Source organism: Eptatretus burgeri, chromosome 2, assembly GCF_056783735.1.
Source record: "Eptatretus burgeri isolate ZD-2024b chromosome 2, Ebu_testis_v1, whole genome shotgun sequence".
NCBI classification, from domain to species: Eukaryota; Metazoa; Chordata; class Myxini; order Myxiniformes; family Myxinidae; genus Eptatretus; species Eptatretus burgeri.
The window spans coordinates 48882538-48954626 of NC_140962.1; the positions used below are offsets into that span (position 1 = coordinate 48882538).

At 45.8% G+C, this 72089-nt stretch overlaps 1 protein-coding gene across 1 annotated transcript; it reads right to left on the reverse strand.

Annotated features, from left to right (window-relative positions):
• Window positions 1–31295: 31295 nt before the first annotated feature.
• Window positions 31296–32182, reverse strand: SMIM15 (small integral membrane protein 15). The gene has a single exon (XM_085869253.1). It carries the CDS (start codon window positions 32170–32172, stop codon window positions 31939–31941), a length of 234 nt encoding a protein of 77 aa, XP_085725379.1. The 5' UTR covers window positions 32173–32182; the 3' UTR covers window positions 31296–31938.
• Between the last annotated feature and the right edge of the window lie 39907 nt (window positions 32183–72089).

Below are 72089 nucleotides of genomic sequence, written 5' to 3' on the forward strand. Positions count from 1 at the left end.
GACACTTTGTTATGAAACACCATTTTCACCAAAATTATGAAAACTAGAGCGGCAAACATTCAAATCATTGCCTCGTGAGAATGGTTGCCTGGGTCACTCTGCCCCTCTGGGAGGGCATTTAAGTTCTGGGCACACAGGGCCTATGCTCTTACATGACAAAGGACACTCTGTGGCCAAAACCGTTGGACTTTGAGCTTTTGTCTTTTTTGACAAAACCCTGAGTTCGTTGTGCTGTTATCTTTTCCACTGATTCTCATAATGTTGGTGATTATGTGGATTCTCTGGAATATAACCTGTCCTTTGATGATTTCAAAAAACATTTGTCTTGCTATTCCGGTCGTCTTGCACTGTATCACTGCAATGGTGTAACAACATCCCCTGGAAGTCTGAAAAGCTGGTTATGTTAATTATTCTACACTCGAACAAAGGTCTGCATCCAGCACTTGTATTTTTGATTTTGACATTGGTGTATGTACTTCTATGATGAAACGTGTTTACTTTAACACTGACATTTAATCCCACATCCTTGTCGGGAGGGTGGGGGAGAAACTTTCAACCCAAGTAATTTCACAAGCCAGCTGGCCAGGCCTGACATTTGACTAGAGCTGACTTTGGAAGGAATTTGGAATTTGTTTATGGTGGTGGTGATAACTCATCTACTCTTCATGAGAGACACTGTGGGTTTTATAATATCCCCCAGATAAGGCCAGCAGATGAGAACGCAGCCAACATTCTTCCGAGGGAAGACGTACACTGTGAAGCAACACATTGTCTGTGAAGCACCAATCTGACAGTTTAAAGTCGGGTCCAGAATCAAACCCAGATAAGACAACGAAAAGGGAACTGCGCTACCTCTGCACCATCCTGTTAGACTCCCATTAAACTTGTGTAATATTGAAATAGTTTTTCACAGCAATGTGAAAATTAAAATCTTCTCATTCTGTTCTTATTCTGGATGCTTAAGCACCTGTGTGCTAAGGTGCCTTCCTGAATTTATTGGATTCACCAATCCACTATTCTTGTACCTCTCCACTTATTCTTAGCTGGCAGGATGACCTAGAGTTATCCATACTCGCCTCCAAGCTGTCAAGTCTGGGGTCGAATCTCGACCCAGCAATAAACTGTCATTCCAGTGTTTCACAGGCATGATGTAATTAATTAATGTGTGTGCCGTTCTATTGATGGATGTCAAACGGGAATCCGATCTGCTGGCATTAGTTCAGGTCAGGTATGGGAGCATGCACCGGAGCAGCGCATCACTGCGTCCACTTTCTGCCAGTACTCCAGGAGCCTCCGTTTGGCCATCCCTCAGGCAAATGCCTAGTCCATCAAAATCTCCTTGAGATGCTGCTGCAACTACGAGGCACATGGTCGGCTCATTGGCCTCCTCCACTCATGAGGCTCACTCGCTGAAAGAATCTGGTGAGCAGGATGAGCATCAGGAAAACGAGCCACATGTCCATTTAGCCACAGCTGACGCTCACTGACGCTGCAGGTAACAAATTTTATTTGAGTCTCTCTCAGCAACCGCTCATTGGACACAAAGTCCGACCAGCAATAGCCAAGGATTCTCCGAAGAGACCTGGTACCAAAGGAATTAAGTCGCCATCTCAGATCCTTGGTCAGAGTCCAAGTCTCACATCCATAGGACAAGAATGGAAGCACCAAGGACCTGAAGACTTTGACTTTCGTCATCCTGCATAGGTAACGATAACGCCACACCCCATGATAAAGTGAATCCATGACTTCCTAGGCCCGACCCATACGTCTGTTGAGCTCTGGCTCACAGCCAGCAAGGACATGAATATCACTGCCAAGGAAAGTGAATCTCTCTGTGACCTCAACATCCTCACACAAATGGGTACAGACAAGATAACAGCATCCAAGATGTTAGTGAAAGCCGAGATCTTAGTTTTGACCCAGGAAACCCGTAATCCCAGCGGCTCCGACTCCTCATTCAGCACCTCGAGGGCCCCAAAAGGATATCTAGAGTCTCCACAAAGATGACTGCATCATCTGCAAAATCAAGGTCAGAGATCTTAACATTCCCAAACGATGCACCGCAGCTTGATCTCTCTGACATCCTCCACAGAATCCAGTCCATACAAGTGCTGAAAAGTGTGAGGCCCAGTACACACCCCTGATGAACTGCAGTAACAACTGGAAATAAGTTAGAGATGGAATCACCACATCTCACAGCACTTTCAGTACCAGAGTATAGTTCAGACATCAGATTTATCAGTTTTGGTGGCACCCCACAAAGACAAAATATCCTCCAGAGGGCATCCCGATTCACTGAATCGAATGCTTTGCAGAGATCAACATAGTTTCGGCAGGGGCTGCTTGCAGCCTATCATCTGCATTCGGTATGGCCTTAGTTGGTGGACATTAAAGATCCCATGGTGTCCTTCGCAGAATCGACAAACTATCGGTGTCACCCTGGAAAAATTCTAAACTCCTGCTCTAACCTACAGGGGGAACTGCATCATTGACACAGCAAATTATGGAAACGGCCGTCATCTGCTGCATATTAAAAGAGAGAGGGTATGAGGGGGACCACACATTCTTCATATAGTGTTCTTCCCATGTCCCCCAAACCCAATTCTTTCCATTTTCAAACTCACTCCGCTGTTGGTTAAGATGATATGGACATGTTCTTGACATGTTCGTGTGTCTTAAACAAGAGTGGCTGAGTGAGTTTGTGTGAGGTCTTAAATAACAACATGCACATCAAAACGTATCGAACACCAATTTCCAATTTAGAACTGCCACTTCAGTGGGTCTCGGTATAGTTTGCGTGGTGACACGTGGTTGTACAACATGAATCAAACTTGAATGATTTGCAGAGAACTTCCCCAATTTTAGTGTCCTGAAGACCAGAAATAAACAGTGTGCCACATTAAGGCTTCAACAGTGTAGATCAGGAATAAACGGGCATCCATATTTGATGTACATAATTGAACGTGACATCATAATAATAATGGAACAGGACTCCAATGCTTGCTGGTCACTTAAACTATTGTGCTGGTTTTATGTTTAATGTACCCATTAAAGTTCAAAGGCTCAGAAAATGAAGAGACGACACTCATATTATATTGTTGTGGTTACCAAATTCGCAAACCACCATTCAGGTCCCTTAGGTGAGATATCTCGGTAAGTATATGTGTAGTTAGGCCCAAACCCGTTGTCTAGTGGGAATACATGTCATTTATGCGTGTTGCGACTCTTCAGGATAGCCGTTTTTCTTTTACTATCTTTATTTTGGACCAACCGCCATTGTTACAACCACCAACCACAACGCCGCTTCACCACAACCGCCACGACCTTCCCGTCACACCTCGCAACCGTCGCATCGCCACCGTTCTTGCGCCGCTTGTGGGTACCGGTGTTGGACTCGTGCAGGGCGCGCGCCGAACAGCGTGTACAAAACCACGGATTTTCCACTTCAAAAACGGATCAAAAACGACACAAGCCCACTTTTGTTCCGTCCAATCGGTGAGCGAGGGGCGATTTGGCCCCCCCCCAGGGCGTTGGAGGGCGATCGATATATGCAAATTTATGGATCAAAAAGCATTCACGCCCACTTTTTCTCGGGCCAATGGGGAGCGAGGTGAAAGGTCGAAGGGAGGGGGTCAAAGATGAGAGAGCCAAGCCACGGGGCTGATATAAGCGACCGCGTTCGTCAGTCAAGGGGACGAGAGTTAAGACTTCGCGGGCGGTGGAGTTGGGAAGAAGAAGCAAGAAGGAGTTGGTCGTCGTCGTGTGCGTTGGAGTCGGAACGGAGGGGACGGAGCTGTGGAGAGGCGGCGAGGGCAGACGAGGGGGTGCTCGCGTCGTGCAGGGAGCTGCACACCAGGGAGGCCGACGGCGCGACCTGGCCGAGGTGGAGACGCTCGTCGCGGGACTCGAGGCAGAGTAGAAATCCTCCTTTCCCCCGAGCATCAGCAACCCCCTCCTGTTTCCCCCCGCGCTGAGATAGTGCGACCAAGGGGGCCCCTTTCCCACCCCCTACCAGACACTGCCCGCGAGGCCCGCGGAGTTGAGGCACCATCGCCGCTCCGCGTCTCATCACCAGACGGGTAGGCCCGACCCGGTCTCGGCCTCAGGCCCGCCTCATCTTTGAGGGTATTCTCTTCCTTGGTTTTGGGTATGTGTTGTCGGCGCCGTCTGTGAAGTAAAATTGTATAAGTGTTGCCGTGTGCTCGCGTAATCGGTATTAGATCTGCATTGTCGCATTTGCTTTTTGTGTAAAATTGCATTGTGTTTCTTTTCTTTTCTATGTGCTTTTGGTGGAATTGTATATGTGCGCTTTCCGTTCATCGCGAATAAATGTGCTTTGTGTTGAACTGTTTCCCGCTTCGCTTCGTCATTTCTTTCATTGAATCCTCATCTTGCTTCACGTAAAGGGTTGGTAGTGGGCTGAATACGCCCGATAATTAATCGAACCGTCGAGGCCGACGATAACACCGCTCGGTTATCCCGATAGTACGGAACGGGTCGCTTAAGTGGCCCGTGTCTGAAGTCGACCTGCGGCGAGGTGCGATCGCCCGGTCTACCCTCCGTGTGGGTACTTAGGTAGGTCGAATTTGGCGAGCAACCCTATCCCACGCGGGGGCTGATTGGCTCGATCGCGGTGAGACCGAAAGGTCCACCCGTGACTGGTTCCCGGCGTTAGTCCGAGAGGGTCACGACTGGATTGTCCATCCGGTGGGCGACGTGCCGCGATTCGAGTTACGTGGCCGTCAGCACGCCGGCGGGCGCGAATACCGTAACACTGGTGTCAGGTCGTGCGATACAAATTCATCGCCCTCCTCGCGGCACTGGTATCGGAGAACAGGAAAACGGGCTCTCCTGTCTCCGGCGAAATTCACGGGAATCGGTCCAGGGGTGAGAGAAGCGACCCCCGATTCCCTCCAAATTACGAGCGATCGAAATTAACCCTTTAAGAGAAGCAAGATGGCGTCTCAAGGCGAGCGGGAGCCGGGGGTATTAGAAATGGATGTAGAATGTGGAGGATCCATGGCCCAGGATGGAATGCCCGTGCAGGAACATGAACTCGTCCAACTGAACCCAGAGCCCGAAATAGGTGCGGCAGCGGCCGCGGTGTATGACACCTCCCCCCACCTCTCCACCAAAACCCTTCCCCAACCCCTGCCGAAACGGCTCACCCAAGCGTACCCGACATGGCCCAGCTAATCACCATGCTCGCAAAGATGAATGCGGATATGAAAAACGAAATGAAAGGCATGAACGAAAAGTTGGATGCGAATACACAAAAATTGGATGCGAATACACAACAAATGAACGGAATGGAAGCAAACATGAAGGAAGAAATGAAAGAGCTACGGGGTGAGACGCAGAACATGGGCCGATGCCTGCAGGCGGGCATGAAGGCCGTGACCAGGGAGCTGGGAATGGCGACTCCACGTGTGGGAGCGAACGAGCTGGAAGGGGGTGCAACGGCTGACAGGCCCGCGGTGGAGGCGGGTAAAAAAATAATTCGGGGGGCGTGTTGGGCGAGGGTCGTGACAGAGGAATCGACGGTGACCAAGAGGGAAAAATTAAATGGGGAGACCAAAACGTGCGAGACGAGACACGAGGTGACGACAACAGAAACTTATAAATGTATAGAGACACGGGAGATTGAGGGTGAATTGGACGGGGTAAGTGACGCACACACACACACGGAGGTAGTGGAGGATAGTGAGGTTGAGCTCGCGAAGCGTGTGGGGACCCAGTGCGAGCACCTGGATGGCCTCCTCCAGGAACGAGGGGAGGGAGTATGCCCCCTTGAGGCGAGTCACGACCAGGTGAGTTCGGTCGTGCTTTGCGAGGTTGAGGGGACGGGTGCTGTGGACGGGTGCACGGAGAGCTTGGGGGGTATAGAGGCCCCGGAGACTCTTGTGGGGACACGAATCCCCAGTGTGGTTGTCCCTGTGTGTGTGGTGCAAGGTGTGAGTGCGTCCCCGTGTGTGGAAGCGACCCCGTGTGTGAGTGGTGTGGTGGCGATGGTGCCGGAGTACGTGCTTCCCAGCACGCCGTGTGTGGATGAGGCACCGTGTGTGAGTGTCGCCGTGTGTGTGAATGAGGCACCGCGGGTGAGTGCCCTCGCGTGTGTGAGTGAGGCACGGTGTGTGAGTGAGGCACCGCGGGTGAGTGCCCCCGCGCGAGTGAATGGAGCACCACGTGTGAGTGGTATGGTTTGTGCAAGGGAGACCGTGTGTGTGAGAGAGCGGTATGTGAGGGAGATGTCGGTTGGCATGCGGGAGCACGCAGCCGCGTCTCCCGGTGTGAATGTGATGGAGTGGAGTGTGTGCGTCGTAACACGCAGGTGTGCGTGGGTCGAATGGCGACGACGGCGACAGAAGAAAGAAAGCCGAGTAGCGGCTGTAGTTGTTTCGGGGACCGTGCCGGGTTCACCCAGCAGTGAGCACGCGGTCCGTGCTGTGCAACGCACGAGACCGCCACGTGCTCGCTTGCGAGAGTGAAGTCCCGGTCCGGAAACGCACGCGGTGGATTTGCCGATCCCGCGGACGGACAAAGTTTAGGCAGGTAAACGGATTTGGACCGGACGGGTTCTCCACGCGATCGTGTGTGTTAAGCTCCAACGGGCAAAGCACATCTGTTCGCGTGGGGAACCCCTCGAGACGTGGGGCTTGTGTTTTTTTTATGCGCACGGTGACGCCATGGCTGCACGTGGGGTTGGAATCCGGCAGGAGGGGTATCTCTGCCTGATGGTACCGTCCAAGGAGGGACGAGGAACACGTGCAGCTGCATGACGTCACGGGCAGGTGCAAAGTGCGCGAGTTGCCGCGCTGGTGATGCGCATGAAAAAAAAAAAAAAAAGCAAGCCTCACTTTTGGGTGCAAAGGATTCCTGGGCAAGGGGTGGAAGACCCCCTTGACCCAGGGCACAGGATGGAAACTAGTTAGGGGGAAGGGGTAGCTTAGTTAGACCGACTCCATGGGGCAGGGGTAAGTCCTCATGGGGCCCGTGGAATGGATTAGGTAGAGGGATTTAGTGAGCTTTAGGTTGGGAAATAAAATGATTTTTTGAGTTAGAAGACAGTGACAGACTTGTGAATGTGTAGCGGGGACGTAGATTAGCTACATAGTGTTAAAAGGAACGTGCTATAGTTTAAGGGACGACGTGGGAGCACGAGTTAGTTAGGGGATGTAGTTAGGAGGATGGCAGAGTTCAGCGGTGAGTGTGTTGAAGAGTTGGTGAGTGAAGTGGAAGCATGTGCTTGGTGAGTGAGTGAGGCCAGCGGGTCTGTGTGAGTGGAGCGAATGGGGAATGCATGGTGCGATGAGTGATTGGGGGGAGGAGTGACTCCCGCCCAAGGGACCCCCGGGGTCAGTGTAGAGTGAGTTAGCTGGGTTAGTCAAATTGAAATATGGAGGTCGTTTTGTTGTTGGTGGGAAAGTAGGCTCGAGACCCATTTGGAGGGGTGCAGGAGCCCTGTTGACGGGCTTGGGAGCGTGGCTGCGAAAGGTGAGTATTGCTGAGTGGGTACCCCGGGCACCAGGCTAGTCGGCCGCGGTAGGCCATGGGCCCATGGGGGGCCGGGATAGAGTAGTGGGCACGGGTGCGCCTGCTTGGTGCGGGGGCCCGGGGCGCCATTAGCCACGTGGGCAGTGTTGTGGGCATGGGTGACCCTCGGAAAGGGGCCCGGGAAGCCAGCCTGCCACGTGTGCGTTTCAGGGGAGGTGCCATGGGGGGCACTCCCCGGTGTTAGGGAGCTGGTAGGCTCGGAGGCAGTGTAGTGCCCGGGGGTGCCATAGCGGGAGATTCGGCAGAGGGTCGTGCCTGCCAAAGGGAGCCACGTGTCCCAGCCAGGAGACCGTGTGAGGGCACGGAGAGAAAATTGGGGGGCGAGGCCCGAAATTGTAAGGACACCAACACAGGCGACGGGAATCTGGATTGTTAGAACCAATAGTTTAAGCGAGAGGCGCTTGTTGAAAGCCCCGGGGTAGTTTAACAGTTAAATGGTTAGGGTAGATTAGGAGATGTACCCCTCCGCACCATCCATCCCCTCGCTGTCGTTGTGGGCCGCTGGACCCACTTTGGGTTAGATCGCCGAACTCTGGGGAGGCCATCCTGAGGCTTCGTTGGGCCTCGACACAGGACGTTAGCTCTCCCTTATTCCCCTCCGGGAAGGGAACGTAGGGGTTGGGAGTAGGCTAGGTGACAGGATAGGTTAGCCGAACAAAGACGATAAAGGGGGTTAGGGGACGATTTATAGAGGGGAAGTAAACATAAAAATAAAAAAATAAGTTGGGGCTAAATTGGGGTTTGACAAATTAAGGGAGTGGGTATGTACAGTGACAGGCAAAGGCGATAGGTGGGAGGGAGACAGGTAGGTAGGTCCGAGCCCGCCTTCCAAGCGGCCAGCACCACCGCACTCCCTCCACCAACCTCCACTGAACGGCAAAGGCTGGCCAGCTTCATCTGCAGCTGTGGTACTTCAAGGCCTGTGCCGGCCAGTTCATCTGCGGGCTGTGTTTGCCTGCAGCGGCCTTCTTCTGCGGGCTGTGTTTGCCTGCTGCCTTTGCCATGCCATGCCCACTGCCCACGTTCACCAGCCCCGTTCAATTTTGCTTTGCCCCCCCCCTGTTCATTTCCATGTGCGCCAGGATCCGCAAGGCAACAGTTTGCAAGCTGCAAGAACTGCCCTGTTGGCAGCTACAACACGGGCCTGCAGTGGCGGCCCGTGCACCGTGTTTGTGTTCATCCATCCATTCGTTGTGCTCATTGCGTGTGCCACTTGAGCTGGCACGGAGACTGCGTTGTGCAGCCCATGCACCGTTGTGGTTCACTGCGTTCAGTTCAAAAGGGAAGGCCTTGGACTGCGTGTGAGCAGCCAGCCACGTTCCCTGTCACCTGCATTGTTTTGAGCCAGAGACTGCATGCGGGCAGCCTGGCTCCCTGCTAACTGTTTTCTTTTGCAGAGTTCAGTGATCCTGGGCCATGGTTTAGTGTAAAATTTGTAAGTTAAGGTTAAGATGTACTGTAAATATGAGTGCGCCCCCGGCATGTCTGTCCTAGCGCCGGCAATTTTATTTAAGTCGTCCGTGTGAGTGAGTTTGTTTAGGTAGTTACGCAGCCCTCAGGTTATTTATTTTGGGGACACGAATACCATGAATGTTGCACTCAGGGATCCGTAGGTAAAATGTACTAGGGGAAAACTACACATGATGGCACACGAGAATTTGACGACTCGGGACGAGTCTGTAAAAAGGGGAGGGGGTAGTGTTGTGGTTACCAAATTCGCAAACCACCATTCAGGTCCCTTAGGTGAGATATCTCGGTAAGTATATGTGTAGTTAGGCCCAAACCCGTTGTCTAGTGGGAATACATGTCATTTATGCGTGCTGCGACTCTTCAGGATAGCCGTTTTTCTTTTACTATCTTTATTTTGGACCAACCGCCATTGTTACAACCACCAACCACAACGCCGCTTCACCACAACCGCCACGACCTTCCCGTCACACCTCGCAACCGTCGCATCGCCACCGTTCTTGCGCCGCTTGTGGGTACCGGTGTTGGACTCGTGCAGGGCGCGCGCCGAACAGCGTGTACAAAACCACGGATTTTCCACTTCAAAAACGGATCAAAAACGACACACGCCCACTTTTGTTCCGTCCAATCGGTGAGCGAGGGGCGATTTGGCCCCGCCCCCAGGGCGTTGGAGGGCGATCGATATATGCAAATTTATGGATCAAAAAGCATTCACGCCCACTTTTTCTCGGGCCAATGGGGAGCGAGGTGAAAGGTCGAAGGGAGGGGGTCAAAGATGAGAGAGCCAAGCCACGGGGCTGATATAAGCGACCGCGTTCGTCAGTCAAGGGGACGAGAGTTAAGACTTCGCGGGCGGTGGAGTTGGGAAGAAGAAGCAAGAAGGAGTTGGTCGTCGTCGTGTGCATTGGAGTCGGAACGGAGGGGACGGAGCTGTGGAGAGGCGGCGAGGGCAGACGAGGGGGTGCTCGCGTCGTGCAGGGAGCTGCACACCAGGGAGGCCGACGGCGCGACCTGGCCGAGGTGGAGACGCTCGTCGCGGGACTCGAGGCAGAGTAGAAATCCTCCTTTCCCCCAAGCATCAGCAACCCCCTCCTGTTTCCCCCCGCGCTGAGATAGTGCGACCAAGGGGGCCCCTTTCCCACCCCCTACCAGACACTGCCCGCGAGGCCCGCGGAGTTGAGGCACCATCGCCGCTCCGCGTCTCATCACCAGACGGGTAGGCCCGACCCGGTCTCGGCCTCAGGCCCGCCTCATCTTTGAGGGTATTCTCTTCCTTGGTTTTGGGTATGTGTTGTCGGCGCCGTCTGTGAAGTAAAATTGTATAAGTGTTGCCGTGTGCTCGCGTAATCGGTATTAGATCTGCATTGTCGCATTTGCTTTTTGTGTAAAATTGCATTGTGTTTCTTTTCTTTTCTATGTGCTTTTGGTGGAATTGTATATGTGCGCTTTCCGTTCATCGCGAATAAATGTGCTTTGTGTTGAACTGTTTCCCGCTTCGCTTCGTCATTTCTTTCATTGAATCCTCATCTTGCTTCACGTAAAGGGTTGGTAGTGGGCTGAATACGCCCGATAATTAATCGAACCGTCGAGGCCGACGATAATACCGCTCGGTTATCCCGATAGTACGGAACGGGTCGCTTAAGTGGCCCGTGTCCGAAGTCGACCTGCGGCGAGGTGCGATCACCCGGTCTACCCTCCGTGTGGGTACTTAGGTAGGTCGAATTTGGCGAACAACCCTATCCCACGCGGGGGCTGATTGGCTCGATCGCGGTGAGACCGAAAGGTCCACCCGTGACTGGTTCCCGGCGTTAGTCCGAGAGGGTCACGACTGGATTGTCCGTCCGGTGGGCGACGTGCCGCGATTCGAGTTACGTGGCCGTCAGCACGCCGGCGGGCGCGAATCCGTAACAATATATATATAGTTACGAATTTCGGTCTGCCCGGCGTGCGATCAGTCACATAACTCAAATCGCGACCGAGTCGCCCACCGGAACGGACAATTCAGTCGTAATCCTCCTTGGAACTACTGCCAGGAGCTAGTCACGGGTGGATCTTTCGACCCCACCACAATCGTGCCAATCGGCCACCCGCGCAGGATAGGGTTGTTCGCCAAACTCGACCTACCTAAGTACCTGCGCGGGTAGTTAACCGGGCGATCGTACCTCGCCGCTGGCCGGCCGAGGACACAAACCGCTAAAGCGGTCCATTCCGTGCTTCAGTGATAACCGAGTGGTGTTATCGCCGGCCCTGACGGACGTGATTATTTACCGGGTGCTTACACCCCTCTACCAATTCCTTCCTTGATGCAAGATGGAACTTTCAAACAAGGGAAAGGACGCAACGAAACGGGGAACAGTTCAACAAGCACGTATTTTACAGCCATACAGTAACTGAGGCACGTATAGAGTGAAAGCAAGCAAAGACAGAGTTACAACCGAATAAAGTCTTTATTTCACACGCACACTTAGACGATTCTACTTATAAGACAGCGCCACCACATGCATTTACACAAAAGCAAAGGAAAAAGTCACCCTCAAAGGCAAGGGTGGCAGACAGGTTCGTGGACCAAATGTGCGTGGAACCTGGATGAGCGGCCAGGTCCACGAGACCGAAGGGTCTTACCCGCGCTCTCGTGGTGCGATGGTGGGCAAGCCGCGATGTCAGCGTAGCTGCGCCTGGCTTCATGCCCCTGGCGTGGCCGGTGAGCTCTCTCCGTCGATCAGCCCCCGTTTGCCTTTCCCGTCTGCTTCGAGCTCTGTCTCCCGACTCTGCCCCACCGACACTGCCGCCGTCTGCCTCTTCGAGCTCCGTCCGGTACTCCACCGACTCCAGACTGCCACTCTCCAGAACCGACTTGACTGCCGACTCACTGGTCTGCCGACACACACTGCTACTGCCACACTCTGCCACTCCCCTGCTCCCACTTGACTGCTGCTCTCCAGACCCGACTTGACTGCCGCTCACTGCCACACTGCTGCTGCCACTCCACTCTCCCACTTGACTGCCCCGAGCTGCGTTATGCTCGTGCTTATATAGGCCGGGGGAGGAGCGGATATGCAAACTTGTGGATCACAGCGGGTTCGGAGGCGGGGCCACACCACCCGATGCTCAGCCATTGGATTGAAGAAAAGTGGGCGTGAATCATTCCTGATCCATTTTTTGAGGCGAAAGGAACCCATTCACAACCCATGGCCCGATGTTTGGTGGAAAGGCGAAGGTGGTGGGAGTTTGCTGCGGTGGTTTGGGAAGGGTGTTGGTGGTGGTGATTTGGTTGTTGGCGGGTGTCGTTTGAGGATGGCGGTGAAGCGATGTTTGCGGGGTGGAGTTGTGGAGGTAAAGAGGCGAAGGTGGTGGGAGTTTGCTGCGGTGGTTTGGGAAGGGTGTTGGTGGTGGATGACTGGTCCACAATAATGATAGAGAAAAGAAAAACGGCTAACTCAAAGGATCACAGCCCTGTGAACGTGGAAATTCCCTGGAAACAACGGTGGGGAAATCTGACTACACAATTACTTATTGTCATAACTAATCTAAGGTCCTTTATGGTGGTCTGCTAATTTCCACAGCCGTAACAATATTGTTGTGGGCCGGGGTCTGGTGGCGAGAACGACCACGAGGTGGAGGAAGTTGCGTCGTTTCCCACCAGACTCCCGGAATTGTAGGCCGTCGCTCACGGATAATTCCGTGACGCGGCGAGTCGCTTAACCGACCGTGGACACCAATACCTCAACCGCGTAGCATAGGGTCTTCTCGTCTTGAACCAAGTTACCTAATTAACCACGCGGTTTCAACTACTGGGGAACCACGCCCTCGGTACGCCTTGCCTGAACCAGATCACTCTACCAACTACGGTAGAGTACCAACTGCCAACTCCGGATCGGATGCAGCCAAGCGGAACTGCCAAGGACGTACCGGCTAAAATGAACAGATTATCGGGGATAAAGACCCGGCTAAACTTAGATCCGAACCATGCTGGACCAATGAAGGAAAGGACAAAAACGAACTAGGAACATTTCTACAATCATTTATTTACACAAGGCGAGGAAAAACATGTGGCGCATAAAAAGGTTTATTGGTGTGTTATGTAGGGGACAGAAGAGAGATGAAGTGTGACAATTTTACAGCAACTTACAAAAAAGGACACAGAGCAAACTTGTCGCGAGAATAATACAGGCAAGATTTACAATGATCAAATAACTTATACAGTTTTTACTTAATAGACAGGCGCCACACACTCAGACACACACTCGGACAAAATAAACCCAGTTGAATGGCAAAGCACTTTTGCAGCCACGGAGGGAGGGAGCTGAGGTCACAGTTCTTTTGGTACCTGAATGTTCCGAGGGAAGGGATGCTCTGTGGTGCGGCACCCAACAGAGGTCATGCAGTTCGGTCCACAGCCGCATGTGTGGAGACCGTGCCTGTGAAGGAGCCCGGGTGGAGAGCGCGGAACGTGCCAAGGTAGAACGGGTCAAGGTCAGGTGTACTCGGACCAGCACAACAGAAAGGGCCGCCGAGGCGAGATGTGGGCAGGCACTTCGTGATCATGACCTTCCTTCTTCAACCAACAACCAAGGGACCAACTCAACCGCCAAACTCAAGACTCCACCACAGAATTCCAGAACTCCAAAGAACTCAACCACTCAACTAACGACCTTCCTTCTTTCTTTGCAACCAGCCAATGAACCCACCGACTCTCTCACTCGACTGAGGATGGTGTCGTAATTTATAGATCCCCAAGGTCGGGGAGGGGCCTTGGCGAAGCTGACGTCACCGTCCGCCCTGATTGGACAGGGCCTTCATGGGGTCCGCCCTTTCTGGGCGGGTTTCGGCCAGGCCGGGAAAGCCCGCCCACTCCATGCGTTTGAAGAAGGTGGACGGTGGAACAACCAAGATTGAATTGGAACGTTTGGGGAAGCCGAAAAGGAACTGCGGACGTGAAGATTCTGCCTTGGAACAACGAGGCTCCGGAGACGCAGGTGGACAGTGCATCGTGATGGAGGGGATTTAAAGATTTATTAATCTAACTAAAAAATACATCGCAACGCACCCCCTTTTGCTTTCCCACTACACAAGGAGGGGTTCTATCTGCACATATACTTAATGGCATAACTAACTTCGGGACAACAGTATGCATATGGTTCCCATAACCGTAACAATATACACACATACAGGTAATGAAAAAAGAAATGGAAACACCAATGTAAAATTACTCAGTAGGGCCTGAATATGCCATGGCATAGAGTCCACCAGTGTCTGGAATTCTGCAGGAGGGAGCTCCACCATCCTTCCACAAGAGAGACAGAGACAATAAACTCATGCCTGTTTGATGGAGATGAAAAATGCTCTCTCAGGCGTCGTTACAGAATATCCGACAAAAATGCTCAATTCGGTTCAGATTTGGTGACTGAAACAGTCTTGACTGATGGATAACATCAGTGTCAGAAGGGACACCAGTCCCACCGAAGGACGGGCTCCTTTTGACTATTACCCTACTAATCTGTTCTGCTCGGATACCCCAGAAGAAGGCGAAGGCAGCTTCTCCAGAGCCCATCCCACTGCAATAAGAAGTGGGGAGATTTCAGTCAAAAATACCAATTTACCAATCAAAACGTTTTTGATCATTAAATTATGCCCCTCTTATAGTAAGGTGATGAGGCTGCCAAGAAGCAACTTTGCACTCCATGTGCCCGGTGATCTGCTGTCAGTTCTAAGCAGCCACATCACCGGGGTAAAACAAACCCCGAGGATCTTTAACTGATCTCCCCCAACTCCCCTCTGCAAGCCAACAGATACCTAGCTCTAACTGAACAAAGGGAAGAGAGAAAGAGAACCCTCCCCCCCCTCCACCCACCCACCCCCAAAGCAACAAAGGAAAAGACACCGGAAATCAAACTTCAAAGGGCAATTTTGTTTCCTTTGAATACTGAAATCAACAACTGGCTGCTAACCGCAGCTGGGAACATGCAGGCAGAGAACACTTCGAGGACATAGTCCACCTCTGGAAATAATGACAGACAACAGAAATCAAACAAAGGCAAAATCATGATCAAACAAAAGGAAACCGAACTGCCCCTCGCCCCTGCCCCCAGGCCACACCAGGCAGGGGCCTGCCCAGAAGAGAGGCACCACCAGGAAGCCGACGGCTCCCCAGGCTACCCCTGAGTCGAGTGAACCGGAGGATCATGGCCCGGCAGGGCCCACAAGTCCACCTGCCGGAACACCCGCAACACTTCCAAGCCCAGGCGGCAAGCTCGGTCGGGGACTGTGGCTGCACTTGACTGCCACCCGTATCTTTGCAAGAGACTCCCCACAACGCCCCCCCCCTCCCCATTCACCATGGTAAAGTCTGGCCAACTTCGCCACTCTGGGGAGGGCATTATGACTCACCTGGCCCATCGTTATGGCCACACCCCACCCCATCGCCACCCACAGGCTGTTGACAAGCCTGTACCTCCAGAGGAAAGACATGACGATGCCCAATATCGGCCCAGGATCCATCCATTCTCCAGAATAGAATCTTCTGGCTCACGCTCGCCACTGATAGTCTTGATGGTATTGACCATCTTCCAGGCCCGATTCCATTTGTGGCAAGACACTGAATGTGGACAGAGTCCACTGAACACAAAAACATCCCATCTGTTCATCACCAACCAGGGCACATACCTTTCGAGGAGACCAGCCGTGGGTGACCACACACCCTCAGCAACACAGCAGTCCCACAGGACATGCCAGACCATTTTGTCCCCTGTGCATCAGGGTTAGCGACATTGGACAGACACGTTCAGGTTCCTTTGGAAATTAAATACCCTGCAACCGGTCCAGATGGCATCACCCCACGTGTCCTAAAAACCTGCTCTGCTGCTCTTGCTCACCCGCTCTCTGTGTTCCATTCACCTTCTCATTTGCTCAAGGTCATCTGCCTGGAAATCAGAAAACATTACTGCCCTGCATAAGAAAGGTGTAAAAACAGATCCCTGCAACTTCCGACCAATTAGAAAGATCATGGAATCCATCATCGCTTCTGACATTAAATCCTTTCTCTTCTCCAATGGCTTGATTTCCAATCATCAATTTGGATTCAGACCAGGTCACTCTTCCCTGGACAATGGACATGCTGCTTCAACTCTCCCAACAATGGATGGAGATCCTCAATGCCAGACATGAAGTCAGAGCCATATCCCAAGACATATTGCGTGCTTTCGATATGGTCTGGCACCCTGCCCTGCTCACCAAACTCTTCCTATGGTATCTAAAGCTATCTCCACTCATGGTTCGCAGACTTCCTCTCCTGTCGCAGCCAACGCGTGGCCCTTAATGGAATTCTCTCATCCCCTCTTCCTGTCCAGGCTGGAGTTCCTAAAGGCAGTGTTTTGGGCCCTATGCTTTTTCTGGTTTTCATCAGTGATCTCTCCGACTCACTGGAAAATCCTCTTTTTCTCTTTTCTGACAATTTTACCCTCTGCTCAACCATCTGTCATCCCTCAGGATCTCTTACACGGAGGTTACTTCCACTGACAATGTTACCAGAGAAACCACTTTTGCCATGTCGTCCTCTCCCACCTCAGTGGGCCTGGCCACCGATATAACCCTATCCAAATACTGATCGGCAGGAGGTGGTGGAAGGACTGTCTGCTCCTCCTTGTCCTCCTCCTTCCCCTTCTCCTTTCTCACCTTCTCTTTGTCTACTGTGGGGGGTGGAGGGGGTGGAAGGGAGGGCTGGTAGAGTGGCAGGAAGACAAAGTAGGCACAGCAGACAGAGCAGACACAACAACCCTCAGTCCTGTACTCGTCCCTGAGGCAAAACCTCCACCCCCACCCGCAGATGCACACGTTACTCATGTAACTCTGTGGTCAGGAGCGGAAGGTGTGCCTGGGCGGTGCAGTGCTCCATCAAATATATACGTACATATATGCAAGGCATTTTTTCCTGTTGCTTCACTGATGGATTTTATCACAAGACAACATGTTGTACCCACAAACATTCTGCTATTTTCATCCTCTCATTATTTGCCTGAGGATATCTGCACACAAACATCAAGTTCTGATTCAGAAGACTTGCCAACCCTACCAATTCCTGCAGTCAGCTTCTGGTTTGAAGGCGCTCCTGCCGTCCACTGATCTCAAACGCTAATCATCCTGCTTTTCAAATTTCGTGCAAAGGTTCTGAAATTATTCGCATTGTATTTCAAAGTTGTTATACAAGCCGGTCAATTTATGAAGAAAAGAAAAAAAAAAAAAAACACACCCCAACCCTCAACAAATTCTAACAAAAGGTTTCTCAGTGTTTTTCTTACCTACTGGGTGTTTTGAATGACAGAAAAAAAAGTCTACCAAAATCTGACCACCGGAAGTGGGTTAAAACTGGGTTAGTTCCAAGATGATCAAGTTAAAACTGACCCTGAAAATCAACAAGGTGGCTGTAACTTCCTTACGATTCGGTGTAGAACAATATTTTTTTGTATCTAACCGAGGGTTTTAAGGGTGAAGAAATTCATTGGTGCCAATGGATTTATGACTTGGTCCATTGAGTCCGTAAATCCAAGATGGCGGCCAACACTCCCAACCGATTTCAGTTCGGACAGTGGTTTTTCCTTCATCGTTTTCCTTATTAAATATTCCTTCTTTTGACCTTCTTTCAGCGTTATTTTCTTGAATATTGAATGTTTTTATTTCTCTTTCAGGTTTGGAACATGAGTGCTTCAAGCTTAGTCCATGAAAGTTATCCGACCTGCAAAGAAAGGACTGAAGATGGAGATGGCATCGACGCAGCAAGTGTTAGGAGAGGTGAGAGCATTGTTGTGATGGCTGGCTGTAAAGTACACTTGGACTGTCGTAAACGGTACATAAATCAACATGACATTGAAAATCAACAGAAGAAAAGTGGCTGTTAGATTGCACTGGGCTTCCTTCCAGAGACACAACGAAACATGTTGAAGTCTCTTTTTGGGGGGGACAAGCACGCAACACAAAGTAGCCAGTATTGGACAAGCCATAGTACAAGCAGTAAGACCGCAGGCTGTCATCACACCATTACAAATTGGTCTAGCAGTGCAGGTGCATCATCTGTATCGGTTCGAATTCCTCGTGGACACACTTCATGAGATGGGGTATGGCTTGTCATATGGTGAAGTGCTCTGATTTGAAAAGAATGCCACAAACTGTCACACCAAATTTGTTAGTTGAAATCAGATGTATTGGTCTTGTCATTGTTATTTTCTGGTGACAATGTAGATGACAATATTCTGACCATGGATGCTAAAGGTACATTCCACGGGATGGGCATGGCAGCTATGTTGACCCCAGGGAGGAAGACGATGCAGCTTGTCAAAAGGCAAAACATTTCTGAACTGAACATTGTTGAGATGTCCAAAGTTGATACCATAGAGTACCGCTTTGCCACCCATGCTCTTCGAAACATCAAATTGCAAGAACTTCCCAGTGTCCAAAACTGTGACATGAGGGCTGATATCTAATGGGAACTTTCATTCCATTTCAAACAGCCAGGGGATGATGCATATCATTCATTAATGGTATACACATCATGGCCAGTCCTCCATTCTGTATTTGTCCATGATCAATATGCATCCCGGTGGCAAAAGTTGCATTCTGTCCACGTTGGAGTTCCTCAGCAACCTGGCCAGCAGACACCATGTCCCTCCAGTAATAACATTTGATCAACCCCTGTACTGGAAAGCTACTAAGACCAGTGCTGCACTGCAGTGTCGTCACTTAAAGGACATAGTTCCGCTGTATTTAAGATCAGACAGTCAAGGGGCATTCTGAAACATGTCAATATAATTTACTCTAAAAAAAAAAACCCAGATATTTGCATTTTTTGGCCCTAAAACTGATTTATCGGTGAAATAATATGGGAGTTATTGGTAGGTGCCTTCATTCATTATGCCTGGTATTGGCTTAATGGTTAGGGTGGCAGGCTTTGGATCCGAGAGTCCCGAGTTCGAATCCCGCTCTTCTGTTGAATTAATACCAGGTGGGGTTAACTCGGCCTGTCATCCTTCCGAAGTCGGCAAAATGAGTGCCAGCATGCTGGTATACTGTGTCGGAGTGGCGACCTGTCCAGGATTGTGCCCAATATCCAAGGAGGCTGCTTAAGCAGCACCAACGCTCTGCACAGAGTATGGTCCCAATCTCCTCCTCCTTCATTCATGATTGTTGGCCGCTATCTTGGATTTATGGATTTGATCGACCAAGTCAGAAATCCATAAGCACCAGTAAATTGCTTGACCCTTAAAACCCTAAGTTGGATACCAAAATTATTGTTGTACACCTAATAAGGAAGTCACAGCCACCTTCCTGATTTTAAGGGTCAGTGGTGGCCATCTTGGAAATGACCCAGTTTCAACCCACTTCCGGTGGTCAGTCATTTGAAACACCCAGGAGGTAAGAAAAAACACTGAAAAACCTTGTTAGAATTTGTTGAGGGTCTGATGGTATATTGACCCATCTAATAACTATATTCACTTGATCATTTGAAACTTCCAGTATTGTAAGCCATAATATTTGTTGCTCAATATATTTTGAAAGAAGCATTTTCATTGGCTTTTAAGAATTTCAATGTCCCCTCACAATGTGGGATAGATACATACAGCCACCATTTTTGCTTGGATAGATAACTTGCAATTAAGCTGACTCTCGTTTAAAAAAACCCAAAATATCTGATACTGTCGAAACTGAAGGAAACACCCCACGCTAAGATAACAAGTTTAAGAAAACATGGAGTGACAACCACAGCTGCTTCCAGTCGTCGCAAAAGGGGGAGAAATGTGCTGCCAACTTTGTCAGACAGATTTTCCCACCAGACCCCATGGGTACAATGATTTGACAAGGCATCTTGGCACAGAAAAACATGAATGCAAGGTGAAGGCAGTTTGGGGGATGGGGGGCAGGGTGGGGAACAAACAAGCAGTCATAGACTGGTACTTACGAAATTGTCAACTTGACCTCTGACCTTGTCAAATAAAAGCTGTCTCTAGAGAAGGTAGCGACGCAAACCAGAAGTTTCTACGATGATTCTGTACCAAACCATCAAAAATCAAATGTTTTGGATGTTTGACCTCACTGTGACCTTTACCTTTGACCGATTTTGACCAAAATCTAATCAGCGCTAGCTATCACCCTCCTGAATCACGTGGTGTAATTTGACATTGGTAGCTTCTTCCGTTCTCGAGTTATCGCGCCTACAAACAAACAAACACACAAACAGAGGACGGAAGTCATCAATATACTTACGAAATCTAAAGATTTCGTAAGTAAAATAAGTAAGTGCAGAGGCGGTGTTCCAGGGATTGTGATGGAGTATAACATGCTATCAATGACCACTTCCCCAAGTTTGTTACCAGAATGTTTCTAGATAGAGACATTGCCAGAAACTATCCCTGTGGTTGCGACATGGCAACACATCTGACATGCAATTGCATCGGACCCGACTGACGATGTCAAACGACAAGTGGGCATGCAAAAGACTTTTCCTGAGCAACCGATGGGAGCAGTGAAGAGGGGGACAAGTTTTCCCCAGCACTCAGTTCTTACGAGGATCCAACAACCGGCCCGATTATAACATGGAGTGCACAGTCATGGATGGACTGCACTTCTACTTCTTCACACACTTAGGCCTAAGTCACATTTGCTCTACGGCTAGGATACGGCAGCCGTACCCCCCCTGAATTGACAGAAACGTGCGGCGGCCGCAGAGTTTCTGAGGTAGCCATACGGCGTAGGGCCACCCTGAGGCCATCTTTTACAGGCCGTGGGGGTCGCCATGGAATTATAGCGCGGAGTTATAACTTTTTTCATTTCTACGTTGGCCGGAGCAATTAGACAAGCCGTAGTCGTGACGTAGATGTGTTCCACGTCGACCGTACGTAGGGCGTACGGTGGGCTTGCGTTATTCGTGCGGCTGCCATCGGCTCTTATCAATGAAAAATGAATTTTGCCAACCCCCCAAAAATTACGGCGGCCGCACTATTTCCACGGTGGCCTTGCCGTCCGTGTGACTACCTGCGGGCAACGTAGGGTCGACGCACGGTTCCCCTACGCCCGCCGTGCGTCCTACGTATGGCCTCCGTGGCAGTCTGCGTCCACCGTGCGCTACTGGTCGAGATCGGAGTATAGGTGCTTGCCACCAGTGTTGGGCACAAAAGCGATAATCCGATAACAGATAATGATCGAAGTTTACTTTTTTTAATCGGACTATTATCGGAAGTTAACTACCATTTATCGTTATCGGACCTGTTAACTTCCGATAACTCGATTTTTTAGTCCCATAATGTCCGTTATTTTTTGTCCGCTAACATTTTTATCGTTTCCAGGTCGCATTTCGCCGTTTCTGGGTCCCATATTCTTGGTGTGTTTGTAAGTTCGTGCGTCTCATTTTTTAATTAACGGTGCCACAATCTATATGACAGAAATGAGATATGATATACATATGAAAAAGAACTGGTGTATGTATATATATATATATATATATATATATATATATATATATATATATATATATATATATATATATATATATATATATATATATATATATATATATATATATATATATATATATATATATACCCACTCGTTACCGTCCGTCTGGCCACACGTTCGCCTTAGGGCCCCCCTGCGGTCGCCTTGCGGGCACCTTGAGGCTACCTTGCGTCTGCCTTGAAAATTCAATGGCCACCGCAGGAACACCCTAAGCTCACCGTGCGACATCAAATCAAAGACCGTACGGCACCCCCACGCTTTCGGTCTCCACAATTTCTAAATACCCTGTGCGGCTCCCCGAAAAATAAAAACATGTGACTGCTACATTGTGTGACCATGGAAATACTGGGGCCGCCCTATAATTGCTGGTGGCCATAGATTTTGTAGACTCCATGGCCACCGAGCCAAATGTGACTTTGGCCTTAATGACGATAAGGCTGAAGAACCACCATAAGAGAGAAAGAAGTAAGCCGACATAACCAAACTTGTTTATAAAATGTGGGGGTATATGTTCACTTGTTTATAAACCATGACATTGTGCACAAATTCATTTAAATGGTGATGACCCGGGCCACTAATGGTGGCCATTGAATGACATTCCATCAAGCCATTTGTGCTTTCGTTTGCTCGTTTTGCTTATCAAGTTAAGTTTGGGTAAATGTTTTCGTGAAAGCGAAACCATTTTATACATTCAGGACAACCAAAGCAAAAGGGGGAGCCAGAGGGCAAAGATTGGTGAAAAACGTTCAAAAATCCAGCAACGCAACTTTTCATTCACTTCCTCCATGCCGTGCTATCCAAGTTTCATAGCTTCAACACCCGATTACAGATTGAGGCTCCCATGATCAACATGCTGTATCCATTCATGATCAAGTTGTACAAGCTGTGGCTTAATGTCCCACTCCAAGAGAGCAAGGAATAAATCCCTACAACTGGTTGACCAATGAAGCAGTGAAATATACTATTTGCCATTATGTAATGATTATACTGATCACCATCGGTACAGAGCTCACTTCCCAAAGTTAATGTCCCATTAAAATTCATAGCTGCATTGCTCCTCGAGTCTGCTGCCTTGTCTGGTTCAACCCGCTACGATTTCAGATGAAGACATCATGAAGGTCGACTTCCAAAACCCAGATATACAAAAGCCCCACATCAAAGTGGTCGTTGGATTTGCACCGATGCAAATAATCTATAAAAATGACATCGAGGACACCAGTGAGGTGAATACCTTCCAGAAAGAGGTGAAGGTCTTCTATGTACATGCAATCAGCTACATTAGGAAGAAATTCCCTGTGTGTGACCAGCTCATCTGAAATGCTGTCATTATCGACCAAGCAACCAGCCTGACAGCCTCCACTACATTTCTTCTGCACCTGCTGAAGCAGTTGTCCTCAGCTGTGGTGTCCAAAAGCGAAAGGGATACCATGTGCATGGGGTTTTGCATATACCAAGCTACCACTGCATCTGAGATACCAGCATTTGAGCAAGGTGAGTAAGTTGACACATACCTGCCAACAATGGAGCAGTTACCAGCTCATGCCACATATCAGCCAGAATATCCATCGTTCTCCCAACTGGCCAAGTATGTACGACTGATTCTGCACAGCAATGCAGACTGTGAGACCATCTTAGACATGGTTTGCAAAAGCACCACTTGTATGAGGAGTCAGTTTAGAAAAGGAAAAGGTCGTGTTTGTGCCATTGTATATCAGGACTGTCATGGCATCAGGAACATTCTGTGGGGCTTGTTGACCACCATCAATATTTTGAAGAAGGCCGACGTGCATCATGTCCAACTTGGAAACTGTCTGATGATCTGTTGAAAAACAACAAAATCAGCATTACACCAGGCCTTGTATAAACTGCAGATGTTCATTAAAAGCAACCGTTTTCAGTTAACAGTATGACCTAGAATAAAATTAATTGCAATTCAGCTTTGTTGCTTCGAATCGTATAATTTCATACTTTTCCACGAAATTTCTGGGGTGGGGGGGTGGGTGGGTAGGCAGGCCCCTGGACCCCTAACCCCCCATATAATGCATGGGAACACTTTGGGCATGTGATGTAGCTTCGGCACATCGTAGGTAGTATCCCCCTCTTTCAACATGAAATGTTGGCAGGTACACAGACGCTGTTGTCTCGTCGGGGCTCTGTCGTGGTTCATGCCCTACGTCATATTAAATGAGTTCCCTTACAAGGAACTTCTACTTAGTGGGCCATAAGGCCCATGTAGCCTGCCTGCACAATGGTTGCTAACCCATGTTTGTTTGTCCGTGCGCTATCCTTTTTAAATGCTGAGCTACAAGCAAGGAAGCAGCATGTCCCATTTTTTAAATATTTGGTACGACTTGGCTGGCGTCAAACCATCGACCTCACAGCCTCAGAAGAGACGCTCAAACCTTACACCACCGAGTCTTTACTGTCTAATAAGCTTCTCAGTCTGTCCTGTCTATCACATATCACAAGACGGAATCTCACGAAATTGTGAATTAAACATATCTATATTATAAGAGAGCTGTTTGGCTGAATCTGTTACCATTTTTCTCAGAGATGGCTGAACGGATATTCATCAAACTTTCAGAAGTTCATAAGTGAGTGCCAGGGAATGATTTAGGCAAAACGTTTTGACAAAAGTTGGAGTTTTTCATCTCTAATGCCTTAGCCCTTGTAGCTATGTGAAAGGTAATATTAAGTGATCCCCAACCCCATTCCTTAATGGGTGTGGGGAAGTGTTTTCAGCACCCACACAAGATATAAAAAAACCAAAATTATTTCTTCAAAATGTCAACAGGATAAGAACAGCACCAGGCAACGTTAGGTACCTCTGCATCATGAAAAAAAAGATAATTAATTAAGGATCATTTATTAACACAATTAGACTACTCACAATCACTTGAGAGCAGCAATTCCACAGAACATATCTTGTGAGATTGTGGATTGGGACCTAAAGGTAATTTGGATAATTGTTCTCTGAAGACATATCTTGCTGGTACCGATATTGTGAATGGGGTGAAAGAAGTTGGGATAGTGGTAAAGCAGGGTGCGAGGGAGAGTAGGGACAGAGTTGAGACTGGGTGGAAAGGGGGGGGAGGGGAAAGATTTGATTAAATCAAGTAACTATTTTTTGCATGATACCGTTGAAGTCACATTTTACACTGCACAGAATTTCCATGGGTACCTGCTAATTTCGAACAATCCTATTATATAAAAGTAGCAGACACCTGTGTAACTTCCACGTAATGTAAATTCACATCTTCATTTCCCTCCACAACACCCCCCACGGACAAACAATCCCCAAGCCATCAACATGAAGTCCTCACCCTTCCACTCCCCCCACCAAGTATTCAACCCCCCCTCACCACACCCACTGAAAGTCTTCAACCTCCTAACTCTGTCCCATCTTTGCTCCCCCCCCCCATCATACCATCTTCCCACTCATGAAAGCAAATGGGGATTCCCACATCAAAACGGTAGAATATTTTACACTTTTCCCTCCCCTATCATGCTTTGCGGAAAAGATATATGACCATGAGGTGGTCATGATCTCTCACGGTCACCTGCCCAACTCACAATCCCATGAGATATGCAGAAAATAATGACAATAAATGACCCAAAACCAATTATCTTCTCCCTGATGCAGATACACACATAGTTAAAAGTAAATAATGACGTCAGAGAAAGACCTTTTTATAATGACATAGGTTTAAGCCCTGCTTGAGAGAATGCCACATAGTTATTTGGGCAGTGTATAAGTTAACAGACCAGTCTCAAATCGCTGAGGCTAATTTTCATAAGGCCCGTGAAGTCACTTTACTTGTTTTACAATGAAGGGAAAACTTATAGGGAGAGCATAGTGATTATGAATATGACAACTCCGAAAAGGTCTTTCACTTTGCATAGCAGTAAGCAACAACATGGTGACCGTTTAGGTTTTGCCAAATATAAATTGTGGGTGGAGTCAGGCAAATGGTCTGTCCAACCAATGGGTGGAATGGAATGTTACACACACACACTTATTATGTAGATAAGGCAATGTGTGTAGTCTCTTCCTTACAGAATTGGAAATGGCTTGGCCGACCTCTACGAAAAAAAATTGCATTCGTGCTTGCGGTACCCAAGGTCAAGTCGTGAACATTAAATAAAATCCCTGCTCTTGCACATCCTCTTTCTACTCTTTTCACCATACAATTTGCCCCAAATCATCTTCCATCTACTTGAAAATCCACCAACATCACTGTTACAAGATAAACAAGATGCAAAAACCGATTCCCTTAACAACAGACGTATCGGCTTACTTCCAACCATCAGCATGGTCATGGAAGCCATCATCGCAGTTGACATACAATCCTTCCTTCTTTTCTCTGACGACCTCATCTCAGATGATGAATAAAGATTCATACCAAGTCACTTAACCTTGGATATCGTTACCCTCATAACAAAAGTGCCGAAGCTTCATCAACGAATAAAATGACTTAGGCACTTTTGTTATGAGGGTAATGATATGCTGCTTCCACTCTCCAAACAATGGATGGACACCCTCAATGTCAGATACGTCTCTCCTGACATATCTTGAGCATTTGATAGTCTGGCACCACATCTTGCTCTTCAAACTGCCTATGGCATCTAAGGCAAACTCCACTCATGGATTACTGACTTCCTCTACTCTCATTATTATCAAGGTGTAGCTCTCAATGGAATTCTTTCATCTCTTCTGCTTGTGGAGTGCCCCAAGACAGTGTTCCGGGTCCTGTCCTATTCCGAATCTTCAAGTAGAGAGCTGCGCTCAGAGATTGCTGATGGTAGTTGGTATAGCCAACTCATAATATTAGCCAATTGGTGGCGTTTGAAATTCTGCCTCAATGAAAACAAACTTTCCCCCCCCCCCCCAAAAAAAAGAAGTGGGACACCATGGACACCAAGACTAAACACTTGATGCCTCCCTCCAGGAGCCATAACAATCTCTATGACACTGAAAAATCATCTTTTTATATTTGTTGATTCCACTTTCCACAGTGACATCCTTCAGATGGGCAGGCTGCAGCCTCAGCCCTCTCTTCAGACCTTGACAAAAATCACAAGCTATTCCAACACTTGGAATATATCTTTCAATCCTAATAAATCTCCAAATCTACATCTTTTTCTCCAAAAGGACTGTCTGGCAAATCCTAGCATCTACTTTCTTAATAATCTTCTTAAAGAAGTTCAATCATTCATACGTCTGGGTCTCACGATCAGCCATGATATTTGAGCAAACCATATTTCAAAGTCCTTCCTAAACACAACTCTTATCCACCTACAAGGCCTTCATCTGCAGTTTGATGGAATACCGTTCGCCACTTTGGGCTGGCACCAGTCTCACACCTTGATGCTGTGGAAACAAAGGCCTTCAAGATTACTGGATTGGAATCTCCCACAACAAAGCTGAGTCTATGGGCTGATCACTTTCACATCGGAGAGAAGTCGGCGATTTTCCCTCCTTACCCGTCTTCCACCCTCCATTCTTTCTGTGCTTTGTCCCCCATTGGCAAGGACCTATTATGGCATTTCCTTGTACAAGGTGGTTGTGATTTTTTTCTTTCTTTGCAGATTGGTTAGCATGGGGAATGTTAACTCTATAATGTTATATCAAGATAATCTTGTACATAAATAAAAACTGTCATGGTCATCCTGGAAATTCCCAATTGCTTTTTTGTCTTACCACTTGATTTTCATGGACTGCGCTTCCTTCGAGTTCGAAGTGCTTCAATGATTTCTGGCATACACACCCCACTGCCTTCCCCCTGCCCCCTCTTAAAAAGTACAAACGTTTGAGAATAATCCATTAGGATATTTGCACATTACTTCCCATTCAATAGCTCTCCCACCCACAAACACCTACCAATTCCCACCGGACATTTCGGCAACGATGGCCTTTCATAGAGCACGCTTCTCCAAGCACGAAACCCCAACAGCATACCAATGGGCCACAGACCGCAGGCCCACTTCTTCTGATGGATTAACTGCCAATGTGTTGTGATCTTTCTGCAGGCGTCCGATTTCGGAGCAAAGATTCCACACGACCTACAGCCGATCTTCAGGGAGCAGTAAAGTCCTACGTTGACCCCCTCCCCACCCCCCTCTCTTTGCAAGAGCAGCGGAGCTAATGCTTCCCACGCTCAAAGGGCAACTATTCGAGAGCGATGAAAGATGTCGTCCGACACGCAATGATAAAAACAGCAACAAACGTGCTCAAACGTTAACCAGTGATAAAGGTTACAAGAAATCAACAATTTTTTTTTTTAATCCATCAATGCAAAACCCTCAAAATCCAATAGTCGATGCAAGCAAAAAAAAAACCTGATAAAGTAATAATTCGACAATTTCATCTTTGTATGAGTTAACAGAATTGAAATATTTGGTCTGATGGGTTATTGGGGTGGCAGGAGGGCTTTGAGGTACACACTAACCTTCAAGCTGTCTTGTCTGGGTTTGAATCTTGACCCAGCTATAAACTGTCTTCCAAGCATTTCACAGGCAAGGCGATTTGATGTGTGCCGTCTCTCGGATGGACATTAAACTGGGGGTCCCGTCTGCCAGCATTAAGTGGTGGACATTAAAGATCCCATGGTGTCCTTCGTGAAGAGTAGGCGAGTTGTTACCGACACCCTGAACAAATTCCTGCCATGATTTCCAATGTCGGAGTGACGACCCAACCAGGATTGTAACTGTAGCCAAAAAATTGCTTCAGCACCAACACTTTGTTTAGAGCATGGTTCATGATTTAATCAGTATGTTGCACTCATTCCCAAAAATGTCACTTTTTATTTTTATTTTACAATGTTAGGAATTTGGTGATCCTTTCTGAATACTTATCTCATCATGTTGGGATGTCAGGTTTAATTCCCACATAATCTCAATGCCCTTGCAATAAATGTAAAAGTACACCAATGTCTCCTAACGTCCTGCATGTGGGTTTAAGTACAAGCTCCTCCCTGATTATCCCACCACTGCTCAGAGTCCTTCAGCGATCTGCTGTTGCAGCACAGGCCACAAACTCGTCATTGACGCTACAGTCGACCACAATATCAGCACAGCTGTCTCTCTCTCTCTGCCTTGCACACCCAGCAAGGCCAAAGCAGTTCCACAATCAAGGCTACAAGTACCACTTAAACATGAGCCTATAGATGGAAAACAATCTCCAAGGTAACCTTGTTAGCCAGCATAAATACCGACAGCATATGACAAGCTTATAAAATGGTATGAACACAAAACAAGCATACAGGCAAACCTGCACTGCAAAAGCCAATCACCTTCATTCTTAAAAAAACAGAAAAAAGAAGAGATTGCTTGTTTCTACCCAGCCAGCACTGACATTGGCCCAACATTAGCAATGGCTGCCAGAGGAGTTCCAACGTTGGTCCATAGTCAGTAAAAGTGACGTTTATTTACCATTGGTCCGACAGCCACATGGCATAAAATAGTTGGGACAATGCCCATCGCTAAGCCAAAGGCGGTGCTAATTTTGGCCCAAAGTTAACTTGTGGTCATGGTACATGTTTAATTGAAAGTGTGCAGCATCACAAAAACGGGAGTGCGTTGGCCTGATAATGTTTCCAACTAAAAGTATGCCGTGGTCCACATGCTAAAACCAGTAAATTAATAAAACAGCAAAAGTCAAGTTGTGTACAAGGGTGGTTCAAAATAAATAAATAACGTTATCGTCCAAAGCTAAACGACGCATGCGTACTGGAGAATCTTTTGAATGATCACTACACAAGCCAAATCAGCAAGTGATCAATGCAAACACAAAATCCTTGCGCTACCAAAATGCATAACGAGAGCTCATCGACCACCATACCCCATGCAATCTTGAAGGGGGGGGGTTGAGGGGGGAAGACACGGGTGGGATTTGCGGGCAGCAAAATTGATTGGTTGAGATTATGTAAAATGCCGTATTATTTTGTCCAAGTACTGCTAAACAGGTTTTTTGAAAGAGCCAATACAGTGATTTATGTTCTATGTTAAACTACTGCATTCAACTATGAAACTGAAATAAAATAAAGATTTTAAAAGTTGGAGAATTCCCCCCCCCCCCCCAGAAGTTTACCGCCGTTGGATGCGGTGTCTTTTGCACCACCTTATTTAACACGTTGGTGCCCTTCATGACGTCGCTAAAACAGGAAGTTTCCCGTTTGGGATGATTTTCATCGTTGCCAGACATGCAGACAGAAAATATTATCTCACTCCTCACTGTAGATGCGTGATCAGGAAAAATTCAGAGCCAAAGTAAGTTACTGCTAAACTACAGAGTTCATTGTCCGATTAATGTTCAAAATAACATTCAATTGAAATTTAGAAAAAAAAAGATAAAAAAATGAAGTTATTCCTCGATCATAAACTCATGTTTGTAAACAGACAAAGTGAACCAATTGGTTAATCCCACTTTTCTATTCAAATGTGAGGTAACAAAAGCATACCACACAAATGACATTAAACTGCCAACAAAGATGTGCTGGTGGTCAGGAATCTGGGCTATCTGGTCCAACTCCATGCTAAAGCTCTGACTAATTTTAAACATCCTATCATTAGTCTCCAGCTATTTACCCATCCACAGGAAGCAGCTTCAAATGACAGTACTCGTTTCATTGAGAAGGAAAAATTTTTTTAAAAATTCTGTGGTACAAAAGTACAATTATTAAACCAAGCACCATCATTTCTCAACTATTCCCCTTCATTTGCTGGTTACAATAATGTTATTTATTATTATTATTCTTTTTAATACTGCCACTACAATTATACCCAAATTATACGGCCAGAAAAACTTGTATTTAAAATAATAAAATCAATCCCACAATATTAACGGCACAAAAATATTTCCCCAAAATTAGCATCTCATTGATAAGTTATATTGATGAAAGATTTTTTGTTGTTGCTGTAGTCTCTTTTCCATCCAGGACTTCAAGCAAGCAGTGCACCACAATCTCGTCATCCCCAATCCTGATTCATTATCTTAACTGGAAGCACAAAATCCCGATGGGATCAGCTGGGAGGGGGGGGGGTAATGTTATCATGATCCAAACGTGTAATCCAAAACACCTCACTGCACTGGAAAATGTGGGAACCTGTAATACCCTTACCCATTTAGATAGAGAATTGCCTCCCCCCCACCCCCAAGACCACTAGCAAAGATAATCACACTCTGATGCACTAATTGGGGTCAAGCTGATCTGATGTAGCAAGTTTGGATGTAATCGGTCTACAACTGCAGGAGTAGCGCATCACACACACACACACCTGACTTGCTCGTTACGTTACCTCTTATCCTGTTCATTCATTTCCTTGATATTTATCCTAATCAATTCGACTTTGCTCTTTCACGAGTCTCACTACTATAAAGAAAAAAACAAAACAAAAAAAATCCACCTACCCTATATTGTGCAAAAGCAACAAAACTTGTGAATCGGTATAAAACATGCATTGACAAGATCAGCTTTGAATGGTGCCAGATGAGGTTTTGGCCTAGAACGCCTCTTGAAACAGTGATAGACCTGACAGCAGTTTTCAAAATATCATTCTGGTTACGCAAGTCTCACAACCGCATTACGTTCATTACCCAGGTCATGCATTTCCGGTTGAGCTGTACATGAAAGAATGCACGACAGCACCTTTTTTACAGCAAGGAATGGCCCAGTTCAAAGACAGGATGCACACCTTCAGGTCTGCAGAGTACACCACCATGTTGGGACTTGCCGTCCCAATATAGCACAAGCCACCTTAAACCTCACACTTTAAAGATAGATATCACACATTCTTGCCTTTATTAACAATAACCCCCCCCCCTCCAAGAAACACCTAAACAAGCCCCTCACACTGTTTCTTTTAGAGAGAAAACAGACCAAACGGACATTTGCAGGAAGGAGGGGGAAGAAAAAAAAACAAAAAAACATCCAACAGGAAGAGATAGAAGTCTCATGAAAAAAAAATAGAAAAAGAAAACATCAAGATGTATGTGTACAGTGTGCTCAAATGTGGGAAAAACAAAAACAACCAAATACTTTGTACAATTGAAATGGTTGACCAGGAAAGATACAAGGAAATCTTCACAACAAACGACTTGAGAAAGTTTTCATTAAGCTATTGACAAAAAAAAAAGGAAAGTTAAAAATATTTTCAGTCAATAGATTCTCAAAAGAAATGTTTAAAAACAATGTGAGAGAGAGAGAAAGAGAGAGACAGAGAGACAGAGAGACAGAGAGACAGAGAGACAGAGAGACAGAGAGACAGAGAGACAGAGAGACAGAGAGACAGAGAGACAGAGAGACAGAGAGACAGAGAGACAGAGAGAGACAGGCCTTTGTGTTGGGCATAACAGGAAGGTGCAAGTCCATTGGCTGAATTTGAGACATATGACAGCTCACAAATTTCTCCTCAAAGAGATCAGTCCCCTTTTTTCCCCTTATTGCGCAATCGTTGCACATTCTCATTCCTCCGTGCCTTGCGGCGAGCTTCCTTGTCCCTCGCATCTATTGCTTTCGCTAGTCTCCATGATAAAGCAGCACTGGCCAGGAAGAGTGGAGAGAGACCCAGCAGTACAGTGGACAAAAACCCATAAGGGTCCTTGGCCGCCCACTCGACACAGTACTCAAGCCAGCCACGAAGCGTATCCAGCATATCTGCGGTATCTGGCAAGGAAACAAAACGAAAGGCTTGTATCAGGTGCAGAACCAATCGATTTTCATCGTAAAAGATGCAACAGACAATCGAACAACGTGTGACATCAACAAGTACGAAATTCCAGTTTAACAATCAAGACAGAATTTAACGATGCAGAACCACCCGAGACGCGTAGATGACAGTAGATCTGACAATTCACAATCTATAGTCATGTAGATCTGCATCGGGAGCCACACACCATGTCCTGTGCAAGCGAAACTGATGAGCAACTTACATAACAGAACCAAACAAATAAAAAACAAAGGCAAAAAACATCAAAACTAGTGAATAGAACGTCTCAAGGATGCAACGATGTTTTATTTCTCTTTGCGGCATCCAGTTATTGCATATGTAGAGGAAAGTGGGGGTGGGAGTAGAAAGCAGTCCACAACAAAAAATAATTAATAATAAAAAAGGCAAAGTAGGAGAGGAAGAAGAAGAGTGAAAAAGGGTGGAAATGGGGTTCACGAATGAGGAGAAGAAGAAGAAGAGTGAAAAGGGGTGGAAATGGGGTTCACGAATGAGAAGACGAAGAAGAAGAGTGAAAAAGGGTGGAAATGGGGTTCACGAATGAGAAGAAGAAGAAGAGTGAAAAAGGGTGGAGATGGGGTTCACGAATGAGAAGAAGAAGAAGAAGAAGAAGAGTGAAAAAGGGTGGAAATGGGGTTCACGAATGAGAAGAAGAAGAGTGAAAAAGGGTGGAAATGGGGTTCACGAATGAGAAGAAGAAGAAGAAGAAGAAGAGTGAAAAAGGGTGGAAATGGGGTTCACGAATGAGAAGAAGAAGAAGAAGAAGAAGAAGAAGAGTGAAAAAGGGTGGAAATGGGGTTCACGAATGAGAAGAAGAAGAAGAAGAAGAGTGAAAAAGGGTGGAAATGGGGTTCACAAATGAGAAGAAGAAGAGTGAAAAAGGGTGGAAATGGGGTTCACGAATGAGAAGAAGAAGAAGAAGAGTGAAAAAGGGTGGAAATGGGGTTCACAAATGAGAAGAAGGAGAAGAAGAGTGAAAAAGGGTGGAAATGGGGTTCACGAATGAGAAGAAGAAGAGTGAAAAAGGGTGGAAATGGGGTTCACGAATGAGAAGAAGGAGAAGAAGAGTGAAAAAGGGTGGAAATGGGGTTCACGAATGAGAAGAAGAAGAAGAGTGAAAAAGGGTGGAAATCGGGTTCACGAATGAGAAGAAGAAGAAGAGTGAAAAAGGGTGGAAATGGGGTTCACGAAAGAGAAGAAGAGTGAAAAAGGGTGGAAATGGGGTTCACGAAGAAGAAGAAGAAGAAGAAGAAGAGTGAAAAAGGGTGGAAATGGGGTTCACGAATGAGAAGAAGAAGAAGAAGAAGAGTGAAAAAGGGTGGAAATGGGGTTCACGAATGAGAAGAAGAAGAAGAAGAAGAAGAAGAAGAAGAGTGAAAAAGGGTGGAAATGGGGTTCACGAATGAGAAGAAGAAGAAGAAGAAGAAGAAGAAGAAGAAGAAGAGTGAAAAAGGGTGGAAATGGGGTTCACGAATGAGAAGAAGAAGAAGAAGAAGAAGAAGAAGAAGAAGAAGAAGAAGAAGAAGAAGAAGAAGAGTGAAAAAGGGTGGAAATGGGGTTCACGAATGAGAAGAAGAAGAAGAAGAAGAAGAAGAAGAAGAAGAAGAAGAAGAAGAAGAAGAAGAAGAAGAAGAAGAAGAAGAAGAAGAAGAAGAAGAAGAAGAAGAAGAAGAAGAAGAAGAAGAAGAAGAAGAAGAAGAAGAAGAAGAAGAAGAAGAAGAAGAAGAAGAAGAAGAAGAAGAAGAAGAAGAAGAAGAAGAAGAAGAAGAAGAAGAAGAAGAAGAAGAAGAAGAAGAAGAAGAAGAAGAAGAAGAAGAAGAAGAAGAAGAAGAAGAAGAAGAAGAAGAAGAAGAAGAAGAAGAAGAAGAAGAAGAAGAAGAAGAAGAAGAAGAAGAAGAAGAAGAAGAAGAAGAAGAAGAAGAAGAAGAAGAAGAAGAAGAAGAAGAAGAAGAAGAAGAAGAAGAAGAAGAAGAAGAAGAAGAAGAAGAAGAAGAAGAAGAAGAAGAAGAAGAAGAAGAAGAAGAAGAAGAAGAAGAGTGAAAAAGGGTGGAAATGGGGTTCACAAATGAGAAGAAGAAGAAGAGTGAAAAAGGGTGGAAATGGGGTTCACAAATGAGAAGAAGGAGAAGAAGAGTGAAAAAGGGTGGAAATGGGTCACAAATGAGAAGAAGAAGAAGAAGGAGAATGAGGAGAAGAAGGAGAAGGAGGAGAAGATATTACTTTCACCACAGCTTTCTGTGTCCCTCACAAAACAGACATGTCTTCGACACGGTAGTTGTACCAAAGCATCCTCATCCGAGTTACAAACCCTCGTGAAAAGATTTAATGTCAAGATTACGAGTTCCAATTCAATATCAGAACAACATACACTCGAACCATGCAACACATCCTCATGAACGGACTTCACGAGGATCAGATACAGTCCAACTCACAAGCGATTGATCCTGCGGTCAATGCCTCCTTCCCCGAGGAATTCGGACCGTAACCCAGGGTACCCAGTACGAAGAGCGAGTCGAGAGAAACAAGGAGGACGAAAAGGAAGCAGCAAACCAGCGAATAGTTCACAAGAAGGCAAAAAAAAATGAAGGCCGGAAAAAAAAACAAAAAAAAAACCCCGAGCCTCCGCCTACCACCACCTCAGCACTTCCCACTCCTTCAGAAGTTGGCACGCCTCAAGTGGAAATATCGCGAGATTTCATTCAATTTTTTTTTTTTGCTGTTCTTTGTCATGTTTATTATAACATTCGAAACGTCTTCAGTCGGAAAACAATTTTTATTAATTTTAGCTTTAAATTTGGAATACATTGTCAATGATTGTTTGGAGAGGTTCCCTTCGTCTCGCGAGATTTGCTTTGCCCTCCGATATATTTCTTAAATATTTTATTTGCTCTTTCGCTTGTACAGTACTTTCAGTGTTTTATCGGTGACAGAGGAACAACACTGTTACTGAGAAAGGAAAAAAATGAAGTTATTTTCATGAATCACGATAAGGCAAAGATGCTGGGCAAACGTTCCTGATTGGCTGCATTAATGATAAAATGTGAACATCGTGTTAAAAAAAACCAACGATGAATCCCAGATATAACTCATTGCTAAATTTAGATTTTTCTCTGAAGGAATTTCTGAACGTTGATGTGCCTCCTCTCGATTATTAAACCGACGTAACGTTTAAACATGAATGATGGGGTGTTCAAAATTATTTTCGATCTAATTTCGTTTAGTCATCACTCAGCCGTTAAATTCCACTTTGCCTGCAAACGCTCGATTTATTGTTCCACCAATTTATCAGGCTGGGAGAGGTGAAATATTGTAATTGGTCATCTGATCGCCAGATTACTTGTGCGCATGCGCTGTGTGGAAATAGTCCTCACATCGCAAGATTACTTGTGTGCATGCGCTGTGCGGATGTAGTCCTCACATCACCAGATTACTTGTGTGCATGCGCTGTGCGGATGCAGTCCTCACATCACCAGATTACTTGTGTGCATGCGCTGTGCGGATATAGTCCTCACATCGCCAGATTACTTGTGTGCATGCGCTGTGTGGGTGTAGTCCTCACATCAGCAGATTACTTGTGCGCATGCGCTGTGTGGATATAGGCCTCTTATCGCCAGATTACTTGTGCGCATGCGCTGTGTGGAAATAGTCCTCACATCGCAAGATTACTTGTGTGCATGCGCTGTGCGGATGTAGTCCTCACATCACCAGATTACTTGTGTGCATGCGCTGTGGATATAGTCCTCTTATCGCCAGATTACTTGTGTGCATGCGCTGTGGATATAGTCCTCTTATCGCCAGATTACTTGTGTGCATGCGCTGTGGATATAGTCCTCTTATCGCCAGATTACTTGTGTGCATGCGCTGTGTGGATATAGTCCTCTTATCGCCAGATTACTTGTGTGCATGCGCTGTGTGGATATAGTCCTCTTATCGCCAGATTACTTGTGTGCATGCGCTGTGTGGATATAGTCCTCTTATCGCCAGATTACTTGTGTGCATGCGCTGTGTGGATATAGTCCTCTTATCGCCAGATTACTTGTGTGCATGCGCTGTGTGGATATAGTCCTCTTATCGCCAGATTACTTGTGTGCATGCGCTGTGTGGATATAGTCCTCTTATCGCCAGATTACTTGTGTGCATGCGCTGTGTGGATATAGTCCTCTGATCGCCAGATTACTTGTGTGCATGCGCTGTGTGGATATAGTCCTCTTATCGCCAGATTACTTGTGTGCATGCGCTGTATGGATATAGTCCTCTTATCGCCAGATTACTTGTGTGCATGCGCTGTGGATATAGTCCTCTTATCGCCAGATTACTTGTGTGCATGCGCTGTATGGATATAGTCCTCTTATCGCCAGATTACTTGTGCGCATACGCTGTGTGGATATAGTCCTCTGATCGCCAGATTACTTGTGTGCATGCGCTGTGGATATAGTCCTCTTATCGCCAGATTACTTGTGTGCATGCGCTGTGTGGATATAGTCCTCTTATCGCCAGATTACTTGTGTGCATACGCTGTGTGGATATAGTCCTCTTATCGCCAGATTACTTGTGCGCATGTGCTGTGTTGATATAGTCCTCTGATCGCCAGATTACTTGTGTGCATGCGCTGTGTGGATATAGTCCTCTTATCACCAGATTACTTGTGTGCATGCGCTGTGGATATAGGCCTCTGATCGCCAGATTACTTGTGTGCATACGCTGTGTGGGTATAGTCCTCACATCGCCAGATTACTTGTGTGCATGCGCTGTGGATATCGGCCTCTGATCGCCAGATTGCTTGTGCGCATACGCTGTGTGGGTGTTTCCCGTGACACTGTTCTCCTCAACGGGCACTTTTAACTGACTTGTTGATGGCGCGGAATCTCCAATTCAAGTCGTCTTTTAAACATAATTTTCAGCATTTGGACAAAAAGAGTGGCAATTTCGAAAAGGTAAACCATAATTGCTATGTTCCTCAATGCAAATTCCCCCCTCCCTCCCTCATTTTCCAGTGCAATGAGGTGTTTCGAATTATAAGCTGAATGTGTTTTGCTTCATGCACGTAACCCGGGTTATTTTTTTGCCTCTACAGAGCTGTCAGTTGCCTATACACCGCCCAAATAAAGGTATGCATCAGAAGAACACATTGCATGCTTGCAACAAATATTGCCTGGAAGGTGGGCACTCTGCTTGCACTGTAAAATGTGCAATTTGGTGTCTGTGTGTATTTTTGACCGCGATACATTCGGTCGTTATTTATCCAACGTCAACTGAACTTGACAGGAGGACTAAGTGTCAAATGATGGAGGTTGTAGCGACTTAATTTGCCCCCTACCAAAGGGGGTGTTCTGCCTTGGGGCGATATCCATGTTAAGATGGCTTATCGTGACGTTTTTATCCATGCCTGCTTCTAATAACAACACTCATGATAATAGCATCTATCTATAATTCCATGTATGTGTGTGTGTGTGTGACCGCTGGTTCTTGACAACCACTGGTCCGATCGAATTGAAACTTGCCAGGTATATTGCTGGGGACCTGAAGATGTGCCTTTTCAAGGTTTGATATTAATCGGACAAGTGCTTCCAAAGTTATGGCCATTTATATACCAACCAATGACAGGACAAGTTGCTGCGTAGGCGTGGCCGATGGGGAAGAGAACCTCAGCCGCGTTCGCCATTACAGGTTTTTTCTCTTCTCTTTGTGTTTTCCCTTGCGAAAAGGCAAAATATGTTGGCGCTAATTGAATAATTGGCCATTAAATATAATAATTTATCAAAACGTTGGCAGATCCAGCAGTCTCAGAAATTCTTGCCCTGGATGAGGAAACAAGTGCCGTTTCTTTAGCAATGTTGTTTATGAAGAGGTGCTAACGAGATAAAGGTGTGCACATGGAGACAATTTTTATTATTATTTATTTATTGAAGAAAAATTGTTCAGAAAATAATTTATCAAAAAAAGTGCACAACTTTTTTTTTTCCAATTGTCAAAATGGTGTGGCCTTTTGAAGTGTTAAGGAATTCAGCTCTACTCAACATGCTTGCCAACGAAATACATCATTTTGGTGGTATGCGTTGCAAACTATTTTTTTTAAACTATTTTCAAACTAAAACAATTCGAACATGGAATAACTAATGACACTGTACTTTCAGGTCTCCTACAAATCCTACCCTGTCGCCTCACCATGGCATAGGAGTGGCAATGGTCAATGGCAGCGAATGTCATGGCCAGCAAAGACAGGGAGGTAAACTTGATTTTAATTTGGATTTTAATTAACTCTGTGTGTGTAAGTATCACAGCAGTTGTTACTTCAATGAAAGCAATAATTCGTGGAATGATGTGAACATTCCGTACGGGCACGCACTACTTCTGGATAGTGACGACTTGCTGTATTCTCATTTCTCGATTTCTTATGCGCATTTGTAGATAAAGACAATGCCCCAATCCAGTCATCGTTTAGGAGAGTGAAGGAATGGCCTGTGTGGGTGTTTGAAAGTTTTTTTTTTGTTTTTTTTTTGCACGTGCGAGCGAAGGAACGGCCTGTGTGGTTGTTTCTGGCAAGCGGTTTTAAAGTGTATATATATATATATATATATATATATATATATATATATATATATATATATATATATATATTTTTTTTTGCACGTGAGAGCGAAGGAACGCCTGTGTGTTTGTTTCTGGCACGTGGTTTGAAAGTTGTTTTTTTTTTTTTTGGTTTGCACCTACGGGCACACACCTACTGGCATGCACTAGTAATATTAATGTTATTACACAAACCTGGTGTTGGCTTAATGGTTAAGGTGGCTGTCTTCAGATCTTAGGGTCTATCTTCAGTTTGAGTCCCTGTTGTGCTGTTAAAGAACACTAGGTCGGTTGAATCAGTCTATCAGCTTTCCAATGTGGGCAAAATGAGGACCAGTATAGCTTATCAGTATGGGGGGGGGGGGGAGGGTGTCAGGTCAGGAAAGGTATGGAAGCATGCGCCGAAGCAGCGCGTCACTACGTTGACTTTCTGCCGGCACTCCAGGGGCCTCCGTCTGGCCATCCCCCAGGCAGATGCCTGGACCATCCCCATCTCCTTGAGATGCTGATCAACTTGCTGCAACCACAAAGTATGTGGTCAGCCCATTGACCTCCTCTACTCACAAGGCTCTCTCACTGAGGAAATCTGGTGAGCAGGATCAGCGTCAGAAAAACGAGCCACCTGTCAATCCAGCCACAGCTGATGCTCATGGATTATGCAGGTAACAAATCTCATTTGAGTCTCTCTCAGCAACCGCTCATTGGACACAAAGTCCAACCAGCAATCACCAAGGATTTGCCGAAGAGACCTGGTACCAAAGGAATTTAGTCTCCATCTCAGATCACCACTTCTCACAGCACTTTCAGTACCAAAGTATAGTTCAGACATCAGATTGATCACTTTTGGTGGCACCCCACAAAGACCAAGAATCCTCCAGAGGGCATCCCAATTCAATGAATGCAATGCTTTGCAGTACAGATATCAACATAGGCTGTAAGCAGCCCCTGCCGAAACTCTCATCTGTGTTCAGTGAAGACCCGAAGGGCAAGGATACGGTCAATCGTTGACCTCTTTGGTGTTAAGCCTGACTGCTCTGGACGCTGCTGCTCAAGCAGATGGTGGCGAACCCTATCAAGAATTATCCGAGCAAAGACCTTGCCCGACACCAAGAGCAGCGTCACTCCTCGGCAGTTGTTGCAGTCCTGGTGATCACCCTTCTCTTTCCAGAGAGGCACAACAAGGCCTCTCTTCCAGTGAGTTGGGATTATGCCTGTGTTCCAGGCAGAGCACAGAACTGCATGTAACGACATGCATACAGCATTTACACCAGCCTTGAGAAGTTTAGCATGGAATCCACAACTCCCAGGAGCTTTACTCCATTTCAACCGGTTCACCGCAGCTTGTGTTTTCAGAAGCGAAAGTGGATCACATTTGATTGGAGGGTCAGCAATAGGGATAGTAACACCTCTGACATTCTGACAACTCTTCAGGATCCCCCAAAGCACCCAGGCCCAGGCATGCAGACCCCCAAAATCCCCATTCAACCTGTTCACAAACTCCTCAGCTACCCTCTCATCCTTGAGTTTTCCAACATCCAGCCTCGGCTGGGTTGGTACCATTCTCCCAGATTTAAGCTGCAACTTCAGAGTTGCTACCACAAGCCTGTGGTCAGTATTGAGAAACTGAGCACTCTGTAGACCCTGCAGTTCTGGATCATCCTCCAGTGACCATCAACAAGCACATGGTCAATATCCTTTGCCACCACCAGCATTGGAATACCAAGTCCAGTGATGAGCCTGTGGGCGATGAAACCATGAACCAGCCACCCCAAGTCCACGACTTCTTGCAAAGTCAAGGAACTTAGTGCGATTCTGGTTTGTGGTTCCAGACCCATGGGGACCAACACATGTCTCATAACCATCCCTATCAGTTTCAGTCGATGCATTAAAATCCCCCAAGATGAGAAGAGTATCTCACCTGTGGCACTGATAAACCATAAGTTAGAGCAGTGTTTCTCAACCTTTTTTTGTCCCACGCCCCACTTTGATTTTCAAAAAAATCGTACGCCCCACCATGATTGGAAACACCACAGTATATACTACATATGTATTCAAAAGTCTTTATTAAAACTTTATTGCAAATTTTATTCAATTGTTACTCACTTCAATGGGAGCCCTGCCCTTGACGCTGGCTGCAGATTTGTTTGATTTGAGGAACCAATTTTGTCAGTTTCAGCCTTAAATCACCACGTTTCGTGATTTCCAGTCGATTTCTCTTCGCTTGCAGCAAATCGGTAACAACACTAAATCCACATTCGACTAAATAAGATGATGGAAAATTTATCAATACTTCCCTTGCCAAAGTAGTCGAGTTTAGGTATTTCTTTTTGCTCTCCTCAGACAGCCACATCATGGTTTCTTTGATCTTGAAAAGAGTTTTGAATCCTCATGCCCCACCAAAGTATTGCCACGCCCCACCTTGAGAAACACTGGGTTAGAGTGTGGCATAGAATATGTCCTTCACGGTGAGATCATTCGCCTCAGTCGGAGCATATCCAGAGACCAGGGAAACGACACCCAAGGAGTGACGAATCTCATAATACGCTCGTTGACCCGGTGTTACCTCAATTATCATTGGAGTCAGCTTATTGGACACAGCTACAGCAACTCCTTGGGCATGGTAACCATCAGAGCGACCAGACCAATAGTAGGTGTAACCATCTGCCATGATCTCGTCACTATCCAGTCTCCAAGCCTCATGGAGTGCTGCAATTCCGATTTTCAAACGCATGAGCTCAGTTGATAATAGAGACAGGTGATAATCATCTTAGGGATAGGACATTCCAGGCACCCACCCGAAGGGACCAACTCTGGTTAACCCAAGGCGACCACCGTCTGGTGGACGACACCACAGCACCACTCCGACACACTCTAAATGGGGGAGATGTGGACTCCTCTAAATGAGAAAAATTGGTAATTTTAATTGGAACCTCTTAACCCGCTGATATTAAAATAGTCGTGATGGCCGAGTAGCTCGTTAACACTGAATTCCTCAGAGCTGGGATTTTATGGCCAGCGAGATGGTCCATGCAGTCTTTTAAAGCACTGCATTCAATCGTCCTTTACTTTTACCTTTCCCCAAGGTCACCCAAATGAGCCGAAATGACGGCAAACACACACGGAAAGCAAATGGTTCAAACACACTTACCTTTTAAAGGATTTATTATTTTAAAATGAAAAGCACAAGGAAGAGGGTCGACAAGATGCTATAATAATGGAACAAACCAAGTGAGTGAAAAAGACAGCAAAAAGGAGAATGGGATGTGCAAACTCAAAATCTGTCTATACTTCCAGCAGTGTGTGTGTGTGTGTGTGTGTGTGTGTGTGTGTGTGTGTGTGTGTGTGTGTGTGTGTGTGTGTGTGTGTGTGTGTGTGTGTGTGTGTGTGTGTGACCACTGTTTCTCGACAACCACTGGTCCGATCTAATTGAAACTTGCCAGATATATTGCTGGGGACCTGAGGATGTACCTTTTCAAGGTTTGATATTAATCGGACAAGTGCCTCCCAAGTTATGGCCACTTATTTACCAACCAATGACAAGACACGTTGTTGCGTGGGCGTGGCCGATGGGGGAAGGGAACCTCAGCCGCGCTCCCCATTACGGGTTACAACGTACGGGCTTCCGGATAATGATGACTTCGTGTATTCTAATAATTTCTCTTTCTTATGCGCATTTATAGATAAACACAATGCCCCAAGTTATGATCGTTTTCATATTAGACGGTGCATAAATTTCGGTAACATCAGAGTGAGCTGGTATGCTCCTAACCAGGAAGTAAAAATTTTTTTTTTCTCTCTCTTCTCTTCTCTTTTTGTTTTTCCTTGCGACGACATTACGAAAAGGCAAAATACGTTGGCGCTAATTGAATAATTGGCCATTAAAACAAAATTGCGAATAATCGTAACTGCGATATGCAAACTTCTGGGCCACGCACGTACGGGCACGTGAGAGCGAAGAAACGGCCTGTGTGGTTGTTGTTTCTTGCTCACGGTTTGAATATTTATTTATCAAAATTTTTTTTTTTTTTTTTTTTTTTTTACGGGCACGTACTAGTATATACAATGAGGTGAAAGAAAAGCTCAAATCCTAACCCTCGAGGTGCAAACAGTTCACACCTTCACAAACGACAACAATGCAGGTGGGACTTTCCCTTTTCTCTGCGATGCACAGGGTGAACGCAGGACTCTGGTGTCCACTTTAGAGACCAGGAGGCAGACGAGAGGCAGTAATGATTCAGGGCCAGCGATGGCTAAGCCGGACCTTCCACTGGGCTAAGTGGTCTCCTTTTTCCGACTTGCACATGAGGCTTCTCATCCAAGCAAGGTCTGCGTCCTCTTCTTCCACACTAGCCTCTTTTGGTCCTCTCATGGGCCTCTCCTGCACAGAGTTCTCTCACGAGCCTCTCCTGGTACGCTCACAGTGGACTCTCCAGTCTCCACTCAGGTGCACACTTGTGGACTCTTTCGTGTCCTCTTTCATGTTGACTCTCCAATGGACTCTCGTCTCAACTTTCTCGTCTCCACTCCCATGCACCCGAGTCGACCGAGTTCTCCTCTATCTCTTGGGCAGACTCTTCGCGACTGAATTCTCTTTTTCTCCAATAAAAGAAGTACGCCTTTTCTTTTGGGCTCTCCAGCCCACTGTGCTGCCATTGCTGGTCAACAATGGCCAGAGAGATCATAATTGGCCTTTTTGCACACCTGTTGCACTTGTGCCTCTGAGGATGGGAAGTCCACACATCGCCCCGTCGACAAGAGGTTTTTCGCATACATAATTAATGTCTACCCTGTCTATAAATTACATTCGCTGCCTCCTCAGCGTCACATGTAACAAACGACTTATTCTGACAGATCCCCGTTACATGGCAATCTAACCTCGAAATGCACAGACCAAAGTACGCTTACCACAGTCCAGCTATGGACCCCCCCCCCCTCCCCCTTCTTCGACATAACAATACTGGACTACGCAATTGATGATTCAAATGTTTTGAAATAGCTGCGTTTCATGAGGATATAAAATACTTCTGGAGAACATTAAATCATTTCCAACGTCTGCACAAGGCAACACCGGGTAACAATGACACATCCTGACTCCATTTACTCTGGTGAATCTCGTTGGAGTCTGCACCATGACAAGTCAAGTTTGTTCACATTGCTGCACTATCATATCCAAATGGAATGTATCAAAATAGGAATGCTCCATGACATTACAGTCATTGTAAGTTTTTCCTATCGAATGAATAGATGGACTCAATTGACCTCGATGAGTTATCACGAATGTTACTTGAGCTCCAAAATTATTCCAAGGTCAATTTCTGGTCGAAACACTTGAAGCTACCGAACCACCCAATAACCATTAAATTAATACAATCAAAATAGGAAACCTAAACTCTGTGCACAGGTTTTACTGTGACACAAAGCCCTGCGTTGGCTTAGCGGCTCGGGTGGCTGGCTTGGGATCTTATAGGGTCCTGAGTTTGAGCCCCGTTTGCCACTGAATTAACATGAGGTGTGGTTGACTGAGCCCATCATCCTTCCGAGGTCGGCAAAATGAGGATGGGCCACAACATGAGCAGCACAGCCTTGCTTCCAAGAAATGATAGCTACCTGGCAGCCAAGTTGCCAGATGCAAGAAGAAGACTATGACACAGAGAAAAAAACAAAGTTATTGTGTGGACCACAAACACTTGGAATTGGAATGATAAAGCAGAACCTCACTGAGTCGTGATTTTGAAATGGATACCAGGAAATGTTACAACAAACAAAGTACAATTGGAGGCTGTCTGAGATTCTGTGAGGATCATTAAAAAAGCCCTTGGAAGATCGATATGAGAACAGAACGAGCTCCAGTTCTAAAACGTCAAAACATCCCAACTTTATCCTTGAAACATGATCCAAAAAAAAAAAGAAGAGAAGGGGATACTTTGAGCCTTGGGAGGGCTCAGTTGTGCCTTTTGATACCCGCCTAAGGAGATTACAACCGAGGGAATTGTTTGAGCAGAGCCCTGTTCATTTTCTACTCTGAGTCACATGGCAAATTCAGCAGGTGTGGACTTAGTGCTGGAGCAGATAAGATGAGAGGGAAAGAGGTTTGAGGTACCATCATTGGTTATCCAGCTTGATGCAACGGAATCCTTCAAGTCAGGCAGTCCACAATGAAACAAATAACTCATCTGTAGTGTTTCAGGCATTGTTTGTCGAGGCAGGCCACAGTTATTAGAAGGAACGGCTGTTTCTTGTAAACAAACTTACCAACCACCACTCAATGAACTTGTATGGGACCACCAGTTTGCATGATGTCACTGCAGTTTATCTTTCCAATTTCTCTTGCTCTTCTCTCTTGGTGCTGCTCTCTGTGCAATAGCACAACCTTTAATTCAGTCACATGCAAGCAAATGCAAAATTCAGTCATAAATAAAGGAGTGGGGTAAAGACAGCAAAGACCTTCGTGCTGCCATCATTGATTGAGTGCATCACCTTCAGCACACCTGCATGCAAAGTATGTACATATGCACAACAATGAACAAAATGTAATGTGGTGTTTTTGGACCCCAGGCAGAATTTGCGAGTAACTGTGCAGCAAGATGGGGTTTTAAAACGGGATAAACATTTACTACTGGCACATATAGGTAAACAAACAAATAAAATATAAAATACATTATTAAACTAATATAGAAATAATATTGAGATGGATCTCGGTCTCGCAAACATGAGCCCTGCATTGAGATGGATCTCGGTCTCGCAAACATGAGCCCTGCATTGAGATGGATCTCGGTCTCGCAAACATGAGCCCTGCATTGTGATGGATCCTGGTCTCGGCACCAAGAGCCCTGTATTGTGATGGATCTCGGTCTCAGCACCAAGAGCCTAACTTTGAGATGGATCCCAGTCTCAGCACGAAGAGCCCTGCATTGTGATGGATCCCAGTCTCGGCACCAAGAGCCCTGTAGTGTGATGGATCTCGGTCTCAGCACCAAGAGCCCTGTATTGAGATGGATCCCAGTCTCAGCACCAAGAGCCCTGTATTGTGATGGATCTCGGTCTCAGCACCAAGAGCCTTGTATTGAGATGGATCCCAGTCTCGGCACCCATAGCCCTGTATTGTGATGGATCTCGGTCTCAGCACCAAGAGCCTTGTATTGAGATGGATCCCAGTCTCGGCACCCATAGCCCTGTATTGTGATGGATCTCGGTCTCGGCACCATGAGCTTTGTCTTGAGATGGATCTCTGTCTCGGCACCATGAGCCCTGCATTGAGATGGATCTCAGGCTCTGGCACCATGAGCCTTGTATTGAGATGGATCTTGGTCTTGGCACCATGAGCCTTGTATTGAGATGGATCTTGGTCTTGGCACCATGAGCCCGACATTGAGATGCATCCCAGTCACGGCATCATGACTGGCTCTCCCATTGATGAATTTTAAATTATTTTATGTGATTATAATAACTCTAACCTCCTTATCTCACCACCAGCCGTAAACACAAACTTGCGTTAAAGGGGTGATCCATGGTGTGTGTTCCATTATCAATCAGCTTGTTGTGGTTTGCCCAGCCAGGCGTTCCTCATCAAATGTTTTGTCGGACTGCTTGCTTGAGTACTTAAGCCACTTGGCGAGTGCTCTATAAGCTGATCAGTAAAGGAACACACCCCAGCACAGGTACTTGGCTCGAAACCGTTTCTGGTTCTGCTATCTGTGTTTTGAAAAAAGTTAATTTCTGGTGATTTTCACACTTTTCCCCTATTGTTGAGTTTGTCTCTTTTCAGCATCGCTGTTGTGGTTTAGTTTCATCTTCAGGACAGGTTTTCTGATTTTAAAAACCGTAACATTCCACCATGAACATGGGTTACTCCATTTACTCATGAGAGGGTGTTTTATGATCGTAAAAAAAAATTGTCATGTGGATTTGTTAAACAATATCGATATACACTGATGAGCCAAAACATTATGACCACCTTCCTAATCTGCTGTTGGTCCTCCGTGTGCCGCAAAAACAGCGCCGACCCGCCGAGGCATGGACTCTACAAGACCCCTGAAGGTGACCTGTGGTATCTGGCACCAAAACATTAGCAGCAGATCCTTCAAGTCCTGTAACTTACGAGGTGGAGCCGTCGTGGATCGGACTTGTCGGTCCAGCATATTCCACAGATGCTCAATCGGATTGAGATCTGGAGAATTTGGAGGCCACGGCAACACTGTGAACACTTCATCATGTTCCTCAAACCATTCCCGAACAATGTGTGCAGTGTGGCAGGGTGCATTATCCTGCTGAAAGAGGCCACTGCCATCAGGGAATACCATTGCCATGAAGGGGTGTACCTGGTCTGCAACGATATTTAGGTGGGTGACACGTGCCAAATTGACATCCACACGAATGGCTGGACCCAGGGTTTCCCAGCAGAACATTTCCCAGAGCAACACACTCCCTCCACCGACTTGACGTCTTCCCACAGTGCATCCTGGTGCCATCACTTCCACAGGTAAACAGCACACATGTACATGGCTATCCACGTGATCTGAAGGAAAACGGGACTTATTGGACCAGGCGACATTCTTCCACTGCTCCAAGGTCCAGTTCCGATGCTCGCGTGCCCATTGTAAGTGCTTTTGATGGTGGACAGGGGTCATCGTTGGCACTCTGACCGGTCTGCGGCTACGCAGCCCCATACGCAGCAGGGTGCGATGCACTGTGGATTGTGACACGTTCCTCCCGTGACCACCATTAACATTTTCTGTGACTTGTGCCACAGTAGTCCTTCTGTCGGTTCGGACCAGACGGGATAGCCTTTGTTGCCCTCGCGCATTGATGAGCCTTGGGCGCCCAACACCCTGTCGCCGGTTTGTGGTTTGTTCCTACTCAGACCACTGTCGGTAGGTACTCACCACTGCTGACCCGGAGCACCCCACAAGCTTTGCCGTTTCGGAGATGCTCTGACCCAGTCGCCTGGCCATAACAATTTGGCCCTTGTCAAAGTCGCTCAGATCTTTACTCCTGCCCATTTCTCGTGCATCCAACACATAAACTTCAAGAACTGACTTCACTTGCTGCTGAATATATCCCAACCCTTGACAGGTGTCATTGTAACAAGTTAATTATCAATGTTATTCACTTCACCTCTCAGTGGTCATAATGTTTTGGCTCATCAGTGTACATTAAGATGAGGAATTAAATATATTTTATTGTAATTATTGTTGCATTTGTAAAAATTAAATGAAGTTATTATTCTACTTACTTCCTCTTCTAATCTAACCTCACCCCAACAGGGAAAAACATTTTTTAATCGATTCATTACGTCACAGTGCTTTCTTTCCTCGAGATGGAGCATTCCTTTTGCGATCTGTTTATCACCACTCACAAGGTGATATGCTTTGTCAGCAAAGTGAGATCCCACCCTCGGGGGGGGGGGGGCATCTCGAAAGATTGTGAACCAAGATCAGTCATGTGGGGACCCTTGTCATCTCGGGGCGCCGCACAATTGCACAGAATGTATGCCCCTAATGCTGCCTCTGCCTTGGATGCCATAGCCAGAGAGTTTGGAGAGTAAGGCATGATGCCAGATTGTATCAAAAGCACGAGATATGTCCAGAGAGACGTCCCTGATTTCATGGATGACATTGAAACCTTCCATCCATTTTTGGGAGAGTAGAAGCAGCATGTCTAAGGTGGAGTGACCAGGTTTGAATCGGAATTGATGACCTAAGATGAGGTTGTTGAAGAAAAGGATTTCATATCAACTGCAATGATGGATTCCATGACCTTGCTGATGATTGGAAGTAAGTTGATTGGTCTGTAGTTGAGGGGATCAGTTTTTGCACCTTTTTCTGTAATGCAGTGATGGTGGTGGATTTACACTTTTATTCTTTCCTTATTCCATACATGCAACTGTCTTCCAGGGGCTGCACTATCCCACTCTCTCACCCAGGAATTCAAGTGGCTGATGAACTGAAACTCCTGTCACCCCCCCCCCCAACCCCCACTCCTTACTTACTGACCTACAATCTTTATTAACCCTCATAACCCTTTCTAACCCACGACTTTTACTTACAGGATGCATACAGTGCCGAGAGAAATTCTACCGCCTTTCAAATTTTTCACCTTTTGTTGCCTTATAGCCTGGAATTAGAATGCATTAAATTAGACTTTTCCCACCTTCATGTACACATCGTAATCCACAACTTCCAAGTGAAAAACAAATTCTACAAGTTTCGGAAAATTAATTAGAAATACAAAATTAGAATATCTTGGTTGGATAAGTGTCCACCCCTCTGAGTTAATACTTGATGGAAACACACTTGAAAGCAATTATAGCTGTGAGTCTGTTGGGATAGGTCTCTATCAACTTTGCACACCTTGATTGGGCAATAATTTCCCATTCTTCTGTGCAAAACTGTTGAAGCTTAGTCAAGTTACATGGGGAGCATTGATGGACAGCAATTTTCAAGTCATGCCACAGATTTTCGATTGGATTTAGGTCGGGGCTCTGACTGAGCCACTCAAGGGCATTTATCTTTTTGTTCCTTAGTCACTCCAGTGTAGCTTTGGCTGTGTGCTTCGGTTCATTGCCATGCTGAAAGGTAAACTTCTGTCCCAATTTCACCTTTCTTGCAGAGGGCAGCAGGTTTTCCTCGAGGATTTTCCTGTATTTTGCTCCATTCATTTTTCCCTTCTATCCTGACAAGTGCCCCAGTTCCTGCTGATGAGAAACATCCCCATAACATGATGCTGCCACCACCATGCTTCACAGTCAGGATGGTGTTCTTTGGGTGATGTGCTGTGTTGGGTTTGCACCAAACGTAACGTTTTGCATTTAGGCTAAAAAGTTCCATCTTGGTTTTGTCAGCCCACAAAACCTTTTGCCACATGGTTTCAGAATCTCCGGAGTGGTTTTTTGTAAACTTGAAATGGGACTCAAGGTGGGCTTTTTTGAGTAATTGCTTCCTTGTTGCCACCCCACCAAACAGGCCAGACTTATGGAGTGCTTGGGATATTCTTATCACATGCACACAGTGACCAGTCTTTACCATAAAGGCCTGTAGCTCTTTCAAAATTACCATTGGCTGCTTTGTTGCCTCACTGATCAGTCTCCTCCTTGATTGGTTCTCCAGTTTAAAGAGATGACCTGATGTAGGCAGGGTCTTGGTGGTACCATGCGCCTTCAACTTCTTAATGATTGTCTTGACTGTGCTCCAACGGTTATTCAAGGCCTTTGAAATATTTTTATACCCAACCCCCTGATCTGTGCCTTTCCACAACTTTATCCCGGAGGTCTTTTGAAAGCTCCTTGGGGCTCATGGTTGAGTCTTTACTGTGAAATGCATGACAGCAGAGGAAACTTACTGGAACAGCTGATTTTATTCTGAAATAATCAGAATCACTACAATTTAACACAGGTGGATGCCAATTAACTTGGTGTGTGATTTTGAAGGTGATTGGTTACACCTGAGCTAATTTACAATTTCTATTATAAGTGCTCTTATAAAAGAATTATTCTATTATAATTTACAATTCTGTAATTTCTTTTATAATATATACAATTTCTATATATTATATAAGACACTTATCCAACCAAGATATTCTATTTTTCTATTTTTAATTCATTTTCTGAAATTTGTAGAATTTGTTTTTCACTTGGAAGTTGTGGATTATGATGCGTAAATGTTGTTGTTCTTCTTTCGGCTGCTCTCATTAGGGGTCGCCACAGCGGATCATCCGTTATGATCCGCATACTGATTTAGCACAGGTTTTACGCCGGATGCCTGTCCTGACGCAACCCTGGTCGCCTCTTACGACACAGGGATAAGGATTGGGTTTCGCCATGATTCTGGGCTGCCCTACACCCTCTCATAACACGGCTCACGCAGAGCGCCCGTCCTCAAGCGATCCTCCGGGTAGCCGGATTACAGGCGCACGCCACTACACCCGGTGGGTTATGATATGTAAATAAAGGTGGAAAAAAAGTCTGATTTAATTCCAGGCAATTGGGCAACAAAAGGTGAAAAGTTTGAAAGGCAGTGTATGTATGTGTGTCTGTCTATCTCACTCTATTTTCCTGTTTGTTCATTCCCTTACAGCTTGTCTCCGAGAGTTGCCCCACTGCCCTACTGTCAGTTCAAACCCATCGCCACCTTGTCATTCTATGAGCCTCGCTATTGGAGAGATTAAAAAACGTTGGATTTGGATTGACAGAATGCTGCATTTGTGCAGCAGTTCTGCACTTCTGTCTTGCTCCCACCTGTGCTATGGACATGTCCCCCTGACAGTGCTCTCTTGCCTGTACTCACTGTCGTGCTCTTTGCCTTGTATGCCCTCAGGACATTTCTGCCTGTACAAATTAGACCGTGTCACCACTCTCAGAGCTCTCTTTCTTCTGTACACCAGTCAACATTACCACAGTGATTATTCAGATAGTCTTGGCTGCAGATGTTCACCTCTCCTTCAAGCTGTTATTTCCGTTTCCAACTCGCTATTTCCTCCTGTTTTCAGTATCCTCCTATCAGAGATTATTTATTTTGTTATTACATCCACAATGAATCCTTCTTCTCTATTTAAGTTCATTCTTTCCCATTGTTCTGCAGCTTTCCCTGTTGACCAAGAGCATTGTAGTTGATGATTGTCATTGGTTATTATGCTCTTCTTCTTCTTCTTCTTCTTCTTCTTCTATGTCTAATAAATAATTCATTAATAATCAAGCTGGTGTTACTTGTTCCCTTACATGGTGTTATTATGCTCCAAATTAAACCATTTTGGTTCCTGATTCTTTAGTTTAGGATCACGGTTTGGGATTATTTTGGTTCAGGAGAACAGGTTTTTACTCGACCCATCCATTTCATCCAAGCCTGCAGATATAAGAGCTCCACTTTTGGGCATTTCAAATTGCCACCCAGAGAGGCATGACAATTGGCATCTGGTAGTGCAATTAGTACTCCACCCTTAAAAATTTGGCCTTTGAAAAATTTAATTGATACGATGATTTTTGAAAAGGTTGGTGGTGCTCAATACCGCAGAGGCAGAAAGAATTTTAACACCAAAGTGCAGGTCGTCATGAGAGGATTCAGATTCAGTTTTACCCCAATCATTGTTTACAAGTTGGGTAGTTTAATTATGGACATGAAATTAATGAATGTTCAAATGAATTGTGCATAATATGATCACCTTGAAAAATGATTTGAGCGACACATTGAATGGCAAAATGGATGATAACATGAACACCACTGAAAGCCAAATAGAGTGACATGAAGAATGAGTAGAAAGACATTTGAATGATGGCATTGATGAGCTTGGAACTGGTGCAAATGCATGGTTGTCACAACAGGATAACCAATTATAATAGGTCACAAGAAAATGTGGGCAAATAAGAGAATGTTTGATGAAAGTGAAAGGCCAAATGGCAATGCATGAGTAATTGGCCGAGGATTGCAGTCAACTTGATGGAGAATGAGAAGGGCTGGATGAAGTACAGAGCCAGATGATAACAGGAGGGACAAGAAGGGCACGTGGTAGAGTGCATACCTTCGCCAGGCTGAACAGTTTACGTTTTGTACCCCTCTGATAGGCTGGATCTTGATTCGGACCTGAACTAAAATTTAATCAGCTTGTTCTTATCACCTAACCAACCTGTTCACCAAGTTTTGTCTGAATCCGTCCATAATTTTTTGAGATATCATGCTGCATATCATTTTAGCCCGAAATCTTAATGGTGAAAAATCACTTTAAAAATTATCGGATCCGGATCCGGATCTTCACCAAAATCTATTCGTTTAGTCCGTATCGAAAACCTAAACTTTCCACCAAATTTCGTCCGAATCTGTCCATAACCTTTTGAGAAATCCTGTTCATAAACAAATAGACAGACAAGCCAGTAGGCGACGAGGGATTCGCTAGGATCGAAGCGCTGGATACTATGCTTTTCATTCTGACTGATCCACCGAGGAACATTCATTGCCAAGATGTATCGGTTCACATACAATTGTTCCTCTGCCTGGCAAGATTTTTCCTATTGTGTATTTTGCCAACTGGCACTTCTCATAAAAAAAATGACGGTAAATAGACACCCCATTTTTGAAGGACTACCATTTGAAAAATAATCAGTTTGCTGGTTTGTGCTGTGGAGCCTCGCGTTGCAGACACACACACACACACACACACACACACACACACACACACACACACACACACACACACACACACACACACACACACACACACACACACACACACACACACGGAAAACCCGATAAACTTCTCTCAATGCTCTTGTTTGACCACACCTCCTGAGCCACACAATATTTTTCATAAGCCACGCCCACTTTTCATCAACCACGTCCACTTTCCCTAAGCTCCGCCCACTTTCCTAAGCCCCTCATAAAAAATGACGGTAAATAGACACCCGATAATTGAAGGACTACCATTTGAAAAATAAAACCTCAATCAAAAATCGGCTCGAGTAAAATTTTCTAAATATCTCGAAGTGTTTAATTCCGAAGCCTCATTTCTCCACATTCAAAACTGAAGGACAAGTATTGAAAATATTGTACGCGGTTTTTCGGCCGCTGCACAGCAACGGGTGGTTGCAAGGCAACGAAATTCAAACGCGCAAATTCCCAGCACATATTGCACATGTTGGCAAAGTTTCATCGAAATCGGTTCGCTGGTTCGTGCTATGGAGCCTCGCGTTGCAGACACACACACACACGGAAAACCCAATAATAAGGGATATCTAGCATATATAGTGAATCCAACAGACTGGGTGAAAACATTACCTCCATCCACTTTTGGTGACAGAAGTAAAAATGGTGGATCATGTCAATGACAGAAACAAAATAGTCAAGTATGTCAAAAATTTATTCCAGCAATAGAAGAAAAAAAAATCACAGATGTGTTGCAAAAAAACATGATTTCACAAGAGCTTGAGAAAGGAGGTAAAAGGGTCAATGAACCAAGTTAAGGAAAAAGTGGTGTTGATACAGAGGACCCTTAATGGCAGCTATGTTTGGGCACAGGAGGCCCAGAAGGGCACAGAGAAAAGGGTAGGGTGAGCATAATTAGCAGGAATTTCACAATGGACTTGGCTGCTGCTGAGTGTCCATCGTTGGGTAAGGCCATTCTTTTGGTTAACTTTGATGGGACTGGTAGCCTGGAGACTTTCCCAACTCGATTTGAGAGCATTTCACATATTAATGACTGGATAGAGGTGGAATGCACGGGCAATTTGGTGGCTACTTTGCATGGACCTGTCTGCAGATGTGCTTAATGCGATTCCAAAGGGGAAAATTATGAGCCGAGGCATCATTGTGGCACTTAGTTATCGTTTTAGCATGGCGTATCGTATTGAGCTACATTTTATGTACGACTGACAAGTAAAACCAAAAGTAAATTCATAAATAAGTAAAATTATTAAACGATGATAAAATTCCACAATCATAATATTGTTACAGATCTGGTCGAGGTGGTAAAATGGGGGATAGATTAGAAAAGTTATTTTAGAAATACATGTTTGCATAAGTGTGAGCATGTCATACATGTTTGCATAAGTGTGAGCATATCGAGCATATGTTTTGAAAGATCTCCCCCAACCCTCTCTCCAGTGTCTGTATGTATGCCCTGCCTCCCTCTGCCCTGCATTCTTCAGCATTGCCCGTTGTTATCTGTCTTATATAGAGTTTCTTTATTAGATAACAGCCACTCGGCATGGCCAACAAGCATGATGGACAGTGGGGTCAGCACAATGGACATTTTAATTTCTTTTCTTTGTTTGTTTGTTTTTCTGTGACCAGGATATCTCAAACCGTTGTGGACGAATTTGGACGAAACTTGGTGGACAGGTTGGGTATATGACAAGGACAAATTGATTTAGATACTGGTGATTTCGATTCGAGAATTTTTTAATTTTTCAGTGATTCTTCAACATTGAGAAATAGGGCCAGAAACGATAGAAAGCACAATATTTCAAATAGTTGTGGATGGATTATGACAAAACTTTGTGGATGAGTTGGATATGTGACATAAACAAGCCGATTCGAGTTTGGTTAAGATCTGAATGCAGATCCAGCCCATCATTGGGATACAAAACGTAAACTGTTCAGCCTGTCGGAAGTATGCGTTCTTCCGAGTACCATTTTTGTCATCAATTGTGATCGCCGCTGTGCAGTCATGTTATTCTTTCTCCCCTTTTATCCCTGTATTTAACTTCCATTATTGATGAGAACTGGTGTGCTGATCAGGAGTGGGCTCCATAGTGTTTTGAGAGAATTGGTTTATGAATCCGTTAGACAGGCAGATTAGGTTCGCACTGAAGCCCCTCAACGCGGAACACCGACAAGTTTCACTCAGCTATCCTGTTGATTGCCTATTGCGTTAGTTTTATCTGAATACGCCGATTCACACGAAATTAACCCAGTCGACGTGGAGATCTTTTCAGCATGACGTTCATTGAAGATGCATGACCATAATATTCATTACAAGGTATGAAGAACTCTCTGCAGCATTATCAGTTAGTATTTACAGGAAACAATGGTGAATAAACTTTTGTCAGTCATTAACTTATGTCAGGCCTTGTTTTTAATGATCCATCCCATATTTGCTGAATTTTGGGTATAAGGATACGAGGGGAATTCAAAAGGTATCAGAACAGGGTATTCATTGGAACCATAGAGAGTCGCAGTGTTTTGCTCATTATAAACTTTCATGTCTGCTTGTCATTTGCCATTGATTTCATTCATCTGATATTGTTTGCTGTTTCAGAGTATCATCCAGAAGTTGGCTTTGTCATACCATTAAGGATAATACTTCAGTATCAAGGAAAATCATAATTTTTACATAAAGCTTCAAGAAAACCCACAAGCACCTGGTGGCTGGTTATGGTGAAAGTGAAGGCGTGCCTCAAAAACCCCAATAGGCAGCTGGCTTTAAGTGCGGAAGAAAATCCCTCGACGATGACCCCGCATCAGGACGGCTGACAGATTTGACTGCCCACAAACTATTGCCCATGTCGAGGCATTAATCATGCAGGCTCACTGTGTTAAGCTTGCCAAAATAGATTCTCAAACCGTTCAACACGTATCCCGATGATTGTAATGCTTGTCCGGTAACTGGGGACAAAATGCAGCCTCAGCATTGGAGTATGGAAGCAGAATTGGAAACCATCCAATGGAAGCAGAAGGAATCACCACCACTCAAGAAAATGTTCACAGCCTAAATTTTTTTGGTATGCCATATAGACGAGAATTATTTCTCGAAAGGGCCCTGTATAAGGCTCAATAAGCATTTTTTAGTAAAAGTTGGTAACATGACTTTTTTTAACATAATTAAGGTATGCTGAATTTGACTAGCCCTGTTGCCAAGCTGAATTTTGAGTTTTTGACCATCTAATTAGCATAAACAAAATGGCTGGCAAATTGACAATTTTGGGCACTTTCTTGGGACAAGCACGACTATACCAGCACAATGCTAATCTATTTTACTTGTGAACAACTGTTAAGTTAACTGTTAAGTTGTTAAGGGCTTGTGTAGGCCGATACTAATGATTCATTCTTGTTTGCAGGCTACAATGGATCCCGTGATGAGCTTGAAGAGGCCGTCACCTGTAGATTACAGCTTATGCATTTTCTGCCTGTAGATTACAGCTTATGCAAACGCATAAAGCCAGAAAAAACCTGAGTGAAGCAACTGAACATGAACTCATAACACTCAGGAATGCAGCCTGCAGCAGAAAGAAGCTGAGGGACTCCAAAAATATAGACTTCATTGATCGTCTTGAGAATGCATTAGATTCTGCCACAGCCGTATCTCTTGTGTGGCACAGAATGTGCTATGCCCACTTCACGGACAAGAGTAAAATATAACGTCTTCAGAGGACTCAGACAGAGTATTCAACAGAGGGAGCATGTTGCAGTTCAGGTGTTCCAGGTGGTAACAGGCGTTCATTGCGAAAAAGTGTGCAGCCAGTCAACTGGAGCCTTTGCATTTTCTGTCAAACTGCAAATAAGAAGGCACGACTGATCTCCGTCATGACTAAGCAAATGAGTGATCAAATAATTCAAGCCTCACATCTTGACTACAAAGTTGGCCTTCGACTGGCAGGAGTGATTGACCTAATTGCAGCTCAAGCCAAATATCATCTGCCTTGTCTTAGCACATTTAACAGGTCTACCTCCTAAACAAAGCAGGAGTCAGCAAATACAGACCTTGATATGATATGGCTTTGCCAAGAGCTCCATCAATGCGCTGACAAAGGACATGTGATTCTTCTGGATGATGTATGGGAAAGGTATAAGGAGCTAGCTGAGGAATCTTCAACCATGATGCAGCCGTCCTCTCAAAGCAGAAGAGGAACATTCAAGGAAAAGTTGCAGTCACAGCTTGGGGACATTTTCAATTTCTTTCAACCTCTTGACAGTTGTATATCAGAACGAAAAACCGTATTGATTCCCACTAAGTACCAGCCAACAGCAGTTTTGCAAATGAAAGCAGACACAGAGGAGAGTGAGGAAAAGTTAGCCTTTCCTAAATATGAGCCCCAGGATGACATTTTCCTTTCACTTGTTCATGTAGCTATGAAAGTCTGTGGAGACATGATGGAAACTCCAGGACACAAAGGGTTCTCTGTCAGTGAAGAAGATGCTATAGCATGCATTCTCGAGAGTTTATATATGCTACTGAGACTGATCGTCGGTGGCCAGGCATCCCTTGGAGATGATAGCCCTGGGAACAATGAAGAACATGTCCGGAGCAGAGTTCTGAGTGTGGCACAAGATCTTGTCTACTGCGTCAGTGGTGGCAAAAAATGGACTCCAAAACATGTTGGTCTTGCAAGTTCTCTTCATCAAGCAACGTGGTAAAAAGACCTAATACGATTGTTCAACAAGGCAGGGCATTGCCTGAGTTATGAACAGGTGTTGCAAGTAGACACTTCCTTGGCTGAGAGCACTCTCAAATCATTGGACAAAGAAACTGGTGCCATCATTCCACCAAACATTGAGGCCAATAAATTCATCCACTACACCTGTTTTAACATTGACACCCTTGATGAAACACTTGATGGAAAGAATACCTTCCATGCAACTCAAATGGCAGCATGGCAACGAGGCCAAACAACTGATGCTTCTCTTAAAAATCTCGAGCTATCCACAAGACATATTTTCATTGCGCCAAATGGCCTGGAGGAGCTGTATCCTGTCAGTATAACTCGTGGAAAATGCAAGCCAGTATTCACAGCACCCGTCGACGAAGCCTGCTTCAGCAAATCTGAGGAGGACAATGACTATGCAAGACAAGCAGAAGCTACAGACCTAGCTTTCTTCCTGCGCAGTCAAAATTCGGAGATAAAACCTTCTTGGACACTATTCAATCAGTCATTGCCATCAGAGGAACCAGAACAGACAGCAGTAGGATATTTGCCTATAATCCTTGCTCCGCTCATGCGTTGGACACTTTGAATACCGCCGTGAAGAGATGCATGGCAATATCTTCACATTTTGGACAGGAACATACAGTCCTCACAGTCGACCAAGCGCTGTACTGCAGACTTATGGAGCTAAAGTGGTCTGTTCCAGAATACCAGGATAAGTTAATACCTCGCTTAGGTGGCCTTCACGTATCGATTAACTTCCTCAAGGCCATAGGAGATCATATGAATGGTTCCGAAGAAGCTGAAGTGTGGGTGGAGAGTGGACTGCTCTGGCAAGGCACTGTAGAACTTGTTCTGGCAGGAAAGTCATACAGCAAAGCAATGAGGGCACACAAGCTGACTTTGCAAGCTCTGTGACGTCTCCTGATGCCAAGCCTTCTCTCCTTTGTTGCAGAGGCGGACGAGGACTGCCATGCTTGCATTTCCACGATGGCTTCTGATGACAACCCGCAGAAGATTCCAGAACTGATAACATTTCTGGATCAGGAAAAGTTCAGGAAGCTCCTGGATGATTTTGTTGAGAGTAGATCTGATGATGTGAACTTCAGCTTCTGGTGGCAATATATGGACATGGTCGCTATACTTCTGCAATACACTCGAGATCAGCATGATGGCATCTGGGATCTCCATCTTTACTCTTTCAGTCTGATGTTGCCCTACTTCAAGCGGTATGACCACCTGAACTATGCACGATGTTGTCCAGTGTATCGAGTGGAGATGCTTCAGCTTCCAGAATCTGTTTTAACAGAGTTCCAAAGAGGCAATTTTGTAGTCAAGAGATCTGCTCACAAGTTCAGCTAAGTAGATCCTGACCAGGCCATGGAATGGATAAATGGCACAGGCAAGAAAGGAGGTGGTATCATTGGTGTCACTAAGACGACATCAGCTCTGTGTAGGTGGACACTCTCCTTAAACCTGAGATCTCACATCGCAGAACAAACCCATGGAATGTACAGTCTCCACCGTGGGAGTACAGACCTTCACAACGAAGCAACCAAATCACGACAAATGAGAGACAATGATGACGAGAATTCTTTACTTTCCACTTTCCAGGGATTCAGTGTGTTCTCATCTGTATCACATCCAGGTACGTTGCAAAACCTTGCTATGAAAGACCCAGCAACAGAGTCAATTCAAGAATCGTACTACGTGCCAAGGAGCTTGGACAAGAAGAAGTCAAGAAATTTGTTCAGGACAGGTTGATCGTGGCTGAGCAATGTGATAAGCCACATGTTTCAATCCATGACCATCTGCGCAGGAACAATGCCCCAACATTTGCCACTTTATACGAAGTGGTTAAACACACAAAGGACAAAGACAAGAAAATTGTTCTGAAGACAGACAGAAATGTCCTCCGACATCTAATTACTGCCTGAGGCGGGTCGGCCAGTTCATTTGCCATCTGTACTCAAACATGAGCTTCTTCCAGTCCCTGTATCCCTTGCCGAAATGAATGGTACACTACGCACTGGAAACAAGTCGTTACTTGCTAATGTGATAACAGAAGACATAGACTGTCCTGAGACTATTCAAATTCATGACACGTCAACTTGCCTTATCATTGATGGACAAGCATTGGTAGTAGCTCTTGGAAAGCCTGATGATGCTGTAACCTTTGGAGATCTGGCCGACACGTACGTGAAAACTGTGCTGAAAGCAGGTTCCAAATATCAAAGAATTGATATTGTGTTCGACAGATACAGGGAAGAAACAATCAAGGGTACAACAGAATGTAGCGCAGTAAAGCAGCACAGCCAATCAGATGGCTTGTGGAAGGTCGTGATGTACCACTTCCAAAGAGCTGGTCAAATTTTCTGTCACTAGCTGATAATAAAGCAGATCGAGCACATTTCTTGTCTGAGGAACTGTGTTCGTAGGCGCCTAAGGATAAATAAATTGTAGTTGCCGGGGGATTGAGAGAGGAACTCGAGGTCAAGTCATCAAAAGGTACAACTGATTTGACACCTGAAATCTACACACGAAGAAGCGGACACAAAATTGGTGCTGCATGCCATCCACAGCCAGTTTAATACAGTTTTGTCTTCCAGGGACACTGATGTTCTCCTGCTTCTGGTATTCAACTTTCGACGTATGCAATGCGAGCATCTCTGGATGACGTCGGACACATCTAAGAAACGGCGGTATATACCCATTGATGCAGTTTTCAACAAACGACAGAGGCTCAATAGCATCCTTGCAAGAATATCACGCATTGACTGGATGTGACACCACCTCCTACATCGCGAATCACACCAAACGATCATCATGGAAGTTCTTCAAAGAGCACCATGAATTGCTGAAGAACTTGGGCATTGGTGAACTCAGAGGAAACCACCAAATCTTCAGAAACCTTTGTCTGCAGAATATACAATGTGCACACAACAGACTCTGTTGATGCAGCATGGCATTTATTGTTCCCCAAGACGGGGAAACCAGAAGCCATGGCCCCAACAAGTGATGCACTCTGTTTCCATTTGATGAGAGTACACTATCAAGCGATGATATGGAGAAATTCCCACTGCCCCACACCTGAGCTCCCTGCGCCCTCTGAAATGGGATGGAGACTTGGGGAATCAGGACTGCAACCCATACTGTTGGCATTGAGTCCCATTCCAGACAGTTGCCTCGAGATGGTAGGCTGGTGCATGTCGGAAACAATGCAAGACTCGATGCTGCACATGCCGGAATTCAGGATTACGATGCACATCAATGTGTGTATGCCAGCAACAGATTTATGATCAGACTCCTTGCATGAATACATTGTGATTTTTCCTGAAAGATGTTAGGCATTCCTGAAAACTGTTAATGCTGACTGAAATTTGTTCACGTAGCAGCATGACAGAACTTTCTTTAGTTTTTATGATTACAGACTAGCAACTTTAACTTCTACATTTTATTAATAAACATTGGTAACCAAGTAAATATAAATTAAAATGCTTCAAATATGTCTTACTCATTTTTCTTGACCCTCAAAACATAGGTCCAGACATCTCATTTGTCAGCTTTGCATGCAAAGTAACAAAGTTACAGCAGAAAATAGATTTTTTGGTAATGGCAGTAGCTAATTAGCATAGTCATAGATTTTTGGCATGTTACGAATTGTATTAGCCTGGAGTTTTGATCTATTGCTCAAGGGACATTTCTCAGATGCGTACATGTGAACAATGTGCATTTATTTAAATGGTATAGTGGTACCTGTCCCAAGAAAGTGCCCAAAATTGTCAATTTGGCAGCCATTTTGTTTATGCTCATTAGATGGTCAAAAATTCAGCTTGGGAACAGGGCGAGTTCAGGGAACAGGGAACGAATTCAGCATACCTTAATTATGTTAAAAAGTCATGTTCCCAATTTCACTAAAAAATGCTTCGAGGATGCACATTTCTCAGAAATACTGTCGGGGGGCCGGGTATTGGCCGCAGGCATGACTGCTAGATGGAGCTGCAAGTCGGCTTGACCGATCGCCCGGAATTCAGATCGTACTTCTCCGGAAAACTGGAGAGTACGGGTCCTTTGCTTTGGACCGTGAAGCGTCAATATTTCCACCACGTGGTACAGGGTTATTCACAAAATCTCAAAATACCTAGACACCACATGGTGATCTACCGAGTCTTCACACCCTCGACAGCACCCGTACAGAAACGAGCCGCTTATCACGCTCGTTCCGTGTGCGATTCCGAGTGGTTTAATCGCCGAGAACCATCGGTCCCGATTGTCCCGTTATAACGGCAATGGCCAGCTAATTCCCCGGCACGCGACACGCTCAGTCAATGAAAGAATAGACGCGGACGAGCTGGAACATTCAACAAATGGGATATTTATTTACAATAGGGAAAGGGGAAACACAGAGCAGAACTAAACCGACTATTAATAAATGCAATGCAAATATATACAGCACAGGCACTTAACAGTTTACTACTTAAAGACGGGGCCCACAGGAGACACACACACACACACACACACACCCAGGACAACATGGACCTTCCCACCTTGTGTGGTCTTCGACGAGACGAGCGAACTAGGACGAGACCAGCCCAGCGTCGTCGAGCTGCAATCCGTCCCCGAGATGTCCAGACGCGACCCGCGCTCGAGGTGACCAGCGAGCGTCGGGATCCGATGAGTGCAGACGCCGGCGACAGGATCAGACCAATCTCTCTACGACCACCAAGGCCACGATGACGACCAAGACAAGAGCGCTCCCTGTCCGAACGCCCATGCCCTTATTCACCCTGTCTCCAGAGGGGGGGGATGTCTCCGCCCTCCCCGCTCTCCCTCACTGGACCGTTTGGGCGCGGAGAATCGCTCGACGCCCTCTCATTGGCCAAAACGAGCGGCAAGTCCATCGATTGGCCCCGGGGCGTGGTGACGTCACGCGGAGCCCTTTCCTCCTGTCGCGGGCCCGGATTGGCTGAGTGGCGGTCACCCCACCCGCTACATGCCGATTGGTCGAAGGCCTCTGCGCGGCTCCTCCCCGAACTCCGCCTTCTTCCAAAGGACTGCCCCTCACACAATCGGGGAAGTCTGATTGGCCGAGCGACGGTCACCCCACTCGTTGCACGCCGATTGGTCGAGGGCCGCCGCGTGGCTCCTCCTTGAACTCTGCCCACCATGACGTCGGCCAGAGCGAGGTGAAGGTGAGGGTGATGCGGCGTTGGTATTGGTGGTGGTGTAAAAATGTAACCGGAAACTCTAACTATCAAAAGTAACTCGCAGCGCATGAACATTTAATTACTCTTTAGACCAGGGACGGGACCCGAACTGGCAACATGTACTTACCGAGATAACTATTCTATAGGACCTGTATGTCGAGTGCAATATGTTTCCAAATCCACAACAATACATCTAGTCTAATAGGAATCCTGGCGATTGGTTGACTATATGCCTCACAAAACTACAATGACATGGAAATGTTTTGCCATCCTCATACAAAAGTTGTGGCAGGTCAAAGATAAACGTTGAGGAATATTGACCAAAGTTGTTCTTCTTTACTACAATGCACTTGTATACAAGGTCCATGCTTTCGAGTCCACCATATGTGTCTGTGACTTCAAGTCACCTGATTCTCTGCTCATACAGTTTGGATCTGGCTCTCTGTAATTACCTCTGCCACCAAAGGTGGACAAATGTTATGTTTTTGCCCCTGTTTGTCTGTCTGTGAGCAGGATATCTCAAAAAGTTATGGACGGATTCAAACAAAACTCGGTGAACGGGTTGGTTGTGGGACAAGGACGAATCGATTAGATTTTCGTGAAAATCCGGATCTGGACACAATAATTTTTAAAGTGAACCTTCTCCATTAAGAGATAGAGCCAAAAACGACATATAGCATGATATTTCAAAACGTGGATTGATTCCAATCACACTTGGTGGACAGGTTTGGTGTTTGACAAGGACAAATTGATTTGATTTTAGGGAAGATTCAGATCCAGCCCATCAGTAGGACACAAAACGTAAACTGTTCAGCCTGCCGAAGGTATGCACTCTACCGAGTACTATTCTAGTTATTATCTGTTTTTACAATGAAAGCTCCACCTGAGTGACCACCGATTCACTGACAAGGAGGAACTGACTGAAGCAACCACTACAAAGCCAAAAAAGACAAATTTGAAGTCTATTTTATTGGCATGGACAGATGGAGGACAAATGGAGCAATTCCAATGAAGTTAAGGGATAACATTGTTGTGTGAAAAGCAGCTTACAGACAGGATGCAACCACACTCAATGGCCACTACCACATTTCAGAGCCTAAAATCCAAAGATTTGCTAAATCTAAAAGTTTTCCTCACAAGCTGGATTGAACGGTTTCTTCAGACCTGCAAACCAATGAAGCTATTCCAGCACCATTTATGACATGAAGTGACATCAATTTAACTCTAAAGGTAGCCCAAATTAACCAGAATGTTCAGGCAACAAAATGGTGGCAACAAGAGGCAAGTCATTCATAAATAAGTAAATAGTTTATTCACACAAGGACATGATAATAAACGACAACAATAAACACAAGAAAACCACAAGTACGAAACCCATCTTCCCCCGGACACCAAACATTCACTCGCACAACTGGGTAGGAGTAAAGGACATTGTCGCATTCGCTGGGAAGTGGGAAGCAGGTAAAGGTGGCCAGTGGGAGAAGACTCACTGGCAGGAAGGAATGGTGGATGGAACTCAACAAAAGTGAGCGGGGAATTTTACCCATCCTCTGCCCCGCAGCCTTCCACCAATCTCATCCTCAGGCATCCCAGAAATTTCCTCCTCATGCACCCTGATGAACAGCTGCTGGGAGGAGTTCACTTCCACAGATGACGAGAGGGATATTGACATGGTGTCCTCGCATGGTCTGGCCCCACCCAGTTTTACATTAGAGAACATGAGACAACAAACCTTGACCAAACTAATCAAGCAAAACCTCACATCTCCTTCATGGCCAGCATTTTACTTCGAATACTTATATTAAATGCACACTTTATACAGAATAAGAAGTTGCAATAATACATGCTGTTCATGTAAATATACATGGCTTCGAAGGCCTTCATCAATTGTTCCCTCCCCTACAAACGTAGCACGATATCAAAAAACAAACAAATTGACTTGTCTTGGATTATTGCACCTCATTCCAAAGGTGCAATACTTTCACCTCCATCCACTTGTATCCCTCCCTACTCAATATTAATAAATTAATCTGCTGCCTCTATCGCTCTCCCAATTCTGACAATCACCTGCAATCATTTTGACTGACCAACTCACTACTAGCAAATTCAACAATCCTTTACACTTCTGAAATCATCATTTTTGGGGACTTCAACTTCCACAACTCCCTTTGTCCAGCAGACCATTGACAATCTCTCCTCTCTCTCCAGTTGCAGTCATGCCTTCTGGTCTTTGGCCAAGCTCATCAACACCAACTTCTGTGAATCTTTTCCTTCTCCCAACACTCTGATGGCTCAATCTCCAGTTCTCTTAAATACAAAAACTCTCAATTTGCAGCCAATTCGACTCCAATGTAACTCCTGCTTTTCCAAAATCTAACTCCTTTATTATGCCTGTCATCAAATTATCCACTTGCAATGTTCACCAGACCCTTCTCTCCCTTGTCAGCAACAAAGCCAGTGGTCCAGACAGCATTCCTGCACATCCTCAAACGATGCGCTCCTGCACTTGTCACTGTTTTCTCCAAGCTTTTCATCCTCTCCGACTGTGCTGGTATTTACCTAACCTTCTGGAGACACGTATATCTGTCCAGTCCTGAAGAAGGGTAACATGGCTAAGGTCTTATCCCTCCAATCACCTTCATCTTCAATATCTCCAAAGTCACGGTCTCATCAATAAATAACTTTTCACCCAGCTGGCATCCTGCTCTCTCCTTACCACCAGTATGGTTTCCACAAAGCCTGATCCACTGGTGACCTCCTGGCCTACATGGCCAACAAATGGTCTTCAGCTCTTGAGCACTTCAGAGAAAATCACGTTATTGTGCTGGACATCAGCAAAGCCATTGACAATCTGGCACAAGTTTGAGGGCTCGTACAAATGCTCCTCATCTATGGAACTCGGCCTCAGAAAATCCCCTAATTTCCAGCTTCCTCATCTATGGTACTCGGCCTCAGATCATCCCCTAATTTCCAGCTTCGTCACTGCGATCTATCTCTATCTGTATTGATGGTGCACTCTCTGGCCATCATTACATGAGTTATTGTGTCCCTCAAGGTTGCGTCATCTCACCGTCCCTCTTTCTTCTTTTCATCAATGACCTCAAAACTACTCACAGCCTTATCCATTCCTGTGCTGACAACCCCACCCTCCACTTCATCACCTATTATAAATCCAAGTACACCTCCTCGCAATCCCTTGCTGCCAATCACCTCTCAACTGTTGCCTCCATCAATCTTGATATTAGTCTCTTCCTCCAATGGGGCTTTGACAACCTTGCCACTTTCAATCAGTCCAAGTCTCAAACCCTTCTTTTATCCAGCAAGATCAACCCAGCCACTCTTCCTCTTCTCATGCCGAGCTCTCAACTCTAGCAGTCCTCCTCTGTTCATAAGCTTGGTGTCACCATCTCTGGTAATTTCTGCCAGCAGCCTCACATTCTCAAAATCATCAAATGTGCTTCCAAGAAACTCTTCAGAGCTCGCAAATACTTCAACATACATCAGCTTCTCACCCTCTACAAACCCCAAATCAGACCAGTGATGTAATACCGCTCCCACATCTGGGGCAGTGCTCCTCTGCAGTCATTGGTATTCTGGATCGGGTCCAAGCCAAGGCTGTCCAACTGATTAACGATCATATTTTGTCGAGCCATCTCAAACTTTTTGGCACATCATTGAACAGTCTTTTCATGTGCGTCTTCTACCACTACGATCACAGTCAATTGGAAATGCACGGCCGGTGCCCTCAACAAAAGTGCTCTGTCGAACTTGTATTTTTTTTCTGTCCCCCTTCCTCTTCACTGTTTGCAACAAACATCTAACTTCTACTCTTCACCCTTTCTTTGTTACTCTCCCAACCAACCGCATCCTTCTTCCCTCACACTGCTTTTCTTTAGAATAGTCTCGCCAGTTGTGTGTTCCTGGCTTCTATCAAAGTCCCTCAGAGATCAATTTATATCTTGCTCAACAAGAATTGCATCGTTTGGTTGATATCACCAAAATAGGACAGACCTGATCATTGTCAACGTCCAACAATGCTTCTTTGTTTGTATCTGACAATCTTAGATGATCACCTGATATGCTTCACAACAGAAAAAACACTTTCTTCACTCACTACCTGGCATAGTTTCCAATATGGTATAAAAATAAGAAATTAATATTTCATATGCAACTTGTATGAGTTTGCACTGGTTGCAGCTTGTGCTTGAGTATGCTGCTTGTAGTAATTGCATCATTGTTGGGAGCGCAGCTGTGCCACTGATCATGCCCCATTTCTAGTAAGCTGTTACTCATTTTGCCGACCTCGGAAGGATGACAGACTGAGTTAACCCATCTGATGATATTTCATGGAATGACAGGGGGCTTAAACTGAAGACCTTAAGATATGAAGGCAGCCACCGAAACCGTTAAGCCAACACCAGGCTTAAAATAAGAAACGATTCAACTACAGGGTGGCCACAATGTCTTGTCACCTTGTGTAAAAATTGACACATTGCCTTTTATCATCTAAGCTGACAACACTGAAGGGTTCCACAAGTTATTCCACATACACTGCTGTGCCTGGTGTTGGCTTAGTGGTTAGGGTGGCGGCTTGGGATCCTAGGGTCCTGAGTTCAAGCCCCGTTGGCCGCTGAATTAAAAATACACCAGGAGATTGACTCAGCCTGTCATCCTTCCGAGGTCAGCAAAATGAGCACCAGTGAACTGTTAAGCAGGACACTGCATCAGCGGCATAGCCACATCCCAACCAATGATGCAACCAGCAGCCACAGGAGAGAGAGAGAGAGAGAGAGAGAGACTGAGAGAGAGAGAGAGAGAGAGAGAGAGAGAGAGAGAGAGAGAGAGAGAGAGAGAGAGAGAGAGAGAGAGAGAGAGAGAGAGAGAGAGAGAGAGAGAGAGAGAGAGAGAGAGAGAGAGAGAGAGAGAGAGAGAGAGAGAGAGAGAGAGAGAGAGAGAGAGAGAGAGAGAGAGAGAGAGAGAGAGAGAGAGAGAGAGAGAGAGAGAGAGAGAGAGAGAGAGAGAGAGAGAGAGAGAGAGAGAGAGAGAGAGAGAGAGAGAGAGAGAGAGAGAGAGAGAGAGAGAGAGAGAGAGAGAGAGAGAGAGAGAGAGAGAGAGAGAGAGAGAGAGAGAGAGAGAGAGAGAGAGAGAGAGAGAGAGAGAGAGAGAGAGAGAGAGAGAGAGAGAGAGAGAGAGAGAGAGAGAGAGAGAGAGAGAGAGAGAGAGAGAGAGAGAGAGAGAGAGAGAGAGAGAGAGAGAGAGAGAGAGAGAGAGAGAGAGAGAGAGAGAGAGAGAGAGAGAGAGAGAGAGAGAGAGAGAGAGAGAGAGAGAGAGAGAGAGAGAGAGAGAGAGAGAGAGAGAGAGAGAGAGAGAGAGAGAGAGAGAGAGAGAGAGAGAGAGAGAGAGAGAGAGAGAGAGAGAGAGAGAGAGAGAGAGAGAGAGAGAGAGAGAGAGAGAGAGAGAGAGAGAGAGAGAGAGAGAGAGAGAGAGAGAGAGAGAGAGAGAGAGAGAGAGAGAGAGAGAGAGAGAGAGAGAGAGAGAGAGAGAACTGCTGTGGAACAATCTCTTTTATGAAGCCCCAAAGGGATTCTTGGTGGAATCGTTGCTGAAGTTGACAAGCACTTCATCCATCGTTTTCCCTGTTTGTGAACACGGACACTGACAACAATCCGTTGTTCAATGGTGTAATTGCTTGTGTCACACATGGCTACGATGACTCAATCTGAAAAGAGAAAAAGGAAACAAATGTACACTGCACACCAAGGCAATGTAACTAACACTTTTTACAAGGGGTAACAAGACATTGTGTGACCACCCTGTACATGTCGGTTGCGCCGAGCATGATTTTCATAAAACGTGTGAGTTGGTCAGTACTTTTGATCTTCTGAAGCACAATTGACATTTCTTAATCTGTTTTAAGGTGATTTAAGTAATTTTGGATTTTTTTTTTCACAACTTTGTTTCTTCATCTTAGTTTTCAAAAGATATGCAGTTTGCTTTATGGTTTTTTTTTTCGTTTCTTATTTTCACTTAAAATAATACATGTGCAATAAGAATAGTGGTAGTAGGGGGTATGCACCATCTCAAAGCTTGCCATCCTTTGGATGAAGCATAAAGATGACTGGACCGATAAGTGGTGAACATTAAAGATGCTATGTGATGCATCAAAGTCCAAGTCCAATTGGCAGTGCCCGCAGCAGGGTAGGTGCTGCCATGGAAGCTTCCTGCCAGTTGAGCCAACTTGGAATCCCAATCCTTCAAAGAGTTCAAAATTCACTTTCGTTGACTAGGCTATGTTCTCTGTTTGGCCCGGCTGTACAATATAATTAACACTGGGGGAAATTGTGGTGCATTAGATCTACAATTTACACTACCTTTCACCTTTCATCAATGGAAGTGCTGGGATGCAGATATATATGGCACAGTTAAGGTTGGTCAAATGGCCTTAACCTGAGTCTCACAAGGCATTTTCGCAGCTTTGACTATAAATACGGTCAAAGCCAAAAGTACTTAATGAAGCACCACACACTGTCATAAGACCATGACATTCGCTTGGCTATATTTTTTTGTTTGCACTGTCAAGGCTCATATGAGACCTAACACACAGAAATGCACAGCAAGGGGAGCAGGAGACAAGAGGGGCGGGAGAGGGAAGGAGAAAAACAGTGGGGAACAGAGACATGAGGAGATCTGTGGAAGGGAGAGGGATGGGACGGGGTACACAGGGTAAACGAGATGGACACCACAGGGACTTTCAGGTCCTTACATGACAGGGACTTTCAGGAAGGAAAGCAGCAAAATTGAAGAAGGTGGGTTTGGGGTGGATTAGTGGGGGTAGAAAAAGATTGTGGTTTTGGATGGGGAAAGATGAGAGATGATGGCAAACAGCTGTTTTGAAGATCTGGAGGGGAGAGTGGGATTGAAGAGAGTGTGGGAGTTTGTTCCAAAGCCAGGAAAAAGGAGGAATGAAAGAGTGAAGGTGAGCAGTGATTCGAGATTTTGGTAGTTTTCCCAGAAGGGGTTTGATGGTGGACCTGAACGCCCTGCGGAAATATGGGGGGGGGACATATCTCAGACAGAGCAGGGAGGGAGGGGCGAGGCCGGAGAGGAGATGGCAGAAGACAAAGACCACCGACCTGCCTGCAGTGAGAGAGTGAGAGGCCCAAAAACTCAGCCTCATCGCGGGAGATACCAATGGTGATAAATGCCTTGGTTTCCACAGCGTAAAGCCAAGAAATGTGAGAGGCATGAGCACCAGCCCAGAGGGGAGAGCAGTACTCCATCAGGCTGTGGACGAAAGCTTTGTATGTGGTCAGGAGCTCAGGTGTGCATAGGAAGGACTTTGCATGACGGGGATGCCCAGTCAGCGGCTTGGGAGGGGGGGTTCCAGATGGTCCTTCTGGAGAGACAAAGTGAGAGTGTGAGATTTGTCATGGTTGTAGGACATGGTCAACGTATTGGACGAGCTTGTGATTTTATCCAAATCTGCAGAGAGTGAAGAGGCTGCTGCTTGCCGATCTGAGGGATGACAGATCCAGAGGCAGAGGGTGGAGTTATCAGCAAAGAGATAAGGAGAATTTTCCAGAGTCAGAGACCACTGATGAAAACCAGAAAAAGCACAGGGCCCAGAACACTTCCTTGAGGAACTCCAGCCTGGACGTTAAGAGGGGATGAAAGAACTCCATTCAGGGCCACACGTTGGCTGTGACAAGAGAGGAAGTCAGCGAGCCATGAGTGGAGATGTCCTTGGATACCATAGGAAGAGAGTTTGGTGAGCAGGGCAGGGTGGTAAGCCGTATCAAAGGCATGCAATATGTCTAGGGAGATGGCTCTGATCTCATGTCTGGCATTGAGGACCTCCATCCATTGTTGGAAGAGCAGAAGCAGTATATCATGCTTGGTGTTAGCTTAATGGTTAGGGTGGTGGGCTTGGGATCCTATGATCCTGAGTTCAAACCCCACTCGGTTGTTTAATTAATACCAGGTGGGGTTGACTCTGTCTGTCATCCTTCTGAGGTCAGCAAAATGAGTGCCAGCATGCTGGAAAACTGTGTAGGAGTGGCGACCCGTCCAGGATTGTGTCCCATTGCCAAGGAGTCTGCTTAGGCAGCACCAATGCTCTGCACAGAGTATGGTCCCAATGGATGGATGGAGAAGCAGCATATCCAAGGTAGAGTGACCTGGTCTGAATCCAAATTCATGATCGGAAATCAAGCCATTGGAGAAGAGGAAAGATTTAAAGTCTGAAGCAATTATGGATTCCATAACCTTGCTGATGATTGGGAAAAGGTTGATTGGTCTGTAGTTGCAGGGATCTGTTTTTGCACATTTTTTATGCAGAGCGGTAATGTTTGCTGATTTCCAAGCAGATGGCAGATGACCTTGAGCAAATGAGAGAGTGAATAGAATGGAGAGAGGGTGAGCAAGCAGCAGAGCAGTTTTTTTAGGACACGTGGGCTGATGCCGTCTGGACCGGTTACAGAATCTGAGTCGAGGTTTCACAGCAAGCTCTCCACCTTGTCAGGAGAAAAGGACACGGAGTCCAGGAACAGCTGGGTGTGACTGGGTCAGTTTGGTCCAGAAAGCAATGAGTTTGGGACACAAGATTTAGAAGCAAACACGGAGTTTAGGCATTCAGCCTTTTCATGTGCCGTGTCAGCTGTGTGGCCATTTGAGGTAGTGGAGGGGATGGGGGGGGGGCATGCACCAAAAGCAGACTTAACTCGATGCCACCAGGATTTGGAGGAGGGAGACAGGTTTGAGAGTTCAGACGAGATTAGAAAGATGTTGTTTCCTGACTTTCCTCAGGGTAGACACACACTTGTTCTAAGCTTTGTGGAAGGAACTGAGATTACCCTCAGTTGGATTTGCCTTCCATGAGGCAAACGCAAGTTGTTTCAGGACAAATGCCTCACCACAAGCTTCACTGTACCATGGGTAGGAGGAAGGGTAGGGCGACTGAAGACGAAATGGGATAAATCTGTGCATGAGGGAGAGCAAATTTATTTGGAAGAATTCACAGTACGAGTTGATGTCGGAGAAAGTCGCGATGGGAGATCAGTTGAGAAGTTTGATGGCTGCTTGATGTCCCTGTCAGTTGGCCTGATTGAAATGCCAGACTCGACGGCACTGAGGAGGTTATCTAATAGTTGACAGGAGGTCATAGTAGGATGACAGACTGAGTTGACAGATTGTGTCAGTCCCAATGAGTCACAGAAGTCTTTTGCTGA

Bases quoted from the DNA above. Each gene is read 5' to 3' on its own strand.
- SMIM15 (XM_085869253.1), bottom strand. From the start codon at position 32,172: ATGCTGGATACGCTTCGTGGCTGGCTTGAGTACTGTGTCGAGTGGGCG.